Source organism: Papaver somniferum, chromosome 3 (genome assembly GCF_003573695.1).
Source record: "Papaver somniferum cultivar HN1 chromosome 3, ASM357369v1, whole genome shotgun sequence".
In the NCBI taxonomy this organism is placed as follows: domain Eukaryota; kingdom Viridiplantae; phylum Streptophyta; class Magnoliopsida; order Ranunculales; family Papaveraceae; genus Papaver; species Papaver somniferum.
In genome coordinates, this window is record NC_039360.1 from 176,525,364 (window position 1) to 176,597,452 (window position 72,089).

General features: G+C 37.8%; 2 protein-coding genes and 1 long non-coding RNA gene across 9 annotated transcripts; all 3 read right to left on the minus strand.

The window, feature by feature from the left end:
• Positions 1–20,018: 20,018 nt before the first annotated feature.
• On the minus strand, positions 20,019–23,481 carry LOC113360373. Its single transcript, XM_026603885.1, has 3 exons — positions 21,889–23,481; positions 20,142–21,782; positions 20,019–20,024 (listed from the first exon to the last, which is right to left on the minus strand). Exons 1-3 carry the CDS (start codon positions 23,479–23,481, stop codon positions 20,019–20,021), a joined length of 3,240 nt encoding a protein of 1,079 aa, XP_026459670.1.
• A 164-nt stretch (positions 23,482–23,645) lies between these two features.
• Positions 23,646–24,476, minus strand: LOC113360374. Its single transcript, XM_026603886.1, has one exon. It carries the CDS (start codon positions 24,474–24,476, stop codon positions 23,646–23,648), a length of 831 nt encoding a protein of 276 aa, XP_026459671.1.
• Positions 24,477–44,189: 19,713 nt separating this feature from the next.
• On the minus strand, positions 44,190–47,549 carry LOC113358109. Of its 7 annotated transcripts, XR_003364202.1 has the most exons (4): positions 47,214–47,549; positions 47,010–47,049; positions 46,716–46,845; positions 44,190–46,198 (listed from the first exon to the last, which is right to left on the minus strand). It is a non-coding gene; the product is annotated as an uncharacterized LOC113358109 (long non-coding RNA). The 7 variants fall into 7 exon arrangements; XR_003364205.1 differs by lacking the exon at positions 46,716–46,845; XR_003364201.1 differs by having other exon boundaries at positions 47,010–47,549.
• Positions 47,550–72,089: the final 24,540 nt, after the last annotated feature.

A 72,089-nucleotide genomic window follows, 5' to 3' on the forward strand; every position in this document is an offset into this window, starting at 1 on the left:
TTCCTTGCTTAGTGTAGATGGGGAAAAACGATTTGCTGGTTTTTAATGAATTGAGGAGACGACCGTACGTAGGAGATTCCTCGAACCGAGCGAAATGTTAAAACTCACACAGATGCACCGCTGCAAAGGGGGTGCTTTAGATTCGAGAGATCAATCTGTAGTACTCCGGCCTAAATCAAGACAATGACCGTTCTAGAGTAAATTCGGTTACAAGATAGGATGGGTTGATCTGTAGGAGGGAAGATGGGAAATGTGTGGAATCAATGGTAATCAAATATTGTGGGTGTATGAATTCTGAATATGATAAGCTCTGAATGATTGAAATTGCTCAATTGAGAGTAGTTGCTCAATTGATGAGTTGATGATCTCATGTTGTCGATGAGACGTGAGATTGATGATACTGATGATGCTGATGATTCAATCATGATTCAGAGACTTATTTATATTGTTGGAATTGTAGACACCATGATTCCATGAAGTGTGACAGTTGATGGAATCAAGGAGTAGAGAAGTGGAGATCGTATTTGAAACCAGTTGCTCAACGTGTGGAGACTTGGTCGATTTTCCGCCCACTAACTCGTGAATTTCTTCAACTGATTGCACGACTTACTCACATTCCATCGTGTGTTTGAACACACGTGCCGTAGAGCGCCAGACCAAAACCCTAAGTGATATCCCCCCAAGTGACACGATTGACGTCTCGTGGTTTGTTAGTCAATTGATGACTTCGTGGTTTGATGGGACGATGAGTCCATGTAGTTGCTGAGTGTCGAACAAGATGTTCCGAAACTCATGAATTGAACATGCCATGAGACAGAGGTATAATTCTTACGATGAAGTGAGCAAGTGTTGCTCATTCGATGGATCTTTGAATATTGATTGTTGAACCAATATTCCTTGGTTTGAGCAAATATTTATCATTTGAGCAAGTGTTGCTCATGTGATGAATTGTTGAATATTTGATCGTCTGAGCATGTGTTGCTCATCTGATGGATTATTGGCAGCGTACTAAAAATATTAATTAGAGTACTGGTCGTTGAACCGAGCATAATTAATAAAATTAATGACCATGAGGCCGTCGTAAAATTATTAAGGTTGGAATCTGGAATGATGATTCTTGGATTCAGAAACCCTAGTTTGATCAATTGATGATCAATTCATGGTTCGTCAGAAGTTTAACCATGGGACGAAGGAGGGAGCGACTACATGGGACCGTGGATCAACCATGTAGTGTCCATATGCTCACGTGAGCAAATACGAAGAACTCCTGAAGAGTTGACGATTTGTTGGTGGAAGAATGATTAAATGCTGGCTTAATCATTTATTCAAAATGCTCGTCTGAGCCTTAGGTGAGAAAACCTAATTAATTATGACGAGGCGAGGGACCGACCATGGAGTCATGAAACCGGCCCTGGGTTGTCCCGTGACCGCCTGACGATCACTTCATGAAAATCCAAAGTGTTTGGGAGATTTTTGGACCTAATACGAGAAATTGTGCAAATTAGGTCAAAACTGTGAAAATTGATGGGACCGGCTTTCGTGAGCCAAAGAGGCAATCCTGGTCTGTCAAGATAGTGTGCTCGTGTCCACAAGGCGTCCGCGTCTCAGTCCTGAGAATTTTGATATTTTCTGGTGTGTAATTGAGCATCCAATCGAGAAAATATGCCAAAATTAGGGTTTCGACGAAACTGAGGAAAACACCATGAGATGATGAAAAATAATTATAAAATAAGGAATGAGGAGGTGTGGGACCGCCGTGGTCAAGGCATGGTAGGCCGGTCGTGACCACGGTCCCGTGGTGCCTTTTCCTTAATTTTATAATATTTTGATGATTTTATGAAAAATTCATGAATTTTGAGAAATTTGATGAATTTAGGGAGTTTCCATGAATTGAAGAAGTTTTCATGAGTTCAAGGAAGCAAAAAATATTAAAATAATAAAAACAAGGGCGTGTGGCACCGTGGAAGGCATGGCCGGCCGGCTAGGGCCCGGTCCCACGAGTTTCCCTAATTTTTTAATATTTTTAGGTATTTTGATGATTTGAGGGATTTTTTCCTAAGTTGAGAGAAATACCATGAAATCAAGGAATTTGATGAATTCAAGGAAAACTAATAATAAAATAATAAAACAAAGGGGCGTGTGGGACGGGCTAGGGCATGGCCGGCCGGCCAAGGCCCGGCCCCACAAGTTTTCATAATTTATTTTATTTTATTATTATTTGATGATTTGTGCAAAAATACCATGAAATCAAGGAGTTTTTCATGAAATTAGAGAAATAATAATAATAATAAAATAATAAGGAACCGTGGGGTGTGGGGTCGGTTGGGACCAAGACATGGCCGGTTCGCCAATGGTCACGCCCCACACTCCTTTCCTTAATTTTATATTATTTTTTATGGATTTATGGAAGTACCATGAAATCGAGGAGTTTCCTCGAGACGAAGGAGATTTGATAAAATGAGAGAATTTTCATCAAATCACGGAAAATAATAAAAATGCATCAAAAAATAAAAACTGGCGTGGGATTGACCACGACACGGTCGGTCGCTCGTGTGTCTGTGCTCCCAGCACCCTGGTCAATATTTTTAATTATTTATTATTTTCTTCCCTATTCATCGTTTCGTTGTATTTTTGAAATACTCGTTCGTGCGGTGACTGTTAGTGTATTGTCGTTGAATACACCTTCACCATTTGAATCGGGGATTACTAAGAGGTAGCTCAGATGCCCGGTTGTTGATTATTTATTACTAATTGTGGAATTCAGTGGAGACTAATTCACAAAACTGAGTAATTATATGTTTATTATCAATTCATAGGATCAGCTGAGGATTCGACTACGAATTCAGAATAATAAAGTGAGCATTACCATTCCATGGGATTGTAGATTCGACCATAGAATCAGAGTAATTAAGATTTATCTATTACTATTTATGAGACCAGTTGTGGATTCGATCATGAAATCGGAGTAATGAGATAATATAGTTATTTCTATTCTATGAGATCAAGCCATGGATTCGATCATAGAATCAGAACAATTGTTATTGCCATTCCATGGGACCAGTCGTGGATTCGACCATGGAATAAGAGCAATTGTAATTAGGAATAATTAACTTTGTGGCTCTATACTAGCAGAGCAAGCTGTCTAGGAGCATTAATTATCCCGATATGATCTTGTCGGTAAGTCATATCCTTTATATAGTCAGGGCAAACTTGTTGTTTGTTCCTGAAGACGTTATCGCTCTATACTAGCAGAGCAAGCTTTCTAGGAGCCGTCCTTCTCGTAATGCTATATAGAAATAATCACTGAAAGTATTCAGTATTCATGAGATATGTTGTTGTTCAGTCGTGAGACTACATATCTACATGTACTCTGAGAGAAAGTACTCTCCGTTGAGAATTCGATGAGAGACCCGTGTCTCGATACTCACGTCTGATTGCTGAATCAGAGCTTCGTATAATTATGAGTTTACGAACTTAGCCTGTGTCGAAAATCCACCATCTACACTTAGGATGTGGGAGAATTTGGTGTTTAGCTTTGTGTAGATATTATCTATGTACTCGTCTCTTCCTTTTCCTCTACCTTTGCCATCTCCGTATTTTGATCTTTTGTCTCGAGAGATGGTTCTGCCCCCAGTTTCGTTTTGCCTCTTAGGTATCTCCGGAATTGGTTCCAGGGAGTTGGTTTGTTGCGGACCTGTTGTTGTCTTTGCTTGTTCTCTAGGGTTGTCCTTCTGGATTTCTTCGAGTCTGATGTAGCGGTCTTGGACAACCCTGAGCTCTCCTTCGGAATCAAGGGCTCGGTTGTGAAGATCCACTAAGATGGCTGAGGTTCTGTCAAGCCCATAAGTATAGCAATTAATGCTAATTTATTTATTGACTTTCCCTATTGCTTGGCATGTCTTTTTCCACTTGTCTGTGTATTGCATCAATGTCTCCCGGGGTCCGATAGCTAATGCAAATAGCCTATCTAACCCTGCCTTTGTTGACTTGTTGTACATGTATGTCTCCAAGAATACCGTAGATAATTGCTCAAAGGAGTCAATTGAGTTTGCTGGTAAATTGTCATACCATGCCAATGCTGATCCCGTCAAGCTTGTCGGGAAGTACCTGCAAAGTACTACCTCATCACTTTCCCAATGGGCAAGGACACGAGTGTAGTACTGTAGGTGGGCTGCGGGATCGTATGTACCGTTGTATGCTTGAAATGTAGGCACGGGGCATTTCGTAGGGATGGGTTCCCACAAAATGCGAAAAGACAACGGAGATGTTGTCGCTTCTTGTAGTACATCTTATAGTCTTGCGCCTGCGTGGCCTGTTTTTAGTCTTTGTATCTCCTTCCGTATTTTTTCCATTTGCTCCATAATCATGTTCACGTTGTGAGCATCTCTGGAAAATGTCTCGTCGTAGTAGGATTGGGATGGCTTGTATGTTGGATCCGTCTCATCTGGATCACGTCGTGTTCTTCTGGATCCCCCTGTTGGGTTAGCCTTTGGTGGGTTGAGATCCACCCTTCGTCTTCCTGAGATGACTCCGTTTTCACGCCTCTTTAGCGTACGGTGAGTTTGGGAACATTCGATTTGCACGTCTAGCATGTCCTTTAGGTTCTGGTTTTCCTGAGCCATCACGTGTATTGCATCCTCATGCTCCTTGTTTCGTAGTAGCAAAGTTGCTACTTGTGCTGTTATTTGTTCTTCGTTGTGGATTCCACCACCCTGAGGAGTGCTGTCGGCCGGATCCTCAGAGTTAGCCATTCCTTCTTCTATGATCGGTGCGTCTGGATCTATCTGGATTGGAGTTAGGTTTCCCAACCCTCGTCCTGTAGGAACTAAGGTTCTGGGTAACCCTGTGTTGGCCGCAGGTGGCTGCGTGATATTGGGATGCTCTAATAACGACATGCCGTAAAGTGGTTGAGCTCCCTATGTTTGCCCCATCCCTTCAGCAGGAATAGGTGGTTTTTTAGCAATCGTCCTTCGTGCTATTTCACTTTGCCCGTCCTCTTCTTCCGTTCGTTGATTTGCTTGAGATGGCTTTTGAGATCTTCCTTGTGTGATTGCTGGTCGTGAGCTTGTTGGTACATCACTTGGTTTCTTCATGCCTTCGGCTTTTTTTATCCTGCGGTTACAGAAAAACGACAAAAATCTGCTACTTGGGTGCTTTCTTCAAAAGTGGCAATTAATGCTCTAGCGGGTAAGCAACTTTTTCAGAAAAAGGGCTGAAATGACGTTTGGAAAGACGGGTATTAAATTTTTATGACACCCTTGGAAGAAACAACCTTAAACGTTGAAAACCAATAAAAAAAGGTGTCAGATCTTCCCAAAAAACTCGGTTATTAAATGCTTTAGAAGATCTTTTTCCCTTAAACTTTTACTGAGATTCCTTTGCAGTCTGAGGTACTCAGATCTAAAGGATGCTTTGTCGGAAAAGGTTGTTTTAGTACAAAACAAAAAATTTAGCGTTTTGTGAGTGGTTTTTTGTTTTTCTTTTTGAAAACTTGTGTAGATCTGTGAGATTGCTAGTCTTTAGAGGCTATGAACTCAAAGAACTTGCGAAAACAATGGACGAACCCATCACAAGAAAGTGAGATTCATCGCTGTTGAGCTCAGATCTCTTCGTTTAAAGAAGATGTATAAGTAAAATAAATGACGGAATATAAAAACTCAAGATGGTGAGCAAAACCTTCTAGTGCCAAACTGTGACTACTCGTTTTCCCGTAGTCTACGTAATGTGTACAGCTCAGAGAATCAGATACTAAGTAGTATTGATGCCTCTGTTGAACTGGTAATGCTAAGTAGTAAAGGGTACTCAAGATCACAATAACAACTAAGAATGCAAAGATAATGTAAAAGTTGCTAAGTTATCACGAGACACAAGAAATTACGTGGTTCGACTTTTGTCTACGTCCAGGGGGTAATGAATGATTGTTTTGTATTAAGTTATGGTGGTTACAAAGATCTTAAATGCTTCCCAAAGTAATAGAGATAACCCAAGTTTAATTAAATATTTAAGTTCTAAAAATTAAAGAGGTATAAGCTTAAGACTAGATCTTCTGTCCTAGATATTGAATGCCCTTAGTTTGTTGGTGAGGCTTGATATTTATAGCCCCTTCTGCTCCAAGTATATCTTTTCTGCCTCTGGGTCCATCGTTTCATGATATACCTTTAGTACAGATGGTACCTTCATTCGTCGCGTGCTCTCTCCAGTTGAACTCTGCCACCTCAGCTGACCCACGTTCCTTCGGGAACTCCCAGCCTCAGTACAGATTGTACCTTCGTTCACCGCCAGCCTCTGCCAATCTGGTTCCGCCAAATCACCTCTCTCCACATGCCTTGATTATCCGTGTAGATAAGAGATTTGTGCGTTTAATGCTGATTAGATATGTCATCTACCTTTGTCCCTTCACCAGCTTCTCTTCCATAGACTAGGCTTTTACTTCTTTCATCTTAGTCGTCGAGGCATCATATCATGGGATGAGATAAAGTAGATCTACGAAGGTATCCTCTGTCACTTGGATTCCTCTGTGTAGCGAGGGCTACACAGTTATCTTGTATGCGACCACCGAGATCGTGACACGTGCTCCGAGGAATATTGGTATTCATAAATTGTATGGATTTCTTCCCTGTCAAAAGTTACTACCTCATTTTCGTTTTCTAGGCGTTATATTGTATTCAATTTCCTCCTTCTAAGGGGAACAGTTTGAAAACTTTTCGTAATTTTCTCGTCTAAAGATACTATATTGTCTCTCGACTGTTGTTTTGCTATTTTCTCATGCGTATCATGAAGTTTTTCCAGTTCTATCTTCTTCTTGTTTTGTTGAATTTGTCTCTCTATATGAGATTGATTTCCTCTAGAGGTTAAATTCTCTAATTGTTTAAGATTCTTCTTTATTTGTTTAGATGGTAAACCAATTTTTTTTATTTTTTTTCAATCTAGGAGTTGAACTTCTAAATAGTGAAGATTTTGTACAAGAGAACTTGTAGGGTTCTCTGTAGATTAGTTAGTCCAAGAATGTTTAATTATTTTAACACGTGATTGTTCTTTTTTCCAAGTGTCATATAATTTAAAGATCCAATCTAGATTTTCGTAACCTTGATCTAAGCATAAAAAGATGGACTATTTTCTGATTCTACTATAACTAGATGTGTTAATTATGATCTAGGAAATTGGAGGTTCTAGTCAGTTTTGTTTACAACTCTGTCTAGTCTTTCCTGAATGTTTGGTTTTCCTTTTATATGATTATTTCAAGTGTATTCGTATCCTGAAAATACTAAGTCAAATAAGCCCGCTCTTTGTAAGATGTTATAGTAATAGGAATTATCGTTCTTACTGTAAGGTAGACCCCCTAGTTTCTCAGATGGATTGAAAATCATATTCACGTCACCTATAAGTACCCAAGGCATTCAATTTGTGTCAACTTGGTCAGTTATTTCTTCTAAGTAATCCCAAGCAACATTATTATTTATGGGATAAGGCATAAATAGAAAAAAGTAAGCAACCATTGTTTGGATTCAAAATTTGTTTTAACAAGAATGTTAGTCATTTTTATATTCCATTGGACAATTTCGAAATGAAAACCGCCAATCCAAGCAAATGCCAATCCACCAGATAATCCATTAGGGTCTACTATATGAATATTGGAGGTATGATGATAGTAAGGATTTGGCTAAGGTTCTTTAAGATTTAGTTTCAAAGAGGAAAATTATTCTGGTATATCAGGCTAAATTAGATGAGCTAGGAAATTTTCGTGAAAGGATTACCGCAACCCTGTACATTCTAGGCTAAAATCTTCATTTTAAACAGAAAAATTAAGAATTGTGCTTAGTTTATGTAATCTACAATCTGGGAGAGAATTTAAAAGCAAGCAAGTACGCAGGGATCGGAGAAATTATATGAAATTTGTAACTAAGGCAGTCAAGATAAGGATAGAACCTGTAATTCTCCGTTTGTTGTCGATGGGGAGGTTAGTGGAAGTGTCAGGGAAAGATATAATCTATAGCCTCTTTTGTGTTCTTTCAAATTAGATTCATATTGGTCAATTTGGAGTGAGACTCCATGAATTAGGTGTTGAGTTGAATTATAAGGATTAGATGAAATCGAGTCTGGAGAAAAAATTGGTACTGAAATTTCAAAACTAGGTTTTGAGTTTGAAATTGAAGAAATTGAAATGGCCATACAAAAGCCCGAGCAAAGAAATCAAGGTGAAGCATTTCCGGAATTTCTGGCAGTAAAAGAAACTGAAGAAGCAGAAATAGGAGATTCAAAAAACTCATTAGCATTATGGTAAGAAGAAAAAGAGAGTCTTCTAACAAGGATAGCTGAGACAGAAGAAAGATTTCCCACTGAATTGGTGTTGACAATTTCTTGAAGCACGGTAGGAGAGTTTTCTGCATTTGAGATATTGTCTATGAAATTAGGGAATTAAAGTAGTAGTAGTAGTAGTAGTAAGCAGCATGTCAATACTTGGAGCCAATTTTATGTATACTTTTTAACATGTGTGTCCACGTGACGAGATTCTTAACATGCATGGTAAAGATATCGGTCATCAAATATTTTGATCAAACGAGAATGTTGAACTTACACTCTTTAGAGAAATATACATAAAATTAAATTCTAAATTGTGTATCACATGGTTTGATTTGTTCTATAGATAAAACACTGGAGAGGGTTTCATGAACACTATAATTAGAAAACCTGTGCTACCAGGGGTGTGGTTATGTTATCCTATTTTATGCCATCAATTTTTGTTTTGTCAAGTTTGGTTGTCATATTTTAGTTCCAAAAATTGAAGTTGCTTGATTTGATTACTAGAGTCAACTTTGTTAGATTAGATTAGGAACAATAGAAATGTTGAGACTCGTTTGTGTTACTTTCAAGAACTTGAAGACCCGTATCAAGGAACACATCATCCTTCTGTTCGAGGTTAGTAACACAGACTTGACTTTTTCCATTTATATTTTCATTTATTTCGAGTCAGTTTATATTATAAACATGACAGACACAATATATTTTGTTTACTTGTTTCATAATATTATTACTTGGTCATTCAATGATCAATTTCCAAGGAAAGATAAACTTGTTGTTTCATATATTGGATTACAAAGTAAAGTTTAGCTATTTGGACTTCATATAATCTACATAACACTAATTGGTAAGTTGTATTATTTAGTGTAATGAAATTTCAGATTGATTCTATATATCGGGTACTATTTTTGATTACATGGTTTAAGGAAGCAGACTTGCAAAACTTGTTTCGCGGTTGAAAATGAGTCAAAGGATCTATTTTAGGACTGATCCCTTAAACATGTATCTTTACTATGACTGGTCTTAAGGATATTTAGCAGGACTGACCCCTTACCAAGCTACTAGAACCGGTCCTAAGGATCACTACTAGGGCCGGTCCTTAGTTAACCAAAAAAGTGTTCCGTTTGTTACTACTTTAGGGTATATATAGATACCGGAAACATAGTTTGGTTAAAATGATAAGTTCATGATGCCGATATAGTATTTAAACACGTGTTAAAATATTATTACTTAATGTTCAATTGATACTCAAGGTGGGGTCCGAACCAAGAATAAACATATATATTAGTAAAGTATATGTTATATGCTAGCTAATATCACGTGTCATCCAAGAGTGACTTAGGTACATGAGTTAGACTACATTTAGAATTTATTAAAACCGAAAATTAACATTTATTGAATGTCTTTAGTATATTATGATTTGGCAATTCCTTATTATCCAAACAACCTTGGTCATTACATTATAAATAGTAGAATATGTATTCTTACAAATCATCCCGTGGTACACTACCTAACAGTTTATGTGGGAAACCCACTAGTATTATTCACGCAATATTCATTGGAGAAGAGAGTATCCTAATTAGGTGAGACCTTTTTCATGGACTTTGTCTAAGGAGCTTTTAGTAGTACTGTTGGTGGGAAACTAAATAGTGTTGTTATTTTAGTTTCTGATTACGAATTTGATTGACTAACAGTGAAGTTGAACTTAGATAGATCTAGTTTGTTTATTCCGTGATCTTTCTCTTCTATTATAAGATCACTCGAACTAGTTCAAGGATCGACGATTTCAGATCTGCTTTATTAGTTCAAAACCTGAAGATAAGACTATTGATCATACATTGTTAACAGACTTTGTCCTGTGTTTGATCGATTATTAGTGGGAATCAAGTTGTCTGTGTAGGTACTTTGAAGATTGAAGACTAGAAGATTTTCTATTTGGTATTCTGATTTTTGTGAAATTATTTGCACACTTGATTAAATAGGATCGGACAAGTAGTTTATTTCGATAGACATCAAGTTTGTTGTCTAGATCGATAATCGATCTAGTTATTTCTCTTTGAGATGTGCTTTGATAGTTTGTAAACTAAGATTTATTATTTCGGTAATCTTTGTATTATTTGATCTTTGACCTACAAAGGAGTTTATATTGATTAAACGTTAGAACCTTTATACTCAACATATCTCTGATCAATTTATTGAGATTGATAGAGTGGTTACCGAAACAAGTTAATCCTTTACTGTTTCAGATTGTGATCCAAATGAGTTACCGAAGTCTTCATAGCAGGTGAAGCAACTTGAGATAGTGGACTTTATCTTGGGATTCACGTGTGTAGACCAGATTGGTTATAAACACCAGGACAATGAAGGAAATGAGTAACGAAGCAGTGTTTACTTGGTCTCAACTATACGAAGTTGTTGTAGTCAATTTGTATAGTGTCTTAATTTTGAAAGTACTCAAAACTGGACTAGTTCTCGTCTGCCTTGCAGTTTTCCTCGTCAACAAAATCTTTTTGTGTGCCTTTACTTTACTTTCCGCATTATAATTATATTGTTATAGTTATAATTAAAGTAATAGCATTATATGTTAATCAAAACTTGGTTTGACCCCATAGTGTTGATGGTGGATTTTCGACAAAGGTCAAAATCGTAAAATCATGATACTGCATGTTTCTGACCCGGCTTCAGAAACGCATGTGACAACTCATATTTTACAATCCGTGAACCGTTTCACGATCTCTGACTGAGTGAGGGTTCCTCTCAAAGCTATGATGAATATGTTTCTCGAAAGGCCTCCCCGGCTGAGCGTCGATGCTTCACACATTTCATCATCACCTTTATGTAGAATCAAATGATTGGGCGGTTCTCTAGCGATAATTGTTTGTTAGAGGGCTTAACGCCTTAAGGACGTCGACGCTGCATATGTAGAGAGACCCACCTCTATATAGAATAATGATTGGGCAGTTCTCTAGAAAAATTATTTATTAGAGAGCTTAACGCCTTCAGGACGTCGACGCTGCATGTTGTTCCCTGTCTATGTAGAGAGACCGTGTATAGATTCAGGCAGCTCTCTAAACATAATTGTTTGTTATAGGGCTTAACACCTTCAGGATGTTGACGCTGCACGTTGTTCCCTGACTATGCACCCTTCAGAACGAGTATGATGCTTCAACTATCTCATATATCGATTATGCAAATAGATTAATTCTATCGTGACATTCATCCAAAAAATTCCTAGAAAATAATCTATTATATCTCATTACTCCGTTCCCTGAATTCCCCGGTTGTATTCATGGATTAGTAATAGATAACCATTTTATTTCATTACTCCGTTCCTTGAATTCCCCAACTGGATTTCATGGATTAGTAATAGATACGCAATTCATTTTTATTACTCTGTTTCATGAATCATTCTCCGCTGAATTTGTAATAATTACTCAACAATCGGGCGTCTGGACTATCACCGAGTAAGCCCCAAGAAAATGGTTCAAGTGTACTCAACGATGATGCACGAACGAGCACTGATAGACGCATTTATGTGTCTAATTTGTCCTCAATGTTTCGTATTGTTAGTACCCGATTTCGTACTTATTATGGTGTTTTGTGTGTTTGTAGGCATTTTGGGAAATAAACATTTTTGGAAAATTCGGCTCGAAAAGTTGCCCGGGGCACCCTTGGAGGACACGTGTTATTTGGAATCTCATCGTTGGCTAAGGGACACCTCGGTTTATAAGGGGCACCTTAACTGGACAGCTGCTATTTACACTCCACAGCTGGATAAGGGGCACTTCTTCTTCTTCACGGGAGACAGAAAATTGGCGGGAATTCTTCAGTTCAAATATTTTGTTACGGCAAATTTCTGGCGGAAGATTTTGAGGCGATTAATTCAGACTCAATGCCCGGTTTTGATTGTTACAACCCTGTTTCGATTAAACAGTGGTGGTAATGTGTTTTATCTCGGCAAATTTGGGTTGTGTGCGTGGGAATGACGTGAAACATGATTGAGAGACTCACGGGATTCTGTTGGATTCGTTTTGGAAAGTTGGAGCGAGTATACAGCGTTGTCATCTCATTCTGGAACGTGTATCAATCGGTTTGGAGTGTGTAAACAACAGCTAGCTACGTGAGAAGTTAAAACAGGGAAGAAATTCCCGTATCTTGCATGAAAATAATTTTTATTGATTACCGGGTAATGGAGGATATTTGGGGAGTAATGGAGAGATATTTTGGTCATGTTGAGTATATATAGGGTGCTGGGAACTCAGAGAAAGGTGGTGGAGAGTTTGGGGAAGTTTTGGAGGCTACTGAATGAAGAAATCACGAGTTGCAGAGCTGCCATTTTTCTGCTGCTGCTGCTGATGAAGAACACCAAGAACATAAGACCCACCCTGAGCAGTCTTATTTTGCTACAAATTTTGCGACACAGCGGCAGCAGTCTTATTTTGCTACCGTTATTGCGACGCAACGACAGCAGTCTTAGAGAAACAGTATCAATGACACATATTGTGGGTCGTAGTTCTCTGGTTTGTAACAAATATAATTGTTACAAATCCGATTTTGAATTATTTCTCCATTTTCTCCTTGTAAACACCTTTTTGAGCAATGAAAAATTCCTTTGTGTTTTCACCATGCGGAGCTAGACCCCATCAATGGGACAACGGAGGAAGCAACTTTTCATGATTGTGGTAAATGAATTAATTCTTTTATTGACTTTTTTGCATTGATTTAATTGCTTTATGATTTATATTAATTATTTGTTATTTTGTTACATGCCTCATGCTTAGTTCTAAATACTTTAGATGCGTCATGTACGAACTTTAGTTCTAAATACTTTAGATGCGTATTTAGAACTAAGCATGAGGCATCTAACAAAATAACAAATAATTAATATAAATCATAAAGCAATTAAATCTATGCAAAAAAGTCAATAAAAGAATTAATTCATTTACCACAATCATGAAAAGTTGCTTCCTCCGTTGTCCCAGTAATGGGGTCTAGCTCCGCATGGTGAAAACACACTCAAAGGAATTTTTCATTGCTCAAAAAGGTGTTTACAAGGAGAAAATGGAGAAATAATTCAAAATCGGATTTGTAACAATTATATTTGTTACAAACCAGAGAACTACGACCCACAATATGTGTCATTGATACTGTTTCTCTAAGACTGTTGTCGTTGCGTCGCAATAACGGTAGCAAAATAAGACTGCTGCCGCTGTGTCGCAAAATTTGTAGCAAAATAAGACTGCTCAGGGTGGGTCTTATGTTCTTGGTGTTCTTCATCAGCAGCAGCAGCAGAAAAATGGCAGCTCTGCAACTCGTGATTTCTTCATTCAGTAGCCTCCAAAACTTCCCCAAACTCTCCACCACCTTTCTCTGAGTTCCCAGCACCCTATATATACTCAACATGACCAAAATATCTCTCCATTACTCCCCAAATATCCTCCATTACCCGGTAATCAATAAAAATTATTTTCATGCAAGATACGGGAATTTCTTCCCTGTTTTAACTTCTCACGTAGCTAGCTGTTGTTTACACACTCCAAACCGATTGATACACGTTCCAGAATGAGATGACAACGCTGTATACTCGCTCCAACTTTCCAAAACGAATCCAACAGAATCCCGTGAGTCTCTCAATCATGTTTCACGTCATTCCCACGCACACAACCCAAATTTGCCGAGATAAAACACATTACCACCACTGTTTAATCGAAACAGGGTTGTAACAATCAAAACCGGGCATTGAGTCTGAATTAATCGCCTCAAAATCTTCCGCCAGAAATTTGCCGTAACAAAATATTTGAACTGAAGAATTCCCGCCAATTTTCTGTCTCCCGTGAAGAAGAAGAAGTGCCCCTTATCCGGCTGTGGAGTGTAAATAGCAGCTGTCCAGTTAAGGTGCCCCTTATAAACCGAGGTGCCCCTTAGCCAACGATGAGATTCCAAATAACATGTGTCCTCCAAGGGTGCCCCGGGCAACTTTTCGAGCCGAATTTTCCAAAAATGTTTATTTCCCAAAAATGCCTACAAACACACAAAACACCATAATAAGTACGAAATCGAGTACTAACAATACGAAACATTGAGGACAAATTAGACACATAAATGCGTCTACCAAGCACCCAAATGCAAGAATAAGCATTCAAAAATATGGACAAACGAGAATCCTACACAAAATAGGAGAGAGAAAATAATAATAATAAAATAAAAAGAGGGGCCTAGGGACCGGGCCCGCCGGCCGGCCGGTCATGCCCCCGTGGCCGGTCCCCCACGCCTCTTCCTTTATTTTTTCTTGTTTTATTATTTTCATAATCTCATGAAGACTCCTTCATTCGAGCAAATTTCCTTCTTTGAGCAAAACTCACGGTTTCTTCATATTTTCTCTCAAACGATGAAAAATAATAAAAATAAGGGAAGGTGTCACGGGACTGGGTCACCTAGACGGCCGGCCATGCCTGGTCGCACACCTTGCAACCCCTTGTTTTTCATAATTATTATTTCCCTCATCTCATGAAACTCCAGCGTTTGAGGAAAAAACCCTAGTTTTCAATATTTGCTCAAATATTGCTCAAACCATGAAAAAAGCCAAAAAGTCAAACGATCACACAACCGACTAGGCTACTCACATTAAATACTAAAATATTATCATTTTAATATTCTTAAAATATTGATCAAATGAGCAAATTCTACATGCTAATTCGAGAAAAATCAAGAATTTCAGTCAAAGATCAAACTCTTCTGAAAACCCAAAAAATTGCTCAAACGCACACCAGAAAATACCGAAACTATCAGGACTGAGATACGGACATTATGGTGACACAGGCATGCTTCCTTGACCGACCAAGGCCGGCCCTAAGGCTTGCAAGGAGCCGGTCCCACACATCTTTATAATTCTGACCTAATTTGCTCAATTGCTCATATTGGGTCCAAACTCTTTCCAACCAACTTGGAATTTTCTCAAATGACTATCATCTGGTCCCACGACCACCAAGGGTCAGTCTTATTCCCTCTTGGTCGGTCCCTCACTTCTCCATAATTAGGTTTTATTACCTAATGCTCGGACGAGCACTATTTTAATAAATGATTAAACCAGCATTTAATCATCCTTTCACCAATTGGTCAACAAAGGACTTTGGTGCATGCTCACACGAGCACTTGGGAACTACGTGGTCGTCCATCATCCCATGTATTCGGTCCCTCCTTCGCTCAGTGATTGATTTTCAACAAATCCCCAACTGATCAACGATCGATTAAAATAATGGTTTCGAACTGCTCTGCAAATCATAATTTTAGTTTAAACACTAATAATTTTATGATTGATCCAGCAATCAACATCTTAATTAATTATATAATATTCGGTCCAGCTACCAATATTTTAATTAATATTTTATTTGGTCAAACGAGCATTCGCTCAGACGAGCAATATTTGCTCAAACGAGGAATATTAATTTAACCATCAATATTCAATAATTTTACTCAGACGCGAGCAACGTTGCTCAGAGTGGTAATATTGATTCAACTATCAATATTTAACATTTTATCATACGAGCAATATTTTCTCAAACTATCATCATGTTGATTCAAGAATTATAAGTCTCAACAGACATGTTCAATCCATGAATCACTGAGCATTCGTCAATCGTGCTCAATTCAACAAACCTTAGACTCACTGTCTAATCAATTCAACGACTGGCTAATCAAATACACGTCTGCTTTGCAGACTCCACGTTCGTGAGATATCAATCACGTCACACATGGGGGATATCAATTAGAGTTTTGGTCTGGCGGCCTACGACACGTGTGTTCATCCACGATGAGAAATGTGAGTAAGTTTTTCAAGTAGTTGAGGGAGTTAGCAAAATAGTGGGTGGAAGGATCAACGAAGTCTCCACAAGATATGGAACTGATTTTACCACGATCTCCCACTTTCCCATTCTTTCACTCAAGAAACCGTCACACTTACTGTGATCAATGTGTTTACTATTCTGACAATATAAATAAGTTCAAAATCGTTGACTAAAAAAACAACAATTCTCTCGATCAAAACTTATTCACAGAACTCAGCAGTTCATCAATTTGTAGAAACCCACAACACATCCACAATCCTTGATCATCATTGATCCTCACAATTCTAAGCTTCCCTCCTACAGATCAACCCATCTCCCTCTTTGTGACCGAATTGACTCTGAAACTTCCATTTACTTGGTTTAAGACGGAGTCCGACAAATTGATCTCTCAAACTCAAAGCACTCCCGTGAAGTGCATCTGTTTGAGGTTAAGCAGTTTGCTCAGTTGAGGAGTCTCGTCCGCACGATCGTCTCTTTACTTTCCTAAAAAACCAGCGAACCGTTTTCCCAATCTACAGATTGGCGACCACAGTGGGAGATTAATCTCTCGGTTTCAATCTCAACCTTTACAAAATGGTTGATCTTAGGTCAGGTTCAGTTACAAATCCTAACACAAACAACGCTAGCACTAGCAACAACGGTGGTACTCCAGAAACTACTCATGCTTCCAACACCGGTGTTGTTGATACCACTCCTCCTCAAACCAACATTGGAGACCATCCCCTGTTCGGCCGCTCTCCCAAAGAAATTATATAAAATCTACCTACCATAGCTAATCTCATGAAGGTGCAAGAGAGATTCTCGCCAAAAATCAGATTGACATGGCCACCACTCAGAAAGAGATGTGCAATTATCTCAAAACTCTCATTGACAAGATGTCAGAGTAAGCTCAGGAGAAAGAAAAAACCAAAGAAACATCTCCGGCTGCTGATCCAGAAGTCACTCCGATCTATGTAGCAGATGATGCTGAGGTGCACAAGGCTGCAGATAACCCACCAACAAAAGAACGTGCAGGCTTCGTCACTTGTGAGGACCTGGAACGCTTCATGGAGGATCGAGGAAAAGACAAAACACCATATGTTCACCGTCATCAACCTTCATATCCTGCTGCTACGCAAAGAATTCCTCTCCCGAAGGGCTACACTTCCCCAATGTTCACACTATACAACGGAACAGAGAATGCTCGAGAACACATCTCTCGATTCATGGAGGCACTAGGAGAGCACGAACACAATCTGAAAAAGCGGGGTCTAATAACACCACCCAATATTTCGCTTAGCAATCTGTATGGACTAACTCCGAAATACTTTTCTAGAGAATCAACTAGACAGTCAGACTCAATCTAGATTAAAGTATCTCAAGGAGTTATTATCTCTCTCTTGATTTGATTTTTACTCAAGCTAAAAATAATAGCGAGTCTTTATCAAATACAAGGAATACCTTGGACGGTACCAAAGACCAATATCCAAGGATCAATCAATATCAATCAACAACCAAAGGTTGGATTTCCAATTGATGATCTTAACGCACAACCTGTATTATTTCAATTATATAAAATATAATGCGGATAAGAAATAACACAGACACCTGAAGTTTTGTTAACGAGGAAACCGAAAATGCAGAAAAACCCCGGGACCTAGTCCAGATTGAATACACATTGTATTAAGCCGCTACAGACACTAGCCTACTACAAGCTAACTTCAGACTGGACTATAGTTGAACCCCAATCAGTCTCCCACTAATTCAAGGTACATTTGTACTCCTATGCCTCTGATCCCAGCAGGATACTGCGCACTTGATTCCCTTTGCTGATCTCACCCACAACTAAGAGTTGCTGCAACCCAAAATCGCAGACTTGATAATAAACAAATCTGTCTCACACAGAAAAGTCTATCAAAGGATAAATCTGTCTCCCACAGAAAAACCCTAGGTTTTGTTCCGTCTTAACATATAAAATCAAGGTGAACAGGAACCATGATAATCCGGTCTTATATTCCCAAAGAACAGCCTAGATTAATCAATCACCTCTCAACAATCCTTCTTGACTACACAAGCGGTTTGTCGAGGAATCACAAACAATGAGACGAAGATGTTTGTGACTTCTTTATCTTGCCTATCGGAGAACTCTCACGATCTCAAGCCAATCAATAGATGGTACTCGTACGATAGAAGATGCAAGATCAGATCACACAACTATGATAAAAGTAGTATCGGTCTGGCTTCACAATCCCAATGAAGTCTTTAAGTCGTTAACCTGGTTTTAGAGAAGAAAACCAAAGGTTAAAGGAGAATCGACTCTAGCGAGCACACTAGTATCATACAGACGTGTGGGGATTAGTTTTGCACAATGCTAGATGTCTCCTTTATATAGCCTTCAAATCAGGGTTTTTCCTTAGTTACAAAGAAATCCATATTCACCGTTAGATGAAAACCTGATTTAGATTCAAGCTAATATTTTTCAACCGTTAGATCGAAAACTTAGCTTGTCACACACACTTGGGTAGACGTACTGGGTTTATGAAAACCATGCCCAAACGTGTACGTGTATGTTGGTTCAACATAGTAACCCAAAAGCTTAACCATATGAGCAATTCATATTAACCTAGTTCTTCTTCACCATAACTAGTTCAATTAACTCAAATGTTCTAGTTAGAGAGTTGTTCAATTGCTATGAGATCTTATGTAACTACACAAGACACAATTGAAATAAAGATGATTCGATTCGATGAATCGGCTCATGAACTTTATAGCCACGGTTTGCATAAAGAATTCCTTAGTAATTTAAGTTTCATGTTCAGAGCACATCTTTAGATCATAACCACTTAAGCTCACAAACAAGTTCGCAGACTTAAGGAAACCGGTAGAGTTTTCCAAACTCAGCAGAAAATCTCGGCAAAGAGACTTCCGCCAGTTCGCGGACTAAAAACGCAAACGAGTTTTTGGAAAATCCCAGCATAAATTCTCGGCAAGAGAACTTCCGTCAGTTCGCGGACTTGGCAGAGCCAATTCCTCCGGTTTCTCTCAATCAACAAAGTTCGAAAACTTCGGATTAAGGAATACATGGTTATGTAATCTAAACTCTCATTCCAATTATTGTGACATTCTCAGAGGACGTTATATAGCCGTTATTCACAGTCCGTTTCACGTCAGAGCAATTCTCAAAGTAATTGAAACTTTTCATTACTTTCGTCACTAGGTGAAGATAAACTTGATCAAAGCGAAACGCTTTACCAACACACGATTTCGAGAAAAACATAAGTAGTGAATACTCAGCTCGAAATGTCAAATGTGTATGATCCAGTCTATATAGCATACGACTTTTTGTCTCATAAGAAGTAGGAGATAGAATATATAGACTTTTGAGTGATATATAAGTTCAAGTCTCCACATACCTTTTTGTTGATGAAGTTCCACGGTTCCTTGAGTAAATCTTCGTCGTTGTATGATGAATCGCCATGAAGTCCTCGAGCTTAACTACACTTTTTTATCCTAGTCCGTGACTTAGCTATAATAGACTAGAAATCAAGACTCATAGTTTTGATCACTAACATTGACAAACATGCTTGACATAGCAACGCATGCGAGGTCGACCGACCTATGCTCTAACAATCTTCCCCTTTGTCAATTTTAATACATATGAAATACAAAAAAGATAAACTTTAGTGGCTCATATTACATAGTCTAATCTTCAACGTTCCTTGAAATCTTCGTCTTTCCAAGTACTCCAATGTTCCTAAAGGTTGTAAGTTTAGCACCACCGTTATTGAAGATCCGTAGCTATAACAATGAGAGAAATCGAGATTCTCGATTTTTTTTTGCTGAATCACATTTTTTATTGATTGAAAAACAAAGTCACAAGACTAAAACAGGACTGACTCATGGCTGTTACATAGAAACAAAATAGAAATTACAGACTCAAGAAATAGAAAGCTAATAGAATGTTAAATTTTGAAAAAAAAGCATGATTTGGCTCTCATATGTGAGTCCAGATCTGCTTACTGTCATTCTGTAACTGCCTTCATGAACTTGCTGAATGATTCTACTTTTAAATCTATCGAGATTAGGCTTAATTTCACTAAAAAACTTGGCATTTCTCTGAAACCACAGCTCTTTCATAGTAGCACAATCAGCTGTCATCCACATCCGTTTTACCATTGTACCTTTGTGTTTTGCCACCTGACAAACATCTGTAAATGGTTTAGGCCTTGAAAATCCAAAAACCATAGTCAACCAATCCCAAACTGCAACACTGAACTCACACTCCCAGAGAGTATGATTCATATTATCTTGATCTTCACAACAAATGCAGCAGATGGAAACCATTTCAAATCCCCTCTTCACCATGATAGTATCATCTACATAGACTTCTTGTTGCAGCTTCCATACATTGCTGGCAATACTAGGATGAATAAAATGCTGCCAAATATATTTTGTCCATGATAAAACTGGCTTATGATGTCTTATTCTTTCAACTGCAGAATGAGTTGAGAAAGTACCATTTTTATCAGCATTACATAATCTTATATCACCACCACCATGAACTGCAGGCAACTGATGATTGGAGATAAGTGGTTGCAATTCAACTGGAATGTTCCACTGACCTTCAGATAAAAATGCATTCACTTTCAGACCAATATTGTGCTTGACATAATCTATATAACCAATTTCATTTATCAATGGATTTTCTCCCAACCAAATATCAAACCAAACTGAAATGTATGAGCCATCTCCAACTTTCCATCTGATATCATCTTTTAAAGAATTCCAAGCCCATTTCAGTCCTTTCCAAATTGTGGATTGTCTCCAATTTGATGTCCATTGGCCATATCTATCTTGAAATTTTGCAGATAAAAAAAATGCCCATTCTTCATCTGAATTTAAAATTCTCCACATGAGCTTCATTAACAATGATTGGTTGACAACTTTTAGTATTTTAATACCTATACCACCTTCCTCATAAGGGGTGCAAACTTTTTTCCATGAAAGAGTTTTGAATTTTTTTACGTCTCCATCTCCAGTCCACAAGAAATTCCTTACAAGTTTTTCACATATTTTAATCATAGAAGAAGGCCATCTATAAACTGACATGTTATAGATAGATAAGTTACTAAGAACAGATTTAACTAGCACCAATCTATCATGAAAAGATAGTAAGTTACCTTTCCATGATGCCAATTTGCTTTGAAGAACTTCAATTATATGCCAAACCATTGCAGATGTAACTTTTCCTGGAGCAAGATATACCCCCAAATATTTGTCAGGGAATTTGGCTACTTCCATGTGTAACATGTTACTAATCAATTGCCTTCTTATATGTGAAGTACCATCCACAAATAGCTTACTTTTGTGTTTGTTAATGATCTGACCAGAAACAGCTTGATATTCATCTAGTAGTTTAAACAAATTCTTAAGACTCTTCTTACCTCCACTACAGAATATGAATACATCATCTGCAAAAAACAGATGAGTAGGATGTATTCCATTCTTCATAACCATTGGTTGCGTCTCACCTCTTTCCAATAAAGCAGAGATGTTTCTTCTTAAAACATCTTCCATCAGAACAAAGAGAATTGGAGAGAGTGGATCACCCTGTCTCAAGCCTCTCCCCACAGAAAAAAAATCCACATGGGCCTCCATTAACTAACACATAAATCCTTGCTGATTTAAATAGAATGATTAACCACTCACACCATGCTTCAGAAAAACCATATTTCAAAAGAACATTAGTAAGAAAATCCCAACTTACTGAGTCATAGGCCTGAGAAATATCAAGCTTAATTCCTACATTACCTCTCCTTCTTTTGAATTTCATCTCATTGACCAACTCAGAAGCAAGCAAAACTTGCTCATGTATGTTTCTTCCCTTTATATAAGCTGCTTGCTGAGGAGATATTAACTTTTCCATAATCCCACTCATTCTTTTGGTGATTATCTTAGTAAAGATCTTGAAAACCACATTATTTAATCCAATTGGCCTAAATAGACTAGCAGTTTTAGCTCCTTGAGTCTTAGGCAACAAGAATAAGAAACTTGAGTTCATCCCTTTTGGTATAAATCTTCTCCTCCAACAGAATTTGATAGCTGCTACCAAGTCATTTTTGATAATGTTCCAACAACTTCTAAATAAGATACCAGAAAAACCATCAGGACCAGGAGCACTCTCTGGATCCATGTCAAAAATGGCAGCTTTAATTTCCTCCTCTTCTGGAAGTATATCTAATTTTTGCTGATCTTCTTCAGTAGTGAGTTTTGGTATAACATCTAGCAAATTTTCTGCTCCACTCACAGGCTGAAATTCAAACTTCTTTTGAAAGTGATCAACCAAAGCTTCAACTATTTTGTCTTGATTTGCAACTACATTACTCTCAGTGTCTTCAAGCTCACTAATCATGTTTTTGGCATTTCTTATTTTCATTTTAGTATGAAAAAAATTGGTATTAGTTGAACCTTCTTTTATCCACTTGAATCTATATTTTTGCCTTATCAGAGTATTGGCTTGAGTTTCTCTACTAGCATGTTCATTTTGAGCTTGAACTAAATTAGCAAGAGCATCCTCATCAAATGGATTAGCATATGAAATTTGAGTTGCCAAATTTACTTTATCTGCAGCTTCCTTAATCTTTACCTGAACATCACCAAAGACTTCCCAGTTCCATGTGTTGGGAACCTTTTTTAACTCCTTCAACTTGTGTAGAAACTGAAAAGCAGGATCCCCCACTACATTTTGAGACCAACAATTTGATACAACTTGCATAAATTCTGGATGACTGAGCCATATTTTTTGGAATTTCCTTGGAGTGTTTTTTGGTTTTGGAATATTAGCACATGCTCCTAACAAAGGTGCATGATCAGAGACAATTCTCATGCCAACATTATACCCCCAATCACTATACATCTGCAACCATTTTTGATTAAAAACAACCCTGTCTAAATTGCATAAAATTCTCCCGCTTCCATGTTGACAATTAGACCATGAGTATTGTAATCCAGTTTTGGGAGCTTGCAATAACTCACACTGATTTAGGCAATCATTAAATTCTAACATTGAATTTATGTTAGGTACTCTACCACCCACCTTCTCATCTTGAGTGAGTACTGCATTAAAATCACCTAAAATAATCCATGGTTTATTAAGATCACTTATAATCTTCATTTCTGACCACAAAAACCTTCTCTGAATAACTTTGGCATGTGCATGAACACCAGACACTAACACATCACCAACACTTACAGTTAACATCTGACTAGAAACTGAAATAACTTGAGGTTGTTGTATACCTTTGTTCCAGAATAACCAAATATTTCCTTTCGTACCAGGACTACAATTATGTATGACCATTTTTTCCATACCAGGAATATTCAATTTACTACAGAAAGAAGAACTACAAACAACCTTAGGCTCAACAACCCAAACTAAAGAAGGACTAAATTGATTGATTAAAGACCAAAGTTTATCCTGGGCCCTTACTCTTCTTAGTCCCCTGATATTCCAAAAAATTATCTTCATTGTTTAAGATGGGGATCCTTAGTTCCCCCTTTACCAGGCTGTTTTCTAAAATTATACTTATTGTTTTGTGGAATCTGACCACTTACCTTTGAAGGAGCATTAAGACTTTTATGAGCTTTAACTAAAGCAGAAGTACTAGTTGAAGTAGATGTAACCATTTCCTTCTCAACTACTTTAGCCCAAGAAGTAACTTGTATTGGAACCTCTTCAAATGTACCATTTGTACCATTAATAAATTTGACAGTACTGTTATTCAAGGTATTTGCTTCAACAACTTTCACAATCTTAGGAGTTTCCATAATTACCTCTTCAAGTACTTCTTCTTGAGGAACATTTTCTAAAGCACTGAATTTGCTTCCTTGTGAAATAATTTCCACATTTGAAGAATTGGTTTGAACAACATCCTTATTTGAATCTACTACTGAATCTTCATGTATGACAGGGTTACAAATATCAAAAGGTACTTGTGGCTCCCTTCTTTGATCATTTTTAGGAACACTTTCCACAGGTTTTTCTTGTTCTGTGTTTTTCTTAAATTTGCATTCAGAGTTCAAATGTCCCACAATCTTACATGAGGAGCAAAATTTTGGACAATCTGGAATCAGCACATCCTGAAAGAAGCCTCCATATTTGGTTCCAATCCACACTTTACTAGGGATATGCTGAGAGAAATCAACCTCAACCAAAACATTTGCATAATATCCTACCTCACATCTAGTTGTAGCATTATCAATCTTGAGTGGAGTTCCAATTTCCTTACATATTGTAAACAAAAAATTTTCATTCCAGAATTCCAATCCCAAACCAGGAAATCTAACCCATACCATTGCTTTAGAAGTTCTTTGACTTGCTGGCCTGAAGTTGTAAACCCAGTTCCTAACCTGTAAAATCTAATTCAACACTTCCCATCTCTGAGATTTGATATATTGTTTATCCTGATCATTATCAAGCTTAGTTGCAAAAAAAACCCTTCCAAGAGGAATGAGTTTACAATCACCCACTAACTTCCATTGACTCCTTAAAATAACTGAAGCATCAACAAATTTAATCTTCTGTAAATCAATCCTTCCAATAAGAGAAAACTTCCAAGGATCTAAACTTTTTTCAAACAAATCATCTGGTAATTGAATCGAAGGAATTTTCTTAAAATTTTCTCCATTACTAAAGCTATCCATTTCAGAACTATGATGATTAATCGAAGTATTTTTGGGACAATCCATGTAAACACTTCAATTAATACTCAATAATCATTGTAAATCAAACGAAACAGATAAGATTTTCACCTGAATTAAATGCTTCAAGCCCTGAAAACGAGATCTGGAAAAGAGAATTTTCGCCTGAGTTGATCGCCCGATTCGCATAGCGTGACTTAGTCCAATTTCGAAGAAAGTTCCCGCAAATCGAGATTCTCGATTATTATTATACAGTGTCATAGTATCATTATGTAACATCAAAGTCCAATTGCATCACGACTTTAACAACAATACTATGGTGATATGTATCACTCCCCCTTAGTCAGTACTCCATCTCGATCATGGAAACCACTCCCCCTTACACAATGATCCGAAAACCATATGTATTTGTAGTGTGAACTACATTCTTTCTCCCCCTTTTTGTCAATAAAATTAGCAAAGGTAAAAGAACGGGATAATAATGAAATTTCCACAAGAGACATTTCATAGACTAAAAGAAAAAAAATACATACCAACTTAATTTAGATGCAATCATAAACCGAAGCTAAATGCATTCATCAAGGAGTTTTAAGATACAAGATAACCCCTATAAAATTCCACAGCCGCACACCCCGCAAGATATTACCATTAAGCACAAGTTCAAAAGAACTCTCCCCCATTTGATGTCATTCCCGAAAGAACAACAAGAGCGACCTTAATTTTGAAAGAAAAGAAGGATTTTTTAATTGGACACCAAAAACCATGGAAATGATTTTCTCTATCCCAAACTCAATCAAATTAATCACAAGTAAACCCATGATTAATTTAATCGGAATACGTAACTAAATCAAACCACAAAAGTGATCAATTTAATTGATTGTGATCAACATAAGAAAACTTAGGAAGCTACGACTAAGATAATCATACGGAGATGACTAACTTAATCGTTCAAATACTCAACATAAGGAAAGCTGTACAGAATATACGACTACATTAACCAATAGAACATGATTAGTATAACCGTTCATATACTCAACACAAGAACTTGTGGAATATATGAAAAACTCAACTAGATTAGTTACAAGAGAACCTATAATTAATCTAATTGTAATACACAACCAAACTAATCACCGAAGCAATCAATTTAATTGTCAAAAGATTTTGCTCGACAAAAGAAGACTTTCGGAGCAAATAACTAAATAACCAATCAAGATGATTAATTTAGTTCAAGCATGTTTAAAATATAGCATCTCATGGAACAACCAAGAAGGCCAATATTAATCGACATAGTTGTAAGGTGCTCAACATAAGATACACAATGGAGCCTTCACGGTAAAACATAACAAAATGGATCAATGAAGATCAATACCGTGGATAACATACAAGGATCTATTCTATTTTCCATCACTATTTGCATAACGACATAATAGACTTTATCCTTGTCAAACAAAAAAATTCATCCTATTTTCCATCAAATAATTGACTGCATAGGCATAAATTTTTTAATTGTCAAAAGTCCATTCGTCCTTTCATCAATACGAATACCAATTTATGAACGACTTTACTTTTGACACAATATGGGACCTTCAAGTTCACGGACGCAAAAAATACATATCCCATAAAAATATTGCAATACTTCAAAACAGATTAATATTGCAATAATATCATCCTCCAAATAATTTTAGAATTTGAAAACCAATAAACCTAAAAAAAAAACATAAGAAGATGAAAACAAAAATAGCTATGTGTAGTCACAATTTTCGCTATTCAAAACGCTAGTTATTCTTCCAACTAATCCAAAAAGAAGACTTACTAGGTATTTATACCTCTTAACAATCATTTCACTCACCTTGAATAATCTTCTCCTATTCTCTATATTCTTCAAGCTCATCTTCGATTAGGTCAATCCTGGATTCAAGACTATCCATTTTCTCCTCAAGTCTTTTGGAAGAAACTTCAAGTTCATTTTTCAGAGCACGAACTTGTTCCAAGACGAGATTCACGGTTAAAGAGAGCTTATCAAACTGAGAGACAGTAGGGTTCTCATCATAAGAAGAGACATGTTTGTCGTAGCACGTCTCATTGTCAAAAGAATCGAAACGAATCCTTTTTGAAGGAAAAAGAACTGTCCATACATCACTTTCTTTACTTGAAAGACTAGAGGAGAACATGATAGAGAAGATGAAATGAGAGTGCTGAAGAGGTAGAGCTTTTAAAAGGAATACATGTGTAGAATTCCCAGAAACACCCTTTTTACCAAACCCTAACAGAAGTTGGTTATCCAAAAAGCTGAAGCCGTTCACGAACAAGACCTGGTAAAAGCACAAACAGAAAATAACAAGATTATATTACAGTCCTCTTGTATATCATGATTCTTGTATAATAGGAATAAAATACAAGAATCATTTTTCAACAAGATTTCTGAGCATAAGGCCTCCAATCCAAGGTTGGACTGGGATAATCTTTGCAAAGAGAGAAACCACCCATTCCAATAGGTTTCTGCTTATCTATTTGAAAAGGAAAGTTATGAAGAACTTTCCTATCCATTGTAGTCACAGCTTTAAAAAACTTGACTGCAAATCTTTGCAAATCCTGCACCATTTTTGAAAACACCTTTTGATGAAAGGTAGACTTCCTTTTCTTTTTCTGCATATAATGGTTAGTCGAGCATGACTGTTTTTGATTTATCGTGCTAAGATGATCCTGAGATGAACTCACATGAACAGAGAGATTTGGTAGAGCCTTCTCCGAGAACCTTATGGAGTTCAACACAAAATCAGGAGAGGTTTGCTGACCCCACTCATGAGACACAGACAGACATGTCATGAAGGAATTATGAGAATGATTTCAGCAAAAATACTGTGAGAGCAATCATACATTTTCTCAGGACAATAATCAAGAGTATTCATCCATGATTTAGTTATCTCTCTTACCTCCGTTTCTGGATCTTTCGAAGTGACCTGAACACTTTTATAGCACGTGAGACCATTTTCATTTGTACGGCTTTTTTGGATATTCTTATCCTTTACATTGACTAACGGAGTTTCTTTTTGAGACTTTCTTTTACTACGTCTGAGTATTTTCTTAAGTTTCTGTATAAACAGAGACAACGTAGAAATAAAACAATTCTTACTTTTCTTGTTCGTCAATTTAGGACGACAGGTCTTACAATCAGGAGAAGTGACGTGATTGCTAAACAATATATGGTCACCTCTTGACATGTATTCGCGATCGAAAATTCTAAGTTTTCCGACAAGTGTGTTTCGCGAAAGAGTATTAGGGTTATTTCCCTCAACGATGGCATGTTTTTTGGACTCGTATCTGGATAGCAGCGATCGGAGGATTTTCATCACAATTTCCTTTTCAGGAACGGTCTTACCCAATGCACATGATGCATTAACAATTTCAGACAGTTTGTGATAAAAATTGTCAAACGATTCTTCTTCTGCCATATAAAGGTCTTCCCATTCGGAATTAAGGTTTTGAATCCTAGCTTCCTTTTCACTAGGGTTACCTTCAAATACACTTTCCAAAGTATCCCAAGCTTCTTTAAATGTCGTGCACAAGGCCACATGATGTCGAAGATTTGGGGTAATAGCATGTAGGATGGCTTTTAGCCCGTCGGAGTTTTGCCTTGCAGCAATTAACTCGGCAGCATTATACATAAGAAATTCTTTAGGTACAAATGCATCTCTTTCCATAAAAACTGGAGTTTCATAGCCATTCACAACATAGATCCATGATTGGAAGTCGCGCGACTGAAGAAATGTGCGCATAACAACTTTACACCATAGATAATTTGAGCCATCGAAGACTGGTGGTACGTTTATAGAGATAGCACTTCCGTCCATAGAGTCAGATCGCTACAAACATGGACTTCTTAGGTCTTAAACGTGTTTTCCTGCTCTGATACCAATTGAAAAAGCGGGGGTCTAACAACACCACCCAATATTTCGCTTAGAAATCTGTATGGACTTCCTCTGAAATACTTTGCTAGAGAATCAACAAGACAGTCAGACACAATCTAGATTAAAGTATCTCAAAGAGTTAATATCTCTCTCTTGATTTTATTTTTACTCAAGCTAAAAATAATAGCGAGTCTTTATCAAATACAAGGAATACCTTGGACGGTACCAAAGACCAATATCCAAGGATCAATCAATATCAATTAACAACCAAAGGTTGGATTTCCAATTGATGATCTTAACGCACAGCCTGTATTATTTCAATTATATAAAATATAATGCGGAAAAGAAATAACACAGACACCATAAGTTTTGTTAACGAGGAAACCGCAAATGCAGAAAACCCCCGGGACCTAGTCCAGATTGAATACACACTATATTAAGCCGTTACAGACACTAGCCTACTACAAGCTAACTTCGGACTGGACTATAGTTGAACCCCAATCATTCTCCCACTAATTCAAGGTACAATTGTACTTCTACGCCTCTTATCCCAACAAGATACTGTGCACTTGATTCCCTTTGCTGATCTCACCCACAACTAAGAGTTGCTGCAACCCAAAATCGCAGAGTTGATAATAAACAAATCTGTCTCATACAGAAAAGTCTATCAAAGGATAAATCTGTCTCCCACAGAAAAACCCTAGGTTTTGTTCCGTCTTAAGATATAAAATCAAGGTGAACATGAACCAATTGATAATTCGGTCCTATATTCCCATAGAACAACCTAGATTAATCAATCACCTCTCAACAATCCTTCTTGACTACACAAGCGGTTTGTCGAGGAATAACAAACAGTGAGACAAAGATCTTTGTGACTTCTTTATCTTGCCTATCGGAGAACTCTCACGATCTCAATCCAATCAAAAGATTGTACTCGTACGATAGAAGATGCAAGATCAGATCACACAACTACAATAAAAGTAGTCTCGGTCTGGCTTCACAATTCCAATGAAGTCTTTAAGTCGTTAACCTGGTTTTAGAGAAGAAAACCAAAGGTTAAAGGAAAATCGACTCTAGCGAGCGCACTAGTATCACACAGACGTGTGGGGATTAGTTTTGCACAATGCTAGATGTCTCCTTTATATAGACTTCAAATCAGGGTTTTGCCTTACTTACAAAGCAATCCATATTCACTGTTAGATGAAAACCTGATTTAGATTCAAGCTAATATTTCTCAACCGTTAGATCGAAAACTTATCTTGTTACACACACTTGGGTAGAAGTTTACTGGGTTTATGAAAACCATGCCCAAACGTGTACGTGTATGTTGGTTCAACATAGTAACCCAAAATCTTAACCATATGAGCAATTCATATTAACCTAGTTAGAGAGTTGTTCAATTTCTATGAGATCTTATGTAACTACACAAGACACAATTAAAACAAAGATGATTCGATTCGATGAATCGGCTCATGAACTTTATGGCCACGGTTTGCATAAAGCATTCCTTAGTAATTTAAGTTTCATGTTCAGAGCACATCTTTAGATCCTAACCACTTAAGATCACAAACAAGTTCGCGGACTTAAGGCAACCGGTAGAGTTTTCCAAACTCGACAGAAAATCTCGGCAAAGAGACTTCCGCCAGTCTGCGGACTAGGTTCGCGGACTGAGTTCACGGACTAAACACGCAAACGAGTTTTTGGAAAATCCCAGCAGAAATTATCGGCAAGAGAACTTCCGTCAGTTCGCGGACTTGGCCAAGCCAATTCCTCCGGTTTCTCTCAATCAACAAAGTTCGAAAATTTCGGGTTAAGGAATACATGGTTATGTAATTTAAACTCTCATTCCAATTATTGAGACATTCTCAGAGGACGTTATATAGCCGTTATTCATAGACTGTTTCACGTCAGAGCAATTCTCAAAGTAATTGAAACTTCTCATGACTTTCGTCACTAGGTGAAAATAAACTTGATCAAAGCGAAACGCTTTACCAACACACGATTTTGAGAAAAAGATAAGTAGTGAATACTCAGCTCAAAATGTCAAATGTGTATGATCCAGTCTATATAGCATACGACTTTTTGTCTCATAAGAAGTAGGAGATAGAATAGATAGACTTTTGAGTGATAGATAAGTTTAAGTCTCCACATACCTTTTTGTTGATGAAGCTCAACGGTTCCTTGAGTAGATCTTCGTCGTTGTATGATGAATCGCAATGAAGTCCTTGAGTTCAACTACACTTTTCTATCCTAGTCTGAGACTTAGCTATAATGGACTAGAAATCACGACTCATAGTTTTGATCACTAACATTGACAAACATGCTTGATATAGCAACGCATGCGAGGTCGACCGAGCTATGCTCTAACACAATCATGTCGTCTGTCTGAAGGAATTCTCGAAATCTCTGACGGGCCGAGCATACATCTGGTACAACAACATTGCACCTGGGAGCATCGCTAGTTGGGGAGAAATGGTTAACGCCTTCTACAGGAAATACTTTTTCGTCTCTGAGAAGATTACTCTCTATGACTTAGGAAGAATGGATTAAAAGAACATTGAACATCCGAACGACTACGTGAAGAGGTTCAGAATTCCAGCTTTGGATTGTCATGACCCTAATGTCACTGAACAACAATTGGTGGACTTGTGAATCAACGAGATGATACCAGTCTACAGAGCTTTACTGGAGAATCTGCAATTCCATACTTTCTCAGAACTTCATGAAGCAGCCAAGCGATCAACAACTACTACTCCAGCCTTACTTGAAATAAGAGGAACTGCAAAAGTCGAGGAACCACAAGGAAGTGCCAGGCACCTGATCAAAAAGCAGTACAATATCTAACCTTCCATGAATGTTGCTGAAGGAAGCAAGAGGAAAGCCGAAGCACAGTAGCATAAGAATGCTCCAACGTCCCATCCTACAAAAACACCAAGGAAGGACAGTCAGGCCCGAAACACAAGAGCACCGGCTTAACATCAACAAAATGACCAGGAAGAACCAGAGTTTCCTTTTCCCATTGAAGAGGTGATCGATTTATTAGAAGTCTGGATTCAAGACGGTGCGATCAAACTACCTCCCGTCAGGAGAGAGCCGACAAAGGAAAAAATTGAGAATCCGTACTACTGCCGATTTCATAGGTATGTCAGTCATCCAACAAGTGATTTCAGAACTTTGAAATGCATATTCAAAGAAAAGGCCGATTCACGAGAACTGGGGACTGAAGGAGTACACAAGAATCCTCTCCCAATCAGAACCTTCACACTCTCTGAACAACCAGTCAAAAAAGAAGTTCAGTCATTGATCGAGCACATCTGCGAATTGCTTTATCTATCAAAGGCTCAAAGGATGTACATGTTTGCAGCTTTGAACCATATAGTGCCCTGGAAACGACTCTGCACTCCAGAAATGCTCCCTGAGACTCCAGTCACTGACAAAGAGATGTATGACTGGGGACTGCTCACCACAGTCAATCTCAAAGGAAATAAATTCAAGCGAGCGTTGGTCGATGTTGGCACTGCTGTCAATATCATCCCTCTGAAAACTCTCAGAGCTGCAAGCATCACTCGACAAGAAGCCACTCATGCTCCCGTTTCAGTCAAAGATCATGAAGGAGTCTCCAGGGATGCGTATGGTTACATCATTCTCAAGATGAAAACTGGTTCAACCTCGGCAGAAACCAAATTTCACATAATTAGGGAGGACCCAGGATACTATATGATCCTTGGACGAACATGGATTCATGCTGAAAAAGTGACTCCCACAGCTTCAATCGCACATTTATCTGTTGAAGAAAGCTCCAATTCAGAAGATTTAGAGGATACTCGATCATTCGAGCATATGGATGAAGTCAAAGCCTTGATGGAACTGACGCAAAAACCTGAAGAAAATGCGCATGTTTCATCAAAAGGTTCCGCACTCACGAAAGTCTTATTTCCCCTCATTCGTCCATATTATAAACTTTCAAACATGTTACCCTGGTCCGGGGATCCAATCTTGCTAATAACCTAGCACTCACCAAACGCTAACAAAGTCAGAAAGCTTCGACAACACGAGCATGGAACCCCATCATCATAGGGATGCCGAATCAGCAGAAGATCTCTAGGTCACGAACGATCAAGCCTAACAAATTTCATGAAGGGGATTTAGTTCTTAAAGCAACGAAACACAATTTCCATTATGCAAGAAACTCTAATTGGGAAGGGCCTTTTATGGTCGCTAAGTCCGTGGTTGGTGGATACTACAAACTGATCAACATGGATGGCAGGACCAGCGTGCCAGTGATACATGAGAATTGTCTCAAAGCCTTTGACGCCTGAGGCATTCAGCGTCTTGGGATGTTATTTACTCAAGGAACGAACAAATGCTCGAGACGCCCAATGCATTTTAGGATTTTCTTTCACCTGTATTTTCAATTCCTCCAAAACGTTGCAATACTTGCATCCAGTATTTTAATTCAGTAATTTATCAAAGTTCTTTTATTCAAAGAAAAATCTCTATCAAATCCGAAAGAAAATCCTCAATCACTAACTTATCCAAAACCAATCAAAAATCAAAACCAAAGTAAAACCTCACATCTCGCAGAAGTTCAAGATATTATGGAAAGGAAACTAAAGGAAATCAGCAAAGAAAGATTTTTGCTCCTCTGCAATCTTCAGGTCTCGCAAGGCTGCTTTCTCCCGCTCCAACTCTTCCACCAACTGGGCGACTTTAGCCTCCTTCTTCATCACAACATCACTTGTCAGAGGTACATTCTTCTCGACTGCTTCCTTGATGGCTTCAATTCTCTCACGAATCCATCCCACATTGATACCCAGTTCCTCAGAATTCTTCAGGTTGTACTCCCAATCAAAGAGTATATCTGGAGTGACGGTACTTCTAGCTCTGGTTCGTATATCGTCTATGACGCACAAGATGGTTCCCACTTGCATTGTCAAGAAGTAACTTCGTTTGGAATCTTTATTAACAACAATGTGACCATACCTCTTCCATAGCTCCTCATATATACATGCCGGCATACACAATAGGAATGCTAAATCCACCAACTAATTCATGGTACGGGAGTAACTCACCAAACGGAGGTACACAAACAATCCCTGCAGTAGAATATTTATGCACAATCATGCGTGTCTCTATCATTGGAGCAACTTCAGCAGTCGTGGGAACAGTTTCTTCTATTATTGGAGCAATCTCTTTCATTCTGGGTATGGTTTCTTCTACCCATGCAGTAATGGTGATTTGAGCTTCATTTTCTTCGGCAAATTCAGTAGAAACATTCTCATGGCATTGAGGTACAGAGATGGTAACATCATCAACTCGATTCACCACATGGTTTGAATCATCATTGGCTCTATTATTCTCTACTTCGACATTTGGCACCTAACATGAAGATTACGCTGGATTAGGACGCTCCAAGCATGAAAATCAAAAGGCAATAATAAAATCCAACATGTAAGTGAAGTAACACTATCTAAGTTCTTTACTATGCATTCAAGACATGAGAAAATAGCGTGAAAGTCATAAAACACGTTTCGCAACAAGCTCGTCTGTGGGGATTTTACACTGCCCTGTATAAGACGACGAACTGGGAGCAATTATTGAGGAATCCAAGGTTTATCATATATCATTCTCTTCCTATGGATTTTCTATACAACATATCCAAATTTCATAACAATTGGATAAACGAGCAAAGAGATGTGGCCAAAACATTGGACTATATGCCAGCTGAAAATTTTCTGGAAGTCTCCTGGAAGTTTACTGTTTCGCCTATTTAGGCCCTTAAACATGCTCAAAACTCAAAAATATTCTTAGTTAAAGCTTGGAAATTTCCCGGGCATGAAAAAACATGGGTAGATCGCGAAAATCCGACATCAGACGAAGCTTCTACAACATTTTTACTGAAAGACTGAAGTCTGGATTTTTCTGGTGACGTATTTCGGCAAAATTTCTCATTCATTCATATGGGTTCTCATTTATTCATCCCCATATCATCAATTTCATACTTCTATGAAGAAAGTACAAGGTAATACTTACTTGAGGGGTCTCTAAGCCGTTCGGAGGATCAATATTGCCGGAATCAGCATTAGCATCATTATTTTCTTCATTCAGTCTTGGGTTTTGAGAATTCTCCGTCTCACCATTTTCCAAGGAAGAATGAGCATTGTCAATACTTTGTTCATCCACGAAATCTCCTCCTGGATACATCAGCAACAATTATTAATATTTCATTCAAGGAGTGCTATAAACGATTATACGAAGAGGTACTTACACCAACTTCTTCTTCAACGCTCGATTAAAAGACTGTTTGTTGGGAAGCAGTGAATTGAAGACCATCAAGGATCGATGGGGAAAAGTTCTGAGACGAAGTAACAGACATTGGTTTCATGATCCTAATTGCACGGACAAGAAAAAATTGTGGTATATGGAACGCTAACAACTCACCAAAGAAACAGTCGGGGACTTTACAGTGTTCAATATCATTCTATAATCCTTACATATGGATTCTCTGTCCCGAAGACTTACTGCTATTTCTGAGTAATCCACATCGATCCGGTCTCACAACAAGACCGTCCTATGGATATTTCAATCTCGGCCGAGCGGAGACCATCTCAACAGTATGAGGTTCTTTTGAGGGAGTCCGAGCAGCTATTACAAAGTCATGAAGGCGTTCAAGTTGCTGGGACCAGGAACCGATATAACCCATAGTTTCACACGTGGCTCAGTTAGATCAAGGAAACATATATTCACGACTATTCATGTACGTGTAATCCAAATGAGCTTAAATTTGTTCAACTGATGGTTTATTCCTTCGAACGTTCGAACACATTGGTCAAAGCCTATCTGGTGTGCTGCTTTGTCAATGTTATACTCTTCCACGAAGAACTCTCCATGTATTACTCATACTAAGTAACCAGGAGTACAACTCAGTATGAAGGATCTCTCACCATCACTCAGACGTCCCAAAAATACCATTTCTTGAAGTTGCATCCGTAGAGATGTCATCTCTGGAAACATCATCTCTGGAAGTGTCATCATGGGAGTCAGTCATTCTTGCAAAGTGGCTGTGACGGATGCATAACATTTCTACTTCAGCACATTGTTCATACAAAGCGCATGATTCAACAAAACAATCAATCATGGAATAAAGATGCTCACAACAACGTCTACAAAAATGGTAACTTTCAACTCTTACATGTTTACGATTCCACTAACAGTAGTGATTGTGATACAAGAGTTAATACTTCAAAATTTGCTCGTCTCCTCGAACCTGCAAACACGAGCAAATTTTTTATTCAAAAACCAAAACTTGATTTTTCATTGCGTGAACATTCATTATGAAAACTCACATACAAACATTATTTCACCATGAATAATTGTCTACTTTCAACAGTTGTTCAAAATGAAAACATTGACTTTACAAAAAAATATATTTTAACGTGAAACTCATGTGAATCTGAAAAAAAATATATATATTTTTCTCCCTCACGCGAGCATATGTCTTTGAAATAAGAGTATATTTTCAAAAATCCATGAAAGCTCATAGACGAAGATTTTATTACTAACAGACGCACGTCTATAAAATTTTTTTTTTCTCTCGTACGAGCATCCACCTTTGAAACGAGAGTTTATTCCCTTTTGTGAAATCTCACATATTTAAAAAATAAAATTTTGGCTTCCGTGAAAGCGCATAAACAAAAATTTTATCATTAGACTCAAGTCTATTTTGTTTGTTTCTTAAACTAACGAATGAACAAACGTTTGTTCCTTAAACAAGGATTTCTTTTTTGGGTTGGGCCCATAAACGCTAAACCGACCAAAACTGGACGTCTCGTCATCCAAATCATCCGTGCCTCATGAGATGACACTTTATCACACTGTTAGAGTCCTTACCTGGGCATTTGCTCGTACATGACATCATTGGAGCAAATCGGGGATTCTGAAAATGCCTTTGTACGACTAAGTTCGACTGCTTATCTTGTCCACTGGAAAATCACCATCCAATTCTTACTGCGGAATATGACTGTCCCTCACTAAGCAGGGGACTAAATGTCGATGGTGGATTTTCGACAAAGGTCAAAATCGTAAAATAATGATACTGCATGTTTCTAACCCGGCTTCAGGAACACATGTGACGACTCATATTTTACAATCCGTGAACCGTTTCAAGATCTCTGACTGAGTGAGTGTTCCTCTCAGAGCTATGATGAATATGTTTCTCGAAAGGCCTCCCCGGCTGAGCGTTCGATGCTTCACACATTTCATCATCACCTCTATGTAGAATCAAATGATTGGGCGGTTCTCTAGACATAATTGTTTGTTAGAGGGCTTAACGCTTTCAGGACGTCAACGCTGCATGTTGTTCCCTGACTGCGTAGAGAGACCCACCTCGATATAGAATAATTATTGGGAAGTTCTCTAGACATAACTGTTTGTTAGAGAGCTTAACGCCTTCAGGACGTCGATGCTGCACGTTGTTCCCTGACTATGTAGAGAGACCGTGTATATATTCAGGAAGCTCTCTAGACATAATTGTTTGTTAGAGGGCTTACTGCCTTCAGGACGTCGACGCTGCACGTTATTCCCTGACTATGCACCCTTCAGAACGAGTATGATGCTTCAACTATCTCATATATCAATTCTGCAAATAGATGAATTCTATCGTGACATTCATCCACTGAATTCCTAGAAAATAATCTATTATATCTCATTACTTCGTTCCCTGAATTCCCCGGCTGGATTCATGGATTAGTAATAGATAACCATTTTATCTCATCACTCCGTTCCTTGAATTCCCCGACTAAATTTCATGGATTAGTAATAGATACTAAATTCATTTTTATTACTCCGTTTCATGAATCATTCTCCGCTGAATTTCATGAATTTGTAATAATTACTCAACAATCAGGCGTCTGGACTATCACCGAGTAAGCCCCAAGAAAATGGTGCAAGTGTACTCAACGATGATGCACGAACGAGCAACCAAATGCACGAATGTGCGTTCAAAAATATGGATAAACGAGGAACCCTGCACAAAATAGGAGAGAGAAAATAATAATAATAAAATAAAAAGAGGTGCCTAGGGACCAGGCCCACTGGCCGGCCGGTCCCCCACGCCTCTTCCTTTATGTTTTCTTATTTTATTATTTTCATAATCTCATGAAGACTCCTTCATCCGAGAAAATTTCCTTTTTTGAGCAAAACTCACGGTTTCTCCATATTTTCTCTCAAACGATGAAAAATAATAAAAATAGGGGAAGGTGTCACTGGACCGGGTCACCTAGACAGCCGACCATTTCCTAGCCGTGGCCAGTCCCACACCTTGCAATCCCTTGTTTTTCATAATTATTATTTCCCTCATCTCATGAAACTCCAGCATTTGAGCAAAAAACCATAGTTTTCAATATTTGCTCAAATATTGCTCAAACCATGAAAAAAGCCAAAAAGTTAAACGATCACACGACCGACTAGGCTACTCACGTCAAATATTAAAATATTATTATTTTAATATTCTCAAAATATTGATCGAATGAGCAAAGTTCTACTTGCTCATTCGAGCAAAATCAAGAATTTCAGTCAAAGATCAAACTCTTCTGAAATCCCAAAAAAGTGCTCAAACGCACAACGAAAAATACCGAAACTCTCAGACTGAGACAAGGACATTATAGTGACACGGGCATGCTTCCTTGACCGACCAAGGCCAGCCCTAAGGCTTGCAAGGAGCCGTTCCCACACATCTTTATAATTTTGACCCAATTTGCTCAATTACTCGGGTCCAAACTCTTTCCAACCAACTTGGAATTTGCTCAAACAACCATCAGTTGGTCCCATGACCACCAAGGGATGGTCTCATGCCCTCTTGGTCGGTCTCTCACTTCTCCATAATTAGGTTTTATTACCTAATGCTCGGACAAACACTTTTTTAATAAATGATTAAACCAACATTTAATCATCCTTTCACCAATTGGTCAACAAAGGACTTTGGTGCATGCTCACACGAGCACCTAGGAACTACATGGTCATCCATCATCCCATGTATCCGGTCCCTCCTTCGCTCAGTGATTGATTTTCAACAAATCACCAACTGATCAGCAATCGATCAAAATTAGGGTTTCGAACTGCTCTGCAAATCATAATTTTGAGCAAGTTTAATCACTAATAATTTGATGATTGATCCAGAAAACAACATCTTAATTAATTATATAATATTCAGCCCAACTACCAATATTTTAATTAATATTTTATTTGGTCATGCTACCAATAATTCATCAAACGAGCATTCACTCAGACGAGCAATATTTGCTCAAACGAGGAATATTGATTTAACCATCATTTTTCAATAATTTTACTCAGACGCGAGCAACGTTGCTCAGAGTGGTAATGTTGATTCAACTATCAATATTCAACGGTTTATCATACGAGCAATATTTGCTCAAACTATCATCATGTTTATTCAAGAACTATACGTCTCAACAGACATGTTCAATCCATGAATCACTGAGCATTCATCAATCATGCTCAATTCAACAAAACTTAGACTCACTGTCTAATCAATTCAACGACTGACTAATCAAATACACGTCTGCTTTGCAGACTCCACGTTCGTGAGATATCAATCACATCACACATGGGGGATATCAATTAGGGTTTTGGTCTGGCGGCCTACAACATGTGTGTTCATCCACGATGAGAAACGTGAGTAAGTTGTGCAAGCGGTTGAGGGAGTTAGAAAATAGTGGGTGGAGGATCAACCAAGTCTCCACATGACATGGAACTGATTTTACCACGATCTCCCACTTTCCCACTTTTCACTCAAGAAACTGTCACACTTACTGGGATCAATGTGTTTACTATTCTGACAATATAAATAAGTTCAAAATCGATGACTGAAAAAACAACAATTCTCTCGATCGAAACTTATTCACAGAACTTAACAGTTCATTAATTTGCAGAAACCCACAACACATCCACAATCCTTGATCATCATTGATCCACACAATTCTCAGCTTCCCTCCTACAGATCAACCCATCTCACTCTTTGCGACCGAATTGACTCTGAAACGACCATTGACTTGGTTTAAGCCGGAGTCCTACAGATTGATCTCTCGAACTCAAAGCACTCCCGTGCAGTGCATCTGTTTGAGGTTAAGCAGTTTGCTCGCTTGAGGAATCTCGTCCGCACGATCGTCTCTTCACTTTCCTAAAAAACCAGCGAACCGTTTTCCCTATCTATAGATTGGAGACCACAGTGGGAGATTAATCTCTCGGTTGCAATCTCAACTTTTACAAAATGGTCGATCTTAGGTCAGGTTCAGTTAAAAATCCTAACACAAACAACGCTAGCACTAGCAACAACGGTGGTACTCCAGAAACTACTCGTGCTTCCAGCACCGGTGTTGTTGATACCACTCCTCCCCAAACCAACATTGGAGACCATCCCCTGTTCGGCCGCTCTCCTGAAGTAATTAGAGAAAATTCACCTATCATAGATGATCTCATGAAGGTGCAAGAGAATCTCGCCAAAAATCAGATTGACATGGCCACCACTCAGAAAGAGCTTTGCAATTATCTCAAAACTCTCACTGACAATATGTCAGAGAAAGCTCAGGAGAAAGGAAAAACCAAAGAAACATCTTCGGCTGTTGATCCTGAAGTCACCCCGATCCATGTAGCAGATGATGATGAGGTGCATAAGGCTGCAGATAACCCCACCAACAAAGGAACGTGCAGGCTTCATCACTCGTGAGGACCTGGAACGCTTCATGGAGAATCGAGGAAAAAAAAAACATCATCTGTTCACCGTCATCAATCTCCATATCCTGCTGCTAAGCAAAGAATTCCTCTTCCGAAGGGATACACTTCTCCAACGTTCACACTATACAACAGAACAAGGAATGCTCGAGAACACATCTCTCTATTCCTGGAGGCACTAGGAGAGCACGAACACAATTATGTCGTCCGTCTGGAGGAATTCTCGAAATCTTTGACAGGCCGAGCATACACCTGGTACAACAACATAGCACCTGGGAGCATCGCTAGTTGGGGATAAATGGTTAACGCCTTCTACAAGAAATACTTCTTTATCTATGAGCAGATTACTCTCTCTGACTTAGGAAGAATGGCTCACAAGAACATTGAACATCCGAACGACTATGTGAAGAGGTTCAGAATTCAAACTTTGGATTGTCATGGCCCTAATGTCACTGAACAATAATTGGTGGACTTGTGCATCAACGGGATGATACCAGTATACAGATATTTACTGGAGAATCTGCGATTCCATACTTTCTCATAACTTCATGAAGCATCCAAGCGATCAGAAACTACTGCTCCAGCCTTATTGGAAAGAACAAGAACTGCAAAAGTCGAGGAACCACGAGAAACTCGAGGAAGTGCCAGGCGCCTGATCAACAAGCAATATAATCTCCAACCTTCCATGAATGTTGCTGAAGGAAGCAAGAGGAAAGCCGAATCACAACATCATAAGAATGCTCCAACGTCTCATCCTACAAAAACACCAAGGAAGGACACTCAGGCCCAAAACACAAGAGTGCCGGCTCAGCGTCAACAAAATGACCAGGAAGAACCAGAATTTTCTTTTCCCATTGAAGAGGTGATCGAATTATTAAAAGTCTAGATTCAAGACGGTGCGACTAAACTACCTCCCATCAGGAGAGAGCCGACAAAGGAAGAAATGGAGAATCCGCACTACTGCCGATTTCATAGGTGTTAGAGCACTGCTCGGTCGAACTCGCATGCGTTTCTATCTCAAGCATGTTTGTCAATGTTAGTGACCAAAACTATAAGTCTTGATTTCTAGCCTATTTATAGATGCCTCGGACTGGGACATAGATTGTTTAGTTGAGCTTAGACTTCACAACGTTCATCATTTGAAGACGAAGAACTACTAAGGGGAGCTTGTGGAACTTCATCAACAAAAGGTATGTGGAGACTTTAAACTCATCTATCACTTGGAAAGTCTATTTCTACTATCTCCTATATTGAGACATAAGTCGTGTTACGATATAGTTTTCTATATACACATTTGAGATTTCGAGCTGAGTATATCTCGCTTACATTTTTCTCGAAATATGTGTTGGTAAGCTTTCGCTTCGACCAAGTTCATCTTATATCATGAGAAAATTATCGAGTAACATCTTATATGGTTTGTGTGATACAATCATTTGGTGTAGACTTGGAATGTTTCGATAATGATTATTTCAATATCTTGAAAATGTATTTGATGTTAATAGTGTATGAAAACGGCTATCGTCATCCTCTAAGAATGTTTCAATAATTGAAATAAAGAGTTTAGAATCTTGTAACCATCTTTGGATTTAAGCATAGTGTGTTCGCACATTAGTGTATAAGTCCAAAACTGGGAACCAAAAGTATGCATACTTGTGTGTATACAAAATGGTTGAAGGAAACTGGGTAAGTATGCGTACCCGTACACATACTGGCGGAAGTTCACGTCCGTGAATTTCTGCTGAGTTTGAAAACCAAACCAAACTCATCCGGTTACCTAAAGTCCGCGTACCCGTACGCATACTGGCGGAAAGTTCACGTCCATGAATTTAGGTCTGAGTTTGCAAACCAAACCAAACTCAAATCCGGTTACTTAAGTACGCATAACCGTACGCATACTTAAGTGGTTACTTTCTAAAATCGATTGTGTACATGAACTTAAACATTTATAAAATAAGGAATGCAATCTTTGCGAACAGTGGCTATAATGTTCATGTATTGATTCGAGTGAATCAAACCGATTTTTCTTCAATTGTGTTCTTATATCATTCTATGAGAATATAACAATTGAACAACTCTTTAACTAGTTTCACTTGAGTCATTTGAACTAATTATGGTTAAGATGAATAAGGTTGATATGAGAGCAATCATATGGATAACCTCGGTTAACTATTTGTGAACCAACATGGTGTACACGTTTAGGTTCGTTTACATAAACCTAAATGAGGGTACATTTCATATGTGTAACAAGCTAAGTTCGATCTAACGGTTGAAAGATATTAGCTTGGTTGAATCAGGTTTTTCATCTAACAACGAATATTGAATGCTTTGTTACCAAGGTAACTTGGATTGCAAACCCTGATTTGAAAACTATATAAAGGAGAACTCTAGCAACTAGGAAAACTAATCCCACTAATACAAAAATGGGTTTAGATGACAGTTAAAAACTGTCACCAAACTACTTATGTGACAGTTTTGAAAATTTTTGGCACTGTCACCAAATCCTCTGTTACGAAAGGTCTTTAAGAAACTGTTACAGAATCATGACTATAAGTTAACAGTTTCATCATAAACATGTCGTTGTTGACTCCCTACAATAACATTTTCTTTGTAAAGTTGTCATGAAAAACTCAAGTTATTCTTCTAAGGTAACAGTTTTTTCATAAACGTGTCATTGTTGACTAGCTACAGTAATTGGCTTTCATAAACAACTGTCATGAAATCTTATTCTAAGGTAATAGTTTCCCAATGAACCTGTCATACTGGGTAAAATTTATTGATAGAACTGTCATCAGTAACCCATTTATGTGACTCATTATTTGTTGAACTGTCGTCATACACCTAGCTCAAGCCAACAGATTTTCCATACAACTATCGTCGTGTAAAAATTGCTATCGCTATGAGTTAATGTTACATGTGATACTTTAACTTGAAAAGCAGGGCTAAAAAACACAATTGTATTTCTCAAATACTTTGGTTATTTCTGAAATTCAAGGTTCAACATAATGATACAAAAAAAAAGATAATAAATAAAATACATGAGAAGAAAATTTTCTGAAATTTAATGGTTTAAATTTAGTAGCTTCCACTGCCTCCTGATTGGAGGTGTTGTTCTCTCCATCTACGGAAGAATTTGAATTGTCGCAGCCATAACTGGAAACATATGGAGCAAAGCACTCACTAGTACAAAAATGGGTTTAGATGACAGTTAAAAACTGTCACCAAACTACTTATGTGACAGTTTTAAATTTTTTTGGCATTGTCACCAAAGCCTATGTTACGAAAGGTCTTTAAGAAACTGTTACAGAATCATGACTATAAGGTAACAGTTTCATCATAAACATGTCGCTGCTGACACCCTACAATAACATTAAACATTTTCTTTGTAAAGCTGTCGTGAAAAACTCAAGTTATTCTTTTAAGGTAACAGTTGTCATAAACGTGTCATTGTTGACTAGCTATAGTAACGGCTTTCATAAACAACTGTCATGAAATCTTATTCTAAGGTAACAGTTTCCCAATGAACCTGTCATACTGGGTAAAATTTATTGATAGAATTGTCATCAGTAACCCATTTATGTGACTCATTATTTGTTGAACTGTCGTCATACACCTAGCTCAAGCCAACAGATTTTCCATACAACTATCGTCGTGTAAAAGTTGCTATCGTCATGAGTTAATGTTACATGTGATACTTTAACTTGAAAAGCAGGGCTAAAAAACACAATTGTATTTCTCAAATACTTTGGTTATTTCTGAAATTCAAGGTTCAACATAATGATGCAAAACAAAAGATAATAAATAAAATACATGAGAAGAAAATTCATGAAATTTAATGGTTTAAATTTAGTAGCTTCCACTGCCTCCTGATTGGAGGTGTTGTTCTCTCCATCTACAGAAGAATTTGAATTGTCGCAGCCATAACTGGAAACATATGGAGCAAAGCACTCTCAATACCTGCAAGGTAATAAAATATTGCCAAAACTGTAGACACAATCCAAAACACGTCGGGACAAAGAAAGGAAATCGAACATCCTGCATCATAGCAACAAAGATCGAGTTGATGATGAATGATCCATCCCATGGATTAATCCAACAAAGAAAAATAGAATATCACACAAGGAAAGGAAAATATTATTGGACTGTAAGTTTTATTTGATTTAGTCCTGTAAAAACACGGAACAAATCAAAATGAAGAGACAAACAAATATTGTTCTTACTACAAAACATTGTTATAATGGTAATTCAGAAAATATATGAAGGTCAAGGTATCGAACCTGATGTACATGTGGAATATGGATACCTCAATTAGAAACCACATGACTACTTGAACGAGGCAAAAGAAAACAGAAGTATAAGACTTCAGACATTATACAAGAAAGTGAGGACCACCACCAGATATATATATATATATATATATATATATATTCGTTTAAGGCTTACTTGAAACTAGATAAGGAATGCAAGGGATGACGACCTCTCCGAAGAAATGTATGTAGTTGCATCCATTACTGTGAACTCCTGAAGCAAAGCACCCGTATAATAGGATAAGTAAAAAGCTAATCTACTGCATACAACTGAACATGCCAGTGATGCCACAATAAGTAAACAAGGAAAAAAACCGAGCATCTTGTATCCTGTCCTAGGTAATTTTCTGCTTTCTTAGAATGGAAGGAAAGAACATTTGAGCATCCCAGGTATTCAGCAATATTTTCAGTCCCTAAGTAATAGTAACGACAAACCTCTGTTCAACGAAAGAATGAGCAAATGAACTGGAAGCTCAAGTGAGCAATAGCCTGATATGAACTTGAGGTAGAAAATAACATTGGATATCAACAGAACTTAAGTCTAACGCAACAAATAAATGTACATAATGCCAAATCTCAGTATCTTTTTAGGTCAAGAAATAGACAAATATATGTTCAGTAAAGATGACAGGCGGAAAATTTAACTGCAGTGGAACGCTTCAAGTGATTAGATTTTAAAATAATAAGCAAGCGGCCACTTAGAAAAAGCAATCATTAATTTTTTTTAAGTAAGTCGGCCTTTAGCTGACTGAGGAAATGTACTCAAGAAACTCAAACACCTGGAAATTCAAAAAACAAATAAAAGATATCCAAGTCAACAAGGGAAGATCATGGATTCTATATTTTCCCAAACTTTAAAAGAATTACACATTTTGTATAGTAATCCATACTAACTTTAAAAGAATAAAAACTATCCTAACCTCCAGACTGAAGTTGTTCGTGCAAAATTAAGAAATCAATCAAGGCTGCTATGTTTTGTATAATAACACAAAATGCTGCAGTAATAATATGACCACTTTTTTCACACACAAAATATGACAAATCCATAAAGCTCAAGCCTGACTCTGTAATTAAGCTTAGTAGAGTTGATTGAATGGCACCCAATAGTACATAATAGTAGCACTAGAGTACTAACATGGGTATATCTTACTTACCTTGGCTTGAACAAGAAACCACGTAGAGTATAATAATCTACTGGCAATGGAAGTCATTAACCTATTTGTCCAACATTTAGTTCTGTTACATCCAATTTATATGACATGTTTTAGTGTGATGAATTGTCGTCATTGCTCCTGGATCAGAAAAGTTTGTTAATGGCATTCCTCTATAAAGGGTCAGTAGCGAGACTTTCACGGTAACAACTGTACCTAAAATCTTTGCCTTAACACTCATACTTTTCGTGTCCACTTTTGCTACCCTGAAATTTAAACAAGAATAGAAAGGTTTAGTACCGCTATTTAGTTTCAGTAACTAAAAACAAACAGTGAATAAAGGAAATGAAATCTGCTTATATAAGGATTTCCAAATAATGTTATTAAAAGGTATATTGCTCATGCCGATGGTGGTAAGCAAAGCTGAGACACATCATCTTTTCTAAGTAATCTATACATCGTATAAAGATAAACAAGTACATGACAAAGTTTTTGTGATATTATACAACTATGTTAAAATTTCTAAGCTGATTCAAAGATTTAAACCTGAAATTTATCCTAAAGTACCAAACTTAATGTGACATGCAGAGACCATCACAAGACCATTAGAATTCCAAATCTAATAATGCACTGAGAGGAGAAGTAGAGATATTTTCGGTAAAATTAACCTCTAAGAAATCAAAACAAATATCACAATTGTCTACTCGAAATATAACTATGAACAACAAATTAACAATTAGGGGGAATCAGAATAATAACAAGAAAGAGAGATCATCGTCATACGAATTTTGATAAAGAGGAAACCACTTGCCAAAATCAAGGACATGGAAACTGAACCAAAGTCTTTTCCTCTTCTGTGGTTACGCAGACCGATAATAACTCTCTTCTTCCTCATCAAGTTCCTTGAAACGAACTGCCATAACCAGAGTCGGATTGACTAAAAATTCTGATCAAAACTATAACTAAAACCCTACTCTAAAAATATGAAAACCACTAATTTGTTTACCAACACACTCCCTAATCAAATCATGCCAACACTTTAAATTTTGAATCAGCAAAGGAAAACTTACAAACTACCTTGAGGTATGAAATACAAAGGTCTCAGGCCGGTGAAATCCTACAATATCAAACAAAGAGACTCAACAATGATCTTTCCATCCAAAACTAGAGCTTCAAACAAAAGAGAAAAATATCTGGAAAATTAACCTAAATAGGAAAAAGTAAGATAAACCCAAATCATAAACTAGGGATTTCACCGAAATTATCTAAAACAACTTATACCGTGTACCAAATCACATCAACTCGGGACCATAATGTTTCCTAAGATAATAAATAGAGAGATCCGTCTGGTTTCTTATGGAGATAGAGAGAGAGAGAGAGATTTTACAAAAACAAAATGGAAACTTTACACGAGATGGATAGTGAATGATCGAGATTGCAGCAAGAGATGCAATCCTAGATTAAAGTGGGAGATAGATTTGCTTCTACAGAGATTCTAGATTAAAGTGGGAGATAGATTTGCTTCTACAGAGATTAGAATTATCGAAAGAGATAGGTTTTTCATTTAATGAAAATAGAGAGAGATGGGTGATGGACGGATGGTATTGAGAAACTGTGTTTACTGAGAGCCGGACGAGTCGAGATTAGAGAGACCCACTAACAAAACTGACCCACTACTCGTAGATAATGACTCAAACTGACAACATCGTGCGCTTGAGTTGCGCTATGATAGACAATACGAATAGAAGCAGTTTTGGATCAGAACTGTCACGTAAATGGAAGTGGCGGTAGTTCGAAGAACTGTTATAAAAAACTCTCCACTTCAATAACAGTTTTCATATGAACCAGTTACAATAGCTGAAAAATAATAACAGTTTAGAAACATTTATTATACATTAATGTACAGTAACATTTTTCTACAAAAATTGTGTGTAGAATTATTCTGTAACAGTTATAAACAGTCACGATTGTCTACCACTATTGGTGTGAGTTCTTGTGAAGAACTGTTGCCGATATCTCATAACTTATTATTTGGTGACAGGTCATTGGTGAACTGTCATGGTTTAGGATACTGTCACGAAAGCCCAATTTTGTACTAGTGTTCCCACACCTCCCGTGTGTTACTAGTTGTATAACTAGAGTCGATTCTCCTTTAACCTTAGGTTTCTTCTCGAGACCTTGTAGGTTAACGACTTGAAGTCTTCATTGGGATTGTGAAGCCAGACCTAACTATTCTCTTTGTAGTTGCGTGATCTGATCTTGCTATTTCTATCGTGATTGAGTACAATCGTAATATTGACTTGAGATTTATATCTCCGATAGGCAAGATAGAAAAGTAGTCACAAACACCTTCGTCTCATCGTTTGTGATTCCATAATATCTTGTTTCACTAGTCGATTAAGATTATTGTGAGGTGATTGATAATGCTAGTATGTTCTTCGGGAATATAAGTCTGGTTTATCAATTAGTTCCTGTTCACCTTGATTTATCAAAAGACGGAACAAAAACTCTTGTGTATTTCTGTGGGAGACAGATTTATTCAATCCTATAGACTTTTCTGTGTGAGACAGATTTGTTTATCAAGTCTTCGACTTTGGGACGTAGCAACTCTTAGTTGTGGGAGAGATCAGCTAAGGGAATCAAGTGCGTAGTATCATGATGGGATCAGAGACGTAAGGAACGCAATTGTACCTTGAATCAGTGTGAGATTGATTTCTAGTAGGCTAGAGTATGTAGCGGCTTAATACAGTATGGTGTTCAACCTGGACTAGGTTCCGGGGTTTTTTTGCATTTCCGGTTTCCTCGTTAACAAAATTCTGGTGTCTGTGTTATTTCTTTTCCGCATTATATTTTGTTATATAATTGAAATATCACGGGTGATAGACGCATTTATGTGTCTAATTTGTCCTCAATTGTTACAAAACCCGGTTTTGAATTATTTCTCCATTTTCATCATTTGTAAACACCCTTTGAGCAATAACAATGATTTTTGAGCGTGTTTCCAACATGATGAGCGGCTAATTCTCCTACAACCAAGGCAATGAGGAAGCTATTTACGCATGAATAATTGGTAACTATTTTATTTTCTCTAATATTTAATTATATTTCATTCACTCACTGCTTTTGCAGAGTTTTAAATTGTTTGTGTAATTTTCCTAATCAGTTGTGATTCAATTAGATAGGTTATGCTTTGTTTAGATAATCTATGCTTAAGGTATACAATTGATGTTTGAGAATTTGCTTGATTATTACTGAGTTAAGATATAAAGGACTTAAAAGATAACTAGAGTTTGGATTATTTACCATCATTAATTCATGTGTAATAGTGGAATCAGTGTCTTGGTTACTTTCTCATATCTTGAAGTCAATTTTGTAATAAGTTTTCTTTACTTTTAAGTTTTATAAGTCTAAAAATCCATTGCTTTCACAAGCCTCAACGAACCTTATCACTACAACATTATTGAGTCACATCAATTTTTGGCGCCGCCGACGCGGGCTTGTCTTTTGGCTAGAGTTTTTAGATTTTTTAGGTTTTTATTTGTTTTTATTTTATTTGTTCTTCTTTACGTTTTTGGGTTTTTGTCTTTTCCTTACAGATTTTGGAATTGGGAGCGAAAGAAAATTTTGCCAAAGCTTTGGTGAATACTTAAAGACTTGGAGTAAAAGACAAAGCGAAAGGAGCGAAAGAAGATTTTTTTTTTGTTTTTATTAAAAAAGAGAAAAAAAAAGAGAGACATTTTATTTTGTTTTTGTTTTTGTTTTTATTTTTATTTTTATTTTTTTATATTTTTTTTAGACTTTCCTTTTCTTTTGGACTTTGGACTTGGAAATTTGGACATTCTTTTATTTTTAAACCCTACGGAAGGGTAGTATTAAATATTAAACTGTTTGCAGAGAAGGACGGTGATTACGATATCACCTCGGCCCCTCGGGTTCATACACGACATTGGAGTTGTGGCCCGAGTCGACTTCAGCGGTTCATCCCCCGTCTGGAACGGGAGGTAAGTTTGTCGAAACACTCACCAATCCCCTGTAAGCGAGTTACTGTATTGCTTCGTTTGCATATATGCTGAGGACTTGAAAACGACTGCTTTAATTTCCTAGTAAAGGGCAAGGACTGGCCATACAAGATAAGGGTTCGGATTTCATCACCGTTCTCTTCTTGCCCGCCTTAGGAAAACAAAACCAAACACGAACCTAAACCTAAAATTTGGAATAGAACGAGACCTATAGGGTAACGAGCTTAATATGAAAGTCGTTCGAAAAATATTGGTTACTCTTTTGAGCATACTTCGAAGTTCATGATGGTTCTGTGAGTTGAATGCGTGACTGCGCCGCCTTGGAATGCGGTGAGGCCTTGGGTATCAAAGCTCTACGCAGCTTCCCTCGCCTCTATTCAACTTACTTTGACTCGGATTGATTCCAGAGGTGTTTGCTCAAATTGTAATGAATTCCCATTCGAAGGATTAGAAGCTGGTCTAGAAACAATCTAAGTGGAGCCATCATGCTTTTTGTTTGCTAGAAATCAGTAGGTTTGCTGTGGTGGAGTCAGCCTTGTTTGTGTTCGCATAGAACTTCCCTTCCTTTTAGGATTTTTCTTTTTCCTTTGTTTTTCTAGTGTATGCCCGAGGCTATTCGAGAGCGGGCTTGGAAAAGAAACACTCTAGGTCGTTTGATTAGTGATAAACCTAGTAGTTCTTTTTGTGAAGGCGGGGAGCTCGAAGACTCTTCTTGTGAGAGCCCCATTTTTGGAAACTTAAGTTTTGAGAATCTGTCTCTTTGTGAGGAAAGTACCTCTAGTACTTCAGCTGTGCCAGCGATGGCAACTTTGAAAGATTACATGTTCCCAACTAGGACCAACCGAGCTTCGTGCATTAAATTGCCGTCCAATACGGCTAATTTCGAGATAAAACCTAGTATTCTTCAGATGATCCCTATATTCTTAGGAAAAGATGATGAGAACCCTTATTTTCATATTAGGGACTTTGAGGAAATCTGTGGGACTGTTAGAATAAAAGACCTCACAGATGAAGTTTTGAAACTTAAGATGTTTCCCTTTTCCTTGAGAGATAAAGCCAAGACCTGGCTGAACAACCTACCACCTGAGTCCATTGAAACATGGAAGGAACTTGTTGCTGCTTTCTATATTAAATTCTACCCTAAGCATAAAACTGCAGCTGTTAGGCAGAAAATTAGTGCTAGTGTGCAACAAGAGGGAGAGTCTCTTTATAGGTTTTTAGAGAGATTCAATGGTCTCCTATCCCAGTGTCCTCACCGTGGATTTGATAAGATGAAACTTGTTGAGATTATTTATAATGGTTTAGACTATTCGACCAAAGCCATGGTCGAGTTTATGTGCGCTGGTGAGTTCACCAGTAAAAATATTGATGATGCTTTTACCTTCTTAGGAGCTATTGCTGAAAAATACCAACAGTGGGAGTCTTGTGTTGAACCCCCTAAAAGAGTCTTGGTCAATAAAAGTAGCACCAATGTAGTAGATACAAGCATCGGGTCAGATGCTAAGTTTGCTGCTTTGTCTAGAAGGTTAGAAGCTTTGGAATTAAATCAGCCTAAACATAGGTCTCTTGTTGAACCCAATAAAGCCTCTCAAGTCTCTAGTTGTGGAATAGACCCGATAACTCATTTTGGGAAGGTCAGGTTAGTGAAGAGCAAGCCCATGCTGTCTATAACAATGCTAGGTTTGAGAACCGTCAGAAGTTTGACCCATACTCAGAGACCTACAATCCTGGTTGGAGAAACCATCCTAATTTTTCTTGGTCTAAGGGCCAGAATCAAGGTCAGTCTAGTAATTCTCAGCCTCCCCCAGGTTTTGGTTATGCTAAGAACTCTTCAGGTCAAGCCCAGTTCCAGAACCCTTCTGAGAATAGAATGACTAGCTTAGAGGAATCTCTTAGTATATTAAAAAAGAGCCAGGATATGCTATCACAAAGCCAGGAAATGTTAATAAAGAGCCAGGTTAATTTTCAAGAGGAAACCAAGCAGAATTTTAAGAATATTCCCAGTCTCTTGCTAAATTAGAACTTCAAGTTGGCCAAATAGCTAAGTTTCTCACTGAGAGAAGATGGAAGGTTCCCTAGTCATACTGATCCTAATCCAAAAGGAGAGAAATCGTACAATCATGTGAATTCTGTTACAACCCTTAGGAGTGGGAAGAAAGTTGACAATAAGGTCACCATGCCTGAAAGTGAACATGTTGTAGTTCACCCTTCTGAGCCAAAATGAGGAGACTGATAGAGTCTCTAAAGAGACCAATGAGGGTCCTTGAGCCCGCTTTGTTCCCAGAGCCCCGTTCCCCAGCTGCTAGTTCCAACTAAGAGGGAGTCCAACTTTAATGATATATTGGAGGTTTTTAAGGAGGTAACTATCAACCTACCATTGTTGGATGCGATTAAGCATTCCCGCTTATGCCAAGTTTCTTAAGGACTTGTGTACACGAAAGCGTAAGCTTAGTGTCCAAAAGAAAGCCTTCCTAGCTAGTCACGTGAGTTCCATTATTCAGAATACCACTACTCCTAAGTATAAAGACCCAGGGTCCCCTATATTCTTGCACAATAGGTAAATACCGTGTTGAGAAAGCTTTGCTTGACTTAGGAGCCAGTGTGAATTTACTTCCATACCATGTGTACCTTAAGCTAGGACTTGGTGATATGAAACCTACCCAGATGACACTTCAGTTAGCTGATAGGTCCGTTAAAATTCCTCGTGGTGTGATCGAGGATGTTCTTATTGAGGTCGACAAGTTTATTTATCCAGTGGATTTTGTTATCCTAGATACCCAACCTGTCCCTGACCCAGAGAACCAGATACCAGTGATTTTAGGTCGCCCATTTTTAGCAACATCCAATGCGATCATTAATTGTCGAACTGGTATTATGAACTTGTCTTTTGGTAATATGACTATTGAGCTGAACGTCTTTCATATTAGTAAGTACCCTCTGAACTAGATGACTCGAGCATAGAAGAGGTAAACATGATAGGAACATTAGTCGAGGAGTCATTACCAAACACTTTGTTAGAAGATCCGTTAGAGAAATGCCTAGCTCACTTTGGGATTGATTTCGATGATGATAATGTGATTAATGAGGTGAATGCTTTGTTAGATTCAACCCCTTTGTTAGACACTAGTAACGGATGGAAACCTAAGTTCGAACCACTACCAGTTTCTAAGTCTACCCTAGTTCCTTCGTTAGAAGAGCCTCCTAAGTTGGACCTAAAACCATTGCCAGATACCCTGAAGTATGTGTTTTTAGGCCCGTCTGAGACTTTACCTGTGATTGTTGCTTCCGACTTGGATAGTGATCAGGAAAGTAGGCTAGTGACCGTCCTTCAAAACAACAAGGAAGCTTTAGGGTGGACCATAGCAGACATTAAGGGTATAAGTCCTACTGTTTGTATGCATCAGATCTATTTAGAGGAAGATACCAAACCTTCTAGGGAGATGCAACGAAGACTAAACCCTAATATGAAAGAAGTAGTTCGAACCGAGGTTCTTAAGCTGTTAGATGCAGGCATTATCTACCCCATTTCAGACAGTAAGTGGGTCAGCCCCGTTCAGGTTGTTCCCAAGAAATCCGGTATTACTGTAGTCCAGAATGATAACAATGAGTTAATCCCGACCCGAGTGACCACGGGTTGGCGTGTTTGTATTGACTATAGGAAATTGAACAAGGTCACTAGGAAGGACCACTTTCCCCTTCCCTTTATCGACCAAATGCTAGAGAGATTAGCTGGACATAGTCATTACTGTTTTCTAGATGGCTACTCAGGCTACAATCAGATCGTTATTGCCCCAGAAGACCAAGAAAAAACTACTTTTACTTGTCCCTTTGGTACCTTTGCGTATAGACGCATGCCTTTCGGGCTATGTAACGCCCCTGCGACTTTTCAGCGTTGCATGATGAGCATATTTTCCGATATGGTAGAAAAGTTTTTAGAGGTCTTTATGGATGATTTTTCAGTGTTTGGTTCGTCTTTCGATGAGTGCTTGCATCATTTGTCATTAGTGTTGACTAGGTGTAAGGAAAAGAATCTAGTGCTTAATTGGGAGAAATGTCATTTCATGGTTCGATCAGGAATTGTTTAGGGCATATCGTATCTTCTAAGGGTATAGAGGTAGATAAAGCCAAAGTTGACCTTATCAAGACTTTACAGGTCCCAAAAACCGTAAGAGATATTAGGTCATTCTTAGGGCATGCAGGTTTTTATCGTCGATTCATTAAGGATTTTAGCTTGATTTCTAGACCTCTTTGCAACTTGCTTGCAAAAGATGTTAAGTTTGTCTTTGATGATGCTTGTTTAGAGGCTTTTGAGAAGCTTAAGACTTTACTCACTACCGCCCCCATAGTCCAGGCACCCAACTGGAACTTACCCTTTGAGATCATGTGTGATGCTTCAGATTATGCTATTGGTGTTGTGCTAGGTCAGCGAGAAAACAAATTACTTCATGTGATTTACTATGCTAGCAAAACTCTGAATGATGCCCAGTTGAACTATACCACTACCGAGAAGGAACTGTTAGCCATTGTGTTTGCCTTAGACAAGTTTAGACCCTATCTCTTAGGTTCTAAGATCGTCATATATACTGATCATGCTGCTTTGAAATATCTTTTGTCTAAGAGGATACGAAACCTAGATTGTTAGGTGGATTTTTGTTGCAAGAGTTCTCTCCAGACATTAGAGACAAAAAGGGTGCCGAAAATGTAGTAGCAGACCACTTGTCTAGGCTAGTTGTTGATTCCCCTGATGATTCCCTCCTATAAGGGATAGTTTTCCTGATGAACAACTTTTCTTTGTTACCCAAGCACCTTGGTATGCGAATATAGTGAATTATCTTGTTACTGGTCGAATGCCCCAACATTGGGGTAAACAAGATCGTTCTAGGTTTTTAGCCGAGGTTAAGCACTTCTTTTGGGATGATCCTTATTTGTTTAAGTATTGTCCAGACCAGATTATTAGGAGATGTATACCTGAGAGTGACCAGTCCAGTATTATTTCCTTTTGTCATGATCATGCTTGTGGGGGTCACTTTAGTGCTAAGAAGACTGCTGCTAAGATATTGCAGTGTGGATTCTATTGGCCTTCGTTGTTTAAAGACTCCCATAGTTACTGTGTTACTTGTGAGCGTTGCCAGAAATTAGGAACCATTTCCCGTAGGAACATGATGCCCTTGAACCCCTTTTAGTTGTTGAGGTCTTTGATGTGTGGGGTATTGACTTTATGGGTCCGTTTCCTAATTCTTTTGGTAACCTATACATCCTTGTCGCCGTAGACTATGTCTCTAAGTGGATTGAGGCGGTTGCGTGTAAAACCAATGACCATAGGGTTGTGATTGAGTTCTTGAAAAATAATATACTTACACGTTTTGGTACACCGCGAGCTATAATTAGTGATGGAGGGTCGCACTTTTGTAATGGACCTTTTAGGCTTCTGATGAAGAAATATGGTATTACACATAAGGTAGCTACCCCGTATCATCCAGACTAGTGGTCAGGTAGAGGTTTCCAATAGGGAGATAAAACGTATATTAGAGAAAACAGTTAATCCTAATCGGAAAGACTGGTCGTCTAGGCTTACTGATGCCTTATGGGCTTACCGTACTGCGTTTAAGACCCCCATTGGAATGTCGCCTTATCGGCTTGTGTATGGCAAGGCATGCCATTTATCTGTTGAGTTAGAACATAGAGCTTATTGGGCTGTTAAGCAGATAAAGTTTTCACTTGACAAGGCAGGAGCCCATAGGAAACTCCAGCTCAATGAGTTGGACGAGATTCGTATAGATGCTTACGATAGTGCGAAGGAGTATAAGAACAAAATGAAACTTGTGCATGATAGAAACATATTACGGAAGTCATTTTCTCCAAGTCAAAAAGTTCTTCTGTATGATACCGGTTTACATCTTTTCCCTGGGAAGTTACGTTCTCGGTGGACGGGTCCTTTTATTGTTCGCATTGTCTTTCCTCATGGAGCTGTTGAAATTGAGGCACCAGATGGTAGTAGTTCTTCGAAGGTTAATGGTCAGAGATTGAAACCCTTTTTAGAGCCCTTTCCTACAGGTGATGTTGAGGAGGTCTCTCTGGAGGACCCTGTTTACCCTTGATTGACCATCAAGGAAGTTGTATGTTGTATATTAGTTTTTGATTTTCTTCACCCAGGTACTATCTCTCCAACTTCTCCTCGTGTTATTTTACTTTTGGTATTGCTCTTTCATTGGGAACATTGAGGACAATGTTAGATTTAAGTTTGGGGGTTGGGAAGAACTTTTTGGTTGCATTTTTGAAACTTCTAGCGTCACATGGTATCCGGTTAGCTAAGTTTACATACTGTTTCTCACCGAAAATATAGAAATTGGAATGCTAGGGATAACAACCTTTTGAGACATTAGAGAAAAAGACATTGAGATCCTTGAAATTCAGGAGAGAACTTGTTCCTTTTAGAGGGTAACCGTGATGGACCTAACCATACATGATGGAAAGGCAAGTAGGTCAGGAAATGCCAGAAAGACAAAGCAACCTCACAATGTAGTCTTAGTTACTGGATTGCGACTCTCTCAGTAGAAACTTATCATCATCAACAAGCGGAGCGACATCAAAATCTATGAAGAAAGTTGAAGACGTTTTAGGTTTAGAAGCAACAATAGAAAAAAATAATTCAAAAATCAAAGTTGAAGTTATAAGAGCAAATGATATAAGTTGTTAGAATTCATGATACCAAGACATCACAAGTTGCGAAGATCCAAGTTTTGAAAGTCCTTCTCTCATGGCCATGTAAATTGTTGTCTTGTAATTTTTGTTTCCAAAAAAAATAAATAATCATCATTTCGTTCATTTTGTTCTATAATTAGTTCTTTGTTCAATAAGGCCATAGAGAAGTAGAAATTTTTAAGTCAAGCAAGAAATCGAAGAGAAGAATTAATTGTCAAGGTTCTATGATGTTCGAGAGTTTGTCATCAACAGTTGAAAACCGAAGAAGACGTTTTTTTCTTCTACTGAGCACTATGAGAGAGTCGAAGAAAGATGCATTTTGGTTGCTTTGTTAGTCCACTTTCTATCTACCACAAGGTCTTTCCAGTACTGGTTCAACTCATCACACGTAATTAGTCCAGCTGTAAACCAGCGGACGCATCTTACAATGTTTATCTAGTTGTGTAGCGGATATTTCTTTATCTAGCAGTGTTGCGGATGTGTCTCCCCTTTTTTCAGTCAGCTTTAGAGCTGGCACCTTTAATTTCTCTAGCATTCTAGTTACTTGGAGATAGGTTGAGAATATGTATGTCCTCATAGCTCTTTGGATACTTGTGACCAAGTAGAAGTCATGGTTTTGTGGGTACACCTCTGGTAAATCCTCCCGAGATTAACTCGGTTTTATTTTTATTAGTTTTGCTCGAGGACTAGCAAATAATAAGTTTGGGGGTATTTGATAGACGCATTTATGTATCTAATTTGTCCTCAATGTTTCGTATTGTTAGTACTCGTTTTCGTCCTTATTATGGTGTTTTATGTGTTTGTAGGTATTTTTTGGAAATAAATATTTTTGGAAATTTCGGCTCGAAAAGTTTCCCGGGGCACCCTTGGAGGACACGTGTTATTCGGACTCTCACTGTTGGTTAAGGGGCACCTCAATTACTAAGGGGCACATTCTTTGCTATTCGCACCCCATCTGTTGGATAAGGGACAACCCTTTCTTCTTCGTTTAAATTTTTTTTGGGCGGGAAATTTTCATTCTCAAACTGTGGATTTTTCGATCGGAATTTGGAGGGGTTAGAGGTTAACTCAATCGCTGAAACTTCATGGGTAGACGTGATATGAAAATAGAAAGCTGGTATGGGTGTTCATTTGAATCAGAATTGGCTCAATCGTGTCATGGAGTGAAACAGGGTAGTCCGTGCATGGGAGAGTTATTTCACGGGATTGCATGAGTTTGAACGATTTCTCAGCATGTTTTGTTGACTCGAGCAACAGTTTGGAGCATGTCAGAGGTAAATAAGGTAGATTCAACAGCAGCAGACGTGTAGGAGAAGGATTTTTGGAAAGAAAATATTCCGAGAATATTACCCTTCACTGTCGAATAAAGAGAGATTACTGTGAGTTATTACGGAGGATTTTCTTCGCCTGTTGAGTATAAATATCATCCTGGGGTAGCTGAGAAGGGAACGGAGAGTTTGGGAGAGAAATAGAGCACCACAGAGTCGAAACACTAAGTTGCAGAGAGACCTGCTGCCGCTGCCATTGAAGAACACGAAGAACGGACCATCCAAGACCGTCGTTTTCCAACAGTAACAACGACTCACAGCCGTGGGTCGTACATCAGAGGCAGACTTATTTGCCAGCGTTTGCGATACAGAGCCGTGGGTCTTAGAGCAACAGTAACAGTGACACATCCTCTGTATCGTTTTTTTTTTGGTTTGTAACAAATATAATTGTTACAAAACCCGGTTTTGAATTATTTCTCCATTTTCATCATTTGTAAACACCCTTTGAGCAATAACAATGATTTTTGAGCGTGTTTCCAACATGATGAGCGGCTAATTCTCCTACAACCAAGGCAATGAGGAAGCTATTTACGCATGAATAATTGGTAACTATTTTATTTTCTCTAATATTTAATTATATTTCACTCACTCACTGCTTTTGCATAGTTTTAAATTGTTTGCGTAATTTTCCTAATCAGTTGTGATTCAATTAGATAGGTTATGCTTTGTTTAGATAATCTATGCTTAAGGTATACAATTGATGTTTGAGAATTTGCTTGATTATTACTGAGTTAAGATATAAAGGACTTAAAAGATAATTAGAGTTTGGATTATTTACCATCATTAATTCATGTGTAATAGTGGAATCAGTGTCTTGGTTATTTTCTCATATCTTGAAGTCAATTTTGTAATAAGTTTTCTTTACTTTTAAGTTTTATAAGTCTAAAAATCCATTGCTTTCACAAGCCTCAACGAACCTTATCACTACAACATTATTGAGTCACATCAACGGGTTGTGCGTTAAGATCAATCAATTAGAATATCCAACCTTTCGTTGTTGATTTACATTGATTGACACTTGAACATTGGTCTTTGGTACCGTTCAAGTTGTTTCACATAATAATCAAGCTCGTGGATTTCTATCTGTTTGATTTGACGAATACATTGTGAAACAGAGATATTAAAACTCTTTGATATACTTTACTTTAGGTTGAGTTTGACTGTCTAGTTGATTATCTAGAAAGTGTATTGGAGTAAGTCCTCTCAGATTGCGAAAAGAATTGTTGGGTTTGGTTGTTGGGTCCCCGCATTTTCAATTGGTATCAGAGAAGGAAAACACATTAAAGACATTACAAGTCTGTTTTTGTAGCGATCTGATATGGACAGAAAGGCTATCTCTGAAAACGCTTCACCACAAAATGGATAAACTCAACATCGAGAGAGTTCTAGAAACCATCGACAAGGTTGAGAATCCTGATTTAAAAAAACTCATTAATTTCTTGTGTCTCGAAAAACTTCGATGGATAAGGGAAATTGATGGTTCTCATTAAGAAGCTTATATTAAAAAACCTAATACTCGAGATCACTCTGAAGAGGTTGTTAATCTCCAGAAAAAGTTAGATAAACAAATCCAGATCAATTATGATCTTGCTGCAGAAATTGCAAAGCTTAAGGATTCGAAGTCTGCAAAGTCTTTATCCAAGGTTTTAAATGACGCCTCTAATCCTTCTTTGAAAGATTACCGTGAGTCAGGTGATAAGCAAGGTCTAAGCTTTGAGAATCCTGATAGTGCGCAAAACTCCTCGAACAAGTTTTATGATGTTGGTACATGTTTGTTCCGTGGTTATCATAATCACTTTCAACATGTGTGTTTGTCTTTCAAGAGAAGACTAAAGGTTGTCGGTGATCTTCATAAGAAATCTATTCAACTTTTGTCGTCACTCAAAAGACATTCAATACTAACAAGAAAGCCTAAAGTGGTTAGTACTTCTAGTATGAGAGCTTTTTCCCTGAAGTCAACATCACCCTTTCAATGGTTCCTTGATAGTGGGTGTAGCAGGCACATGACTGGATATCTCTCATGGTTTATCAACTCAAGCGATTTTGATGGTGGACCAGTAACTTTTGGAGATGGAAGCTGCTGCTACATAAGCAAGAAGGGGACAATCAAGCTGCATGGCGTTCTTGAAATTCATGATGTCGTATACGTTAAAGGTATGACTTCTAATCTTCTTTCTATTAGTCAAATTTGTGACAAAGGCCATAAAGTTGTCTTCACTGATAAAGGATGTGACATTGTTGACAAATCTGAAAAAGTGATTTTCCAAGGATCACGTGGCAAAAATAACTGTTATCTTCTAGATACTCAGTTCAGTAATTGTTTCCATTTGACTAAGGTAGAATCTACACACCTTTGGCATGAGCGTTTTGGTCACATCAATTACCGTCTTCTAACTAAGATCATTATTAATAAAGAACTTGTTAGAGGCATTCCCAAAATCAATGCTAAGGTTGAAGGTGTATGTGGTGCCTGTCAAAAGGGTAAAAAATGAAAGTTCCACACAAATCATCTCGTAATATTCTCACCAAAGCTCCACTTGATTTAATTCATATGGATCTTTTCGGCCCAATTCAACAATCTACAATGGCTGGGAAAAAGTATGCTTTGTTTATGGTAGATGATTACACCAGATTCACCTGGGTGGCATTTTTGGCTCACAAGAATGAAACTCTTAGTGAGTTCAAGATTACTGTTAATAGAATCCAGAATGAACAAGGTCGCAAACTAAAGAAAATTAGAAGCGATCGTGGCACATAATTCAAAGAAACCAAGGTATTTGAATACTGTCACTCTATGGGAATTATTCAACAATACTCTCCACCTATCACTCCGCAAGCAAATGGAGTTGCAGAAAGGAAGAATAGAAATATTCAGGAAATAGCAAGGGTAATGCTCCATAACAAAAACTTACCGTTAAGGTTTTGGGGTGAGGATGTTTTTACGGCTTGCTATTTGATCAATCGTGTTTACTTACGGTCAAAGACCTTAAACACTCCCTATGAGTTTTGGTACGGTAAGAAACCCAACTTACACTATCTCAGAGTGTTCGGCAGTAAGTGCTACATTCTAAAGGATCGTGAGCAGAAAGGGAAGTTTGATTCGAAAAGCGATGATGGTATTTTTCTTGGCTATGCATCTGACAGTTGTGGTTTCCGAGTCTTTAATCTCAGAACCCAAGTCATGACAGAATCGGCAAATGTTATTATTGATAATCTAAGTAATTTTCGTCATGATGACTCTCCCGCTGAATTGCCTCTAACCGAGACAATTGAGAAAATCAAAGAAACATCAGAATCAGAAGAAGTTGTTCTAACAGTTGCTGATCCTGATGTCTCTAGTGATGAGAAGAAAAACTATAGTCAGGATACTCATGTTAAACAATAATGTGTCACTCCTCGACATCTCTGGGTTCAAAGGAATCATGATACTAACAATATCATTGGAGGTAGAGATTCTACTGCTAAGAGGAGAGGTCAACTTCAAAATATTTGCAATTTTGGTTGTTATCTGTTGCAAGTGGAGCCTAGGAATATTGATGAAGTTCTTAGTGATCCGTTTTGGGTAAATGCAATGCATGGAAACTCGTACCTTGTCCCCCCAATATAAATATTGTTGGTACCAAATGATATTTAAGAACAAGTCTGATAAATTTGGCACCATTTTCAGAAACAAAGCTAGACTTGTCGCTCAGGGATATTCACAGATTGAAGGAATCGACTTTGACGAAACCTTTGCTCCCGTGGCACGCCTTGAGTCCATTCGATTATTATTAGCTCATGCTTGTTTTCTTAAGGTGTTGTTTCAAACGGACATTAAATCCGCTTTCATATATGGAAACTTAAAGGAAGAAGTTTATGTCGCTCAACCTAAGGGATTTGAAAACCCTGATTTCCCTGATCATGTCCATAAACTCAATAAGGCATTGTACGGGTTAAAACAAGCACCTCGTGCCTGGTTTGAAAAACTAACTACTTCTCTTCTTAGGAAAGGTTTTTCAAGAGGTGAAGCTGATAAAACATTTTTTACCAAATGGAGTGGGAAAGATGTTGTAATTTCTCAAGTTTATGTATATGATATCATCTATGGATCAACATCGGAGAAACTTGCAAAAGCTTTTCAAGTCTCTCTTGGTAAGGAGTTTGAAATGAGCAACGTTGGTGAATCAAAATTCTTTTTGGGTTTACAAATTCAACAACACAATGATGGAATTTACTTATCTCAAGAAAGATATGCAAAAAATCTTGTTTCAAGATTCGGTCTTGATAAGTCAACTCCAAAACTTACTCTTATGACCACCACAGGTAAACTACATAGAGATGAGAAAGGTGTAAATGTGGATCAAAAACTTTATCGATCTATCGTTGGAAGTCTTTTGTATCTCACTGCCACGAGACCTGACATTGCTTTTAGTGTTGGTTGCTGTGCTAGGTTTCAGGAAAATCCAAAGGAATCTCATCTTGCCGCCACAAAGAGGATCATACGTCATATCAATCACACTGACGGGTATGGTCTTTCTTACACTTTTGATACTAACACTGATCTTACCGCCTATTAAGATGTCAATTGGGAAGGGTGTGTGGAAGCCATAAAAAGTACATCAGGGGGATTCTACTATTTAGGGATGAATCTTGTAGCTTGGCATAGCAAGAAACAAAATTCACAATCTCTCTCAACATGTGAAGCAGAATATATTGTTGTCGGTTCATGTTGTACTCAACTCCTATGGATGAAGCAAATGCTTGCTAATTATGGAATTGATTATGGAATAATGAAGATCTTTCGTGATAACTCAAGTGCAATTCGCATCACTGAGAATCATGTTGAGCACTCAAGAACTAAGAACATAGACAACATGTACCATTTTATTCGAGATCTTTATGAAAATGGTATCATCACTATGGAATTTGTGCCTTCCGAACAACAATTGGATGATATTATCACCAAACTATTAGACACTGCCACGTTTCAACACCTAGGGAAGTCTATTGGTGTTGTTCTGGTTCATTGGTTCCTCATGACTCTTGCCCCTGCTTTTATCTCGATATTTTGGGCAATTGAGTTTGGAATTCCAGAATGGTGTTGTTTCTTGTTTACATTTGTTTCTAGTAGATGTGTTTCTGTCAAGTATCCTAATGTTTGTTAGAAATCCTTCTTTTCTTGTAAAAGCAAGGTCGCCTTTGTTGTTCTTTCGGGAATGACATTTAATGGGGGAGAGTTCTTTTGAACTTGTGCTTAATTTCCAAAGCTTTATGGGGAGTGCAGCTGTGGAATATTAAAGGGGTTATTTTGTATCTTTATAAACTCCTTGATGAATGCATTTAGCTTCGGATTTATGATGGCATCTAAATAAGTTGATATGGTATTCTCTTTTGGTCATGAAGTATCTCTATGAAAATTTCATGAGGATCCCATTAGTTTTCGTACCTTTGCCAATTTATATTGACAAAAAGGGGGAGAATTAATGTGTAGTGTGATACTACAAATACATATGGTTTACGGATCATTATGTAAGGGGGAGTGGTTTTCATGTTGAGATGAAGTATTGACTAAGGGGGAGTAACACATATCACCATAGTATTGTTGTCAAAGTTGTCATACAATTGAACTTTGATGTTGTGTATTAATACTATGACATCGTATAACAATGATTGAGAGCATTTTTTTTCTCATTGTTATCGCTAGGGATCTTCAACAACTATGATGATGAACTTAAAACCTTTAGGATCATGGAGTACTTGGAAGTGATGAAGATTTCGAGTCGTGTTGAAGATGCCAAGGAAATCAAGCATGTGGATGAGAAGCTACAATTTTTATTTATTTTGTACTCTATATGTATTGATAGTTTTGTCACTAAAATTGACAAAGGGGGAGATTATTAGAGCACTTCTCGGTCGAACTCGCATGCGTTGCTATCTCAAGCATGTTTGTCAATGTTAGTGACCAAAACTATAAGTCTTTATTTCTATCCTATTTATAGATGTCTCGGACTAGGACATAGATTGTGTAGTTGAGCTTAGACTTCACGGCGTTCATCATTTGAAGACTAAGAACTACTAAGGGGAGCTTGTGGAACTTCATCAACAAAAGGTATGTGGAGACTTTAAACTCATCTATCACTTGGAAAGTCAATTTCTACTATCTCCTATATTGAAACATAAGTGGTGTTACGATATAGTTTTCTATATACACATTTAAGATTTCGAGCTAAGTATATCTCGCTTACATATTTCTCGAAATATGTGTTGTTAAGTTTTCGCTTCGACCAACTTCATCTTATATCATGAGAAAATTGCCAAGTAACATCTTATATGGTTTGTGTGATACAATCATTTGGTGTAGACTTGGAATGTTTCGATAATAATTATTTCAATATCATGAAAATTGCTTTGATGCTAACAGTGTGTGAAAACAACTATTGTCATCCTCTAAGAATGTTTCAATAATTGAAATAAAGAGTTTAGAATCTTGTAACCATCTTTGGATATAAGAATAGTGTGTTCGCACATTAGTGTATAAGTCCAAAACCGGGAACCAAAAGTATGCATACTTGTGTGTATACAAAATGGTTGAAGGAGAATGGGTAAGTATGCGTACCCGTACACATACTGGGGGAAGTTCACGTCCGTGAATTTCTGTTGAGTTTAAAAACCAAACCAAACTCATCCGGCTACTTAAAGTATGCGTACCCGTACGCATACTGGCAGAAAGTTCACGTCCGTGATTTTCTGTTGAGTTTGAAAACCAAACCAAACTCAAATCCGGTTAATTAAGTACGCATACTCGTACGCATACTTAAGTGGTTACTTTCTAAAATCAATTATGTACATGAACTTAAACATTTATAAAATAAGGAATGCAATCTTTGCAAACCGTGGCTATAATGTTCATGTATTAATTCGAGTAAATCAAACCGATTTTGCTTCATTTGTGTTCTTGTATATTTATATGAGAATATAGCAATTGAACAACTCTTTAACTAATTTCATTTGAGTCATTTGAATTAGTTATGGTTAAGATGAATAAGGTTGATATGAGAGTAATCATATGGCTAACCTCGGTTAACTATTTGTGAACCAACATGGTGTACACGTTTAGGTACGGTTACATAAACCTAAATGAGGGTACATTTCATTTGTGTGTAACAAGCTAAGTTCGATCTAACGGTTGAAAGATATTAGCTTGGTTGAATTAGGTTTTTCATCTAACGCTGAATATTGAATGCTTTGTTACCAAGGTAACTTGGATTGCAAACCCTGATTTGAAAACTATATAAAAGAGAACTCTAGCAACTGGGAGAACTAACCCTCACACCTTCTGTGTGTTACTAGTTGCATAACTAGAGTCGATTCTCCTTTGACCTAAGGTTTCTTCTCGAGACCCTGTAGGTTAACGACTTTAAGACTTCATTAGGATTGTGAAGCCATACCCAACTATTCTCTTTGTAGTTGCGTGATCTGATCTTGCTATCTCTAACGTGATTGAGTACAATCGTAAGATTGGCTTGAGATTTATATCTCCGATAGGCAAGATAGAAAAGTAGTCACAAACATCTTCGTCTCATCGTTTGTGATTCCAAAATATCTTGTTTCGCTAGTCGATTAAGATTAGTGCGAGGTGATTGATAATACTAGGTTGTTCTTCGGGAATATAAGTCCGGTTTATCAATTGGTTCCTGTTCACCTTGATTTATCAAAAGACGGAACAAAAACTCTTGGGTATTTCTGTGGGAGACAGATTTATTCAATCCTATATACTTTTCTGTGTGAGAGATATTTGTTTATCAAGTCTTCGACTTTTGGTCGTAGCAACTCTTAGTTGTGGGTGAGATCAGCTAAGGGAATCAAGTGCGTAGTATCCTGCTAAGATCAGAGACGTAAGGAACACAACTGTACCTTGAATAAGTGTGAGATTGATTAGGATTCAACTACCGTCCAGTCCGAAGTTAATTTGTAGTAGGCTAGAGTCTGTAGCGGCTTAATACAGTGTGGTGTTCAATCTGGACTAGGTCCCGGGGTTTTTCTGCATTTGCGGTTTCCTTTTTAACAAAATTCTGGTGTCTGTGTTATTTCTTTTCCGCATTATATTTTGTTATATAATTGAAATATCACAGGTTGTGCATTAAGATCAATCAATTAGAATATCCAACCTTTGGTTGTTGATTTACATTGATTGACACTTGAACATTGGTTTTTGGTACCGTTCAAGTTGTTTCACATAATAATCAGGATCGCGGATTTCTATCTGTTTGATTTGCTGATTACATTGTGAAGCAGAGATATTAAAACTCTATGATATATTTTACTCTAGATTGAGTCGGACTGTCTAGTTGATTCTCTAGAAAGTGTATTGGAGTAAGTCCTTTTAGATTGCCAAACGAATTATTGGGTGTGGTTGTTATACCCCCGCATTTTCAATAGGTATGTCAGTCATCCAACAAGTGATTGCAGAACTTTGAAACGCATATTCAAAGAAAAGGCCGATTCAGGAGAACTGGGGACTGAAGGAGTACATAAGAATACTCTCCCAATCAGAACCTTCACATTCTCTAAACAACCAGTCAAAGAAGCAGTTCAGTCATTGATTGAGCACATCCACGAATTGATTTATCTATCTAAGGCTAAAAGGATGGACATGTTTGCGGCTTTGAACCATATAGTGTCCGGGAAACGATTGTCCATTCCATAAATGCTCCCTGAGCCTCCAGTCACTGACAAAAAGATGTATGACCGGAGACTGCTCACCATAGTCAATATTAAAGAAAATGAATTCAAGCGAGCGTTGGTACTGATGTCAATATCATCCCTCTGAAAACTCTCAAAGATGCATGCATCACTCGACAAGAAGCCACTCATGCACCCGTTTCAGTCAAAGATCATGAAGGAGTCTCCAGGGATGCGTATGGTTACATCATTCTCAAGATGAAAATTGGTTCAACCTGGGCGAAAATCAAATTTCACAAAATTAGGGAGGACCAAGGATATGATATGATCCTTGGACGAACATGGATTCATGCTGAAAAAGTAACTCCAACATCTTCAATCGTACATTTCTCTGTTGAAGAAAGCTACGATTCAGAAGAAATAGAGGATACTCCATCATTCGAGTATATGAAGGAAGTCAAAGCATTGATGGAACTGACGCAAAAACCTGAAGAAAATGTGCATGCTTTCATCAAAAGGTTTCGCACTCAGAAAAGTCTTATTTCCCCTCATGCGTCCATATTATCAACTTTCAAACATGTTACCCTGGTCCGGGGACTCAATCTTGCTAATAACTTAGCACTCACCAAATGCTATGAGTGGTTAGTCTCACCTCAACAATATTTTACTAAATGGTTGAATGTGGATCCTCTTCAAGTTGAGCATCTCATCGAAAATTTTATTGTTGAGATGATTAACAAGTATGACAAAGAATACCTCGGATATCCTCCTGTAACTTTACATGAGTGTCCATATGTGCCACAAAGTCATAAAGCTTCGACCGCACGAGCATGGAACCCCATCATCAGAGGAATGACGAATCAACAGAAGATCTCCAAGGCACGAACGATCAAGCCTAACAAATTTCATGAAGGGGATTTAGTTCTTAAAGCAACTAAACGCAATTTCCATTCTGCAAGAAACTCTAATTGGGAAGGGCCTTTTATGGTCACTAAGTCTGTGGTTGGTGGATACTACAAACTGATCAACATGGATGTCAAGACCAGCGTGCCAGTGATACATGAGAATTGGCTCAAAGCCTTTGATGCCTGAGGCATTCAACGTCTTGGGATGTTATTTGCTCAAGGAACGAACAAATGCTCGAGACGCCCAATGCATTTTAGGATTTTCTTTCACCTGTATTTTCAATTCCTCCAAAACGTTTGCAATACTTGCATCCAGTATTTGAATTCAGTAATTTATCAAATTTCTTTTATTCAAAGAAAAATCTTTGTCAAATCCAAAAGAAAATCCTCAATCACTCACTTATCCAAAACCAATCAAAAATCAAAACCAAAGTAAAACCTCACATCTCTCAGAAGTTCAAGAGATTATGGAAAGTAAACTAAAGGAAATCAGCAAAGAAAGATTTTTTCTCCTCTGCAATCTTCAGGTCTCGCAAGGCTGGTCTCTCCCGCTCCAACTCTTCCATAAACTGGGCGACTTTAGCCTCTTTCTTCATCACAGCATCACTTTTCATAGGTACATTCTTCTCGACTGCTTCCTTGATGGCTTCAATTCTCTCACGAAGCCATCCTACATTGAAACCCAGTTCCTCAAAATTCTTCAGGTTGTACTCCCAATCAAAGAGTACATCTAGAGTGACGTTAATTGTAGCTTTGGTTAGTATATCGTCTATGACACGCAAGATGGTTCCCACTTTCATTGTCAAGAAATAACTTCGTTTGGAATCTTTGTTAACAACAATGTGACCATACCTCTTCCATAACTCCTCATACATGCCGGCATACACAGTAGGAATGCTAAATCCACCAACTAATTTATGATACGGGAGTAACTCACCAAACGAAGGCACACAAACAATCCCTGTAGTAGAATACTTATGCACAATCATGCAGGTCTCTATCATTGGAGCAACTTCAGCAGTCGTGGGAACGGTTTCTTCTATTGTTGGAGCAATCTCTTCCATTCTGGGTCCGGTTTCTTCTACCCCTGCAGTAATGGTGATTTGAGCTTCATTCTCTTCGACAAATTCAGTAGCAACATTCTCATGGCATTGAGGTACAAAGATGGTAACATCATCAACTCGATTCTCCACATGGTTTGAATCATCATTGGCTCCATTATTCTCTACTTCGACATTTGGCACCTAACATGAAGATTACGCTGGATTAGAACGCTCCAAGCATAAAAATCAAAAGGCAATCATAAAATCCAGCATGTAAGTGAACTAACACTATCTAAGTTCTTTACTATGCATTCAAGACATGAGCAAATAGCGTGAAAGTCATAAAACACGTTTTGCAACAAGCTCGTTTGTAAAGATTTTACATTTCCATGTATAAGACGATGAACTGGGAGCAATTGGTGAGGAATTAAAGGTTGATCATATACCATTCTCTTCGTATGGATGTTTTCTACAACATATCCAAATTTCATAACAATTGGATAAACGATCAAAGAGATGTGGCCAAAACATTGGACTACATGCCAGCTGAAAATTTTTTGGAAGTCTCCTGGAAGTTTACTGTTTCGCCTATTGAGGCCCCTAAACATGCTCAAAACTCAAAAACCTTCTTCGTTAAAGCTTGGAAATTTCATGGGTACGAAAAAACATGGGTAGATCGCGAAAATCCGACATCGGACGAAGCTTCGACAACATTTTTATTGAAAGACTGAAGTCTGGATTTTCCTGGTGACGTATTTCGGCAAAATTTCTCATTCGTTCATGTGGGTTCTCATTTATTCATCCCCAAATCATCAATTTCATACTTCTATGAATAAAATACAGGGGAATACTTACTTGAGGGGTCTTTAAGCCGTTCGGAGGATCAATATTGCCGGAATCACCATTAGTAGCATTATTTTCTTAATTCGGTCCTGGGTTTTGAGAATTCTCCGTCTCACCATTTTCCAAGGAAGAATGAGAATTTTCAATACTTTATTCATCCACGAAATCTCCTCTTGGATACATCAGCAACAATTATTAGTATTTCATTCAAGGATTGCTATGAACGATTATACGAAGAGGTACTTACATCAACTTCTTCTTCAACGCTCGATTCAGAGACTGTTTGTTGGGAAGAAGTGAATTGAAGACCATCAAGGATCGATGGGGCAAAGTTCTGAGATGAGGTAACATACATTGGTTTCATGATCCTAATTGCACGGACAAGAAAAAGTCATGGTATAGGGAATGCTAACAACTCACCAAAGAAACAACCGAGGACTTTATAGTGTTCGGTATCATTCTATAATCCTTACTTCTGGATTCTCCGCCCCGAAGACTTACTGCTATTTCTGAGTAATCCACATCGATCCGAGGTCTCACAGAAGACCGTCCTATGGATATTTCAATCTCGGCCGAGCGGAGACCATCTCAACAGTAAGAGGTTCTTTTGAGGGAGTCCGAGCAGCTATTACAAAGTCATGAAGGCGTTCAAGTTGTTGGGTCCATGAACCGATATAACTCGGAGTTTCATACGTGGCTCAGTTAGATCAAGGAAACATATATTCACGACCATTCAGGTACGTGTAATCCAAATGAGCCTAATGTTTTTTAACTGATGGTTTATTCCTTCGAATGTTCGAAACACATTGGTCAAAGCCCATCTGGCGTGCTGCTCTTTGAATGTTATACTCTTCCGCGAAGAACTCTCCATGTATTACTCATACTAGTAACCAGGAGTACAACTCAGTATGAAAGATCTCTTTTTTTTTTCTAAATCATGAAATTTTATTACCAAAAGGATCAAAATTACAACTTACAATAAGGCCAAGAAATATTCAAGGCACAGACTCAACTAAAATACAACCCATCAAGTTAAGTCCAAGTTAAGCCCAAACGAAAAATGTAACTCATAGCAAGGGTACTCTGTCCTGGAACAAAGTACATATACATCAATATGACTATTTTAAGAACTGAACCTGAAGTATATACCATCTTCCTCCTCTAACTGATTCAGAAAAATTGGCTTGTCTTCATAATATATAATTGCTCCTCTTGCAAGAAGTACTCTCTTTTTAGCCATTTTGTCAGCTGAAAAATTTATCTCTCTATATGAGTGGATGAAAGTAATTTCTGGGATAATGTTTTTCCATCTATTCACAACAATCCAGGGTATTTTGTCATTGCTAAAAGCTAGTAAAACTGCTTTAGAATCAAGACTGAAGCATACCTGTTTATACTTTTTCTGCACAACCCACTCACTAGTAACTATTAAAGCAATTACTTCTGCCAGATAATTTGTTGTTATCCCCAATCCTCCAGAAGCTGCTCCCAGGCATCTACCATTGTCATCCCTTGCCACAAATCCCAGTCCTGCATTACCAGGGTTACCCTTTGATGCACCATCACAACATATCATTACTTGTCCTCTTGCAGGAAACTTGAAGAAACATTGCTTTACATCTGTCACGTGTGTACCAATTCCTGTGATTCCAAAGTGAAGTAATATTTGTAAATCATATATATTTCCCCATTTTGATCCTTTCATTCTTATTCCACATTCCTTTGTGTAAGATAAGATAATTGTTTGAATTTTTCAAGTTTAGGTTCTTCATTCTCATAGATCTTCTTATTTCCTGTATGCCAAAGTTCCACCATCACCTTGAAAGCACAATTATACCATATTTATTGAATTGCTTTACTTTTCCCTTTAGCAAATTTCAGTACTTCTTCAAATGATGAAGGATTAAGGAAGCAGAAGATTCCTCCCAGCCAATGCCATATTTTTGTATGAAGGATCTCTCCCCATCACTCAGAGGTCCCAGAAGTACCATTTCTTGAAGTTGCATCCGTAGAAATGTCATCCCTGGAAACATCATCTCTGGAAGTGTCATCATGGGAGTCATTCATTCTTGCAAAGTGGCTGTGACAAATGCATAACATTTCTAATTCAACATGTCGTTTATATAAAGCGCGGGATTCAACAAAATAATGAACCATGGAATAAAGATGCTCACAACAGCATCTACAGAAATGATAACTTTTAACTCTTACATGTTTACGATTCCACTAACAGTAGTGATTGTGATACAAGAGTTAATACTTCAAAATTTGCTTGTCTCCTCGAACCTGCAAACACGAGCAAAATTTTTATTCAAAAACCAAAACTTGATTTTTCATTACATGAACATTCACTACAATTATGAAAGCTCACATACATACATTATTTCACCATGAATAATTGTCTACTTTCAACAGTTGTTCAAAATCAAAACATTGATTTTACAAAAATATATTTTAACGTGAAACTCACGTGAATTTGAAAAAATACAAACATACATACAGAGATTATTTCAATTATGAAAGCTCACATACAGACATTATTTCACCATGAATAATTGTCTACTTTCAACAGTTGTTCAAAATCAAAACATTGATTTTACAAAAATATATTTTAACGTGAAACTCACGTGAATTTGAATATATATATATATATATA

Bases quoted from the DNA above. Each gene is read 5' to 3' on its own strand.
- LOC113360374 (XM_026603886.1), bottom strand. From the start codon at position 24,476: ATGGTATGGGTTAGATTTCCTGGTTTGGGATTGGAATTCTGGAATGAA.
- LOC113360373 (XM_026603885.1), bottom strand. From the start codon at position 23,481: ATGGTCATACATAATTGTAGTCCTGGTACGAAAGGAAATATTTGGTTA. The intron at 21,783-21,888 runs GTAAGTTGGGAT...TTTATGTGTTAG, and splicing joins TTTCTCAGGCCTATGACTCA to TTAATGGAGGCCCATGTGGA.